Source organism: Rattus norvegicus, chromosome 8 (assembly GCF_021556685.1).
Source record: "Rattus norvegicus strain SHRSP/BbbUtx chromosome 8, alternate assembly SHRSP_T2T, whole genome shotgun sequence".
Taxonomy (NCBI): Eukaryota; Metazoa; Chordata; class Mammalia; order Rodentia; family Muridae; genus Rattus; species Rattus norvegicus.
Window position 1 is genome coordinate 66,646,403 of NC_141541.1, and position 71,169 is coordinate 66,717,571.

The window sequence follows — 71,169 nt, forward strand, 5'->3', positions numbered from 1 at the left end:
AGAAAGGATGCTAATGAAGAAGGGAAGGGACCCAATGGGAAGGCGGCTAGAACAGGTGGCCAGCCAGGGCCTCGTCCGTCCGTGACAGAAGCATGTCCGGGTTCCTGGGCCTCTAGGCTTCTGCTGGGTGTACCTGAGACACCCCTGCTATCCCTCAGGCCTGGGGCCTGATAGCACTGCCGAGCTTCACTAAGCCTGGCCTCGGCTGAATCTGTGGGATTTCAGCCAAGCCATTCAACTCCAGCTTCCTCCTGGCACCCCCAGCCTTGGGCAGCAGCAGCTGCTGACAACTCTCACTAATCAGAGAGTCCCATCTGAGCATGCGGCTGTCTGAACGGCAGAGCCAGCTCCTAAGACTGCCCCAGCACCCAGCCATCAGGCCAAAGAGGCAGCCCCTGAAAGCATTATGCTTTCAAGGGTGTAGAGTATCCCAGGAAGGGTGTAGATCATCTCAAAGCCTAGTGCTAATGAGATGATCTGAGGTATGTGATGACATCGCTTTGATCCTGGGGCTCCTCTGAGTCCTCCCTGTGAAGCTCTGCTGACATTGGTCAGACACTCGATGGTAAATGACATTGAGTCCCAGCCAGCTTAGGTGACTTGTCCAAGGGGTCCTGACTCCTCTGGTTTGCTGCAGGCCTAAATACCTTCTCATACTGAGTCTTGCAGATTCCTTGAATCTTCCTTAGAAGTAAACAAGTTCACCCCACTTAGAGGTTGAAAACCAGACCTGAAGAGGGCTAGGGACAGTCCCCCACTGGTCCAGGTGCTGCAGGTAGTGTCTTTGTGCTTTATGCTGGGCTACTTTCTACCCACACCTCACCATGCCTGGAACAGCATCTCGTGGTAGCAGTTCCCAGGAATGAGTTATGGGTTAGGACTTACTTAGTTAATTTATTAACTGACCTCCCTGAACCCAGGCAGATAATGCCAACCAGACGCTGGAAGCCAGATGCAGTTCCTGGTGGCTCACTACATGGCTTTGTCCCAGAGTCTCCGTGGCTTAGTCTTTATTGTTTTATGTTTGAGTCCTGGCCTGACTCTCCTCTCTTCAGCTTCATGCTCTCTATTCTCCCTAGGCCTTTACCTAATCTGCCGCCCCCCCTCACTGCAGACAACCCCGATTTATGTGCTAAAAACAGCATAGGCAGCTGTGTATCTGCAGGAAGGGCTGCCTGCTCAGAGACCAAGGGTTTCCCTTGGGGTGGGTGGGAGGTGGGCAGGCAGAATAGGGTACAGTGACCTCCACAGTGGCTTCAACAGTCACCTCTGGGCCAGGGTGGATTTTTTTTATTACTTCCAAAGAATCCTGCCTTTATTCTTTTCTCCAGCAAGCCTGGATTGATCTCCATTCATCAATGGACAAGGGAACAAGGAGGGAGGGGGTCCCAGAGCACGAGGGTACCAGAGAGGGAGGGTGACTCAGCCAGTGCCACACACCTGTTGCTCCAGTCTCCAGTGCTGGAAAGAGATCCTGGAGATGAGTCATTAACTGGTGGCAGTGAGGGTTCCAAGATGCTGGGCAGGGTCTTTTTTTCTGACTGTCCCTTGTCATTTGTCTCCACTGACTTCAAGTCCAGCTACCGCGTTATGGCCAGCATCTAGGAGGTCCCTAGGGCATGGTTTTCAGGGCCTGCTAGAGACCCTCGACCTCTTTTATTTGACCCCCTTTCAATCAGAAGGAGCTTAAACCCCAGTCACTATGCTATCCTCACCCCAAACAGCAAGTGTGTTAGAGAGAGAAAGCTATGTGGATAGACAGGGTGCCTGGTGAAAGGCAGTCTGCCTCCCTCCAGGGGACTAAAGGAGTGTTCCGAACAAGTGGTCCACTTGTGCAATTTGGTTTTGTGTGTGTTTGAGGCAGCCTCTCAGTAATCTGTAACTTGCCAAGTAGGCTTGGCCGGCTGGCCAGCAAGCCCCAGGGATCCTCCCGGCTCCACATCCCTAGGCTTCCCAAGGCTAGGATTATAAGTACTCACTACTATGCCCAGGGTTTTTTGTTTTTGGTTTTTTTTTTTTTAAGATGGGTTCTACAAGTCAAACTCAAGTCCTCATGTTTATAAAGCAAGCACTTTACCAGCTGAACTATTTTCTCAGCCCCAATTTGGGTTCTTAACAGTAAACAAACCTGTGTGCTGCCTTCAGTTCCGGCAGCATCTTTCAGAGGCAACATGCCAGGAGCTAGCCTTCTTCTCCTCCGTCTCCTCCTCTCCCTCCTCTCCCTCCCCCTCCTCTTCTTCTTCTCCCCCCCCCTCTCTCTCACACGCACACACACACACAAACACACACACACACACCCCTAGGTAATTCTGAGTCCCACCTAGCCCCTCTCACCTCCTCTCCCTTCCCTGGCCAGGTGGTGAGTCAGATCGACAAGCTAACCTCTGACTTTGACTTTGAACTGGAGCCAGATGACTGGACCACGGCCACTGTGAGCAGCACCTCCAGCAGTGACAAGGCAGGTGCGGGCGGTCCCTTTGACCTGGGCCACCTGGACTTCATGACGGCTGATATCCTCTCAGACAGCTGGGAGTTCTGTTCCTTCCTGGATGTCTCTACCCCATCAGACTCGGTGGATGGTCCTGAGGCACCACGGCCAGGCACAGGCCCTGACTACCAGCTCATGAATGGTGGTTTGCCCATCCCCAATGGGCCACGAGTGGAGACACCAGACTCCTCCAGTGAAGAGGCCTTCAGTGCTGGCCCTGCAAAGGGCCAGGTGCCCCAGCGGACTCCAGGGACAAGGGAGAGGGTACGGTTCAGTGACAAAGTGCTCTACCACGCTCTGTGCTGTGACGATGAAGAGGGGGATGGTGAGGAGGTAGAGGAGGAAGAGGCGGGCCTGGCCCCAGAGCTGCCCCGTGTGGAGCCACACACAGGCCCCCTCAAGCCCTCCCCAGCCCCCTACAAGACCAAACGCTCTCCGTTGACCACCCGACGCTTGGGCCCCACGTTGGCCCCAGAACAGACCCGGAGGGTCACAAGGAACAGCAGCACTCAGACAGTATCAGACAAGAGCACGCAGACAGTGCTGCCCTACACAGCCACCAAACAGAAAGCTAAGGGCAAGAACTAGGGGCTTGGGGGGGTGGTGCGGGGGATGCATAGAGCTATAAATATATATATATATATTTAAACAAACACAGTCATAATAAAATTCATAAACACTTAAGGATCCGGGCCCATAGGCCCCAAAGCCTTCAGAAAGCGCATCCTAAACAACCAGATGCCCAGAGTTCACCCTCCCTGAAGGGAGCTGACCCCTACCGTGCCCAGTACAACCCCCCACACACACACCATGGAAGTCTATGATTACTAACCTGGGCTGTTTCCAATCCAGGGAACTCAGCAACTAGAGAAAAGCTGAGGAAACAGTATGCCAGGGCTGGGCTCATCTGAGAAAGTAAGAACTTAGAACCCCAAGTTGGCATCACTCCTAGACCCAGAAGCACCTCTGTCCTCCTGGGCAGACCTGTTCCTTGTCTCCCCTGAGACAGGGTCACATGAAGAGGCAACCCCGCCTTCACCCCTGTATCTTAGGATTGCCCCAAACACAGAGGGATGGCCTGAGGTGAGGCAGGCTGCACTGCCAGGAGGCTGGCAGCTATGGAGCCTGCAGGACCAGGCCGGTCCAATCTGAGAAGGCCAACCTACTCCGATCTTTCAGTTCCCATTCTTAGCTCTGGAGTTTAGACTTCTCAGGTCTTGTCCCTGAGCAGACCCAAGGTCTGTGGACAGTGGCAGCATCTGTCACAGTGTTGGGACCCAGGACACAGACGCGCTTGGCCGTCTACCTCAGGCAGGCAGCCGGAGTGAGAAAACCAGGAGTTAGGGTGCCCAGGGTCTCCGCCTTGCTCCTACTTCTTCACACCCAAACCCTCGCTCACCTTACTAAGTCCCGAGTGAAGATGCAGGAAGAGTCTAGCAGCAACAGAGCTTCACTGGCGTTTTGATCTTCCCAGCAACAGCCTTGAAATGGCCCGAGGGTCGTACTGGTCCCATTTACTGAGCTGGTCGCTGTGCTCAACACACCATATAACAGTACCTCACTGTCCCATTTTTCAAATGAGAAGACTGAGAGGTTCAGAGAGGTGAAGTAACAGACCCAATGTCACAGAACTTTTCTGTTCCCAAGAACTAGTAGTTTACAGACTACGCCTGGCCCTGCTTTATAGCAACTGGGCCAATTCACTTGCCTCGACCTTTTCTACTGTAAAATGGGTCTGATAGTCTTCACCATCTCAGGAGCAGTCACAGGGACCCAGCAGGGTGATGAGTGTACACACTCTACATAAATTGAAGGCACTACCTGGCTACCGTGGTCAGCGTGGCCCAGCCTACATATCCAGTGGTAGAGGGGCTAAGTGGAAGCCATTTCCATGGGGTCAGAAGCCATTCTGAGTCAGAAGTATCACAAACAGCTTGAGGCTAGAAGATGGCCACAGTGTGACTCATTAGCCCCACCTGGAGCAGAGGCATGGTCAGTGAACTGGTGAGAGCATCAGCCTTGGACATTTCTATTAATACAGAATCACAACCTGCCAGGAGGGCCTTGTGCTCTGCCAGCACCCACTGCCCCGGCCTGGGGAGGTGCTGTGTAATAATGCCAGAGTAGGGACTAGCAGGACATAACTGGAAAATCTGGCCGACCTAGGGTATCACAGGATGAGATCTGTCCCCACTTTGTTGAGGTCAGTGCCCTACAAAGCCAGTGTGGTGCAGCCACCAGAACGGGAGTCCACTGACAGCCAGCTGGGGCCAGTTGGGGCTAGCTCATCCAAGTAGGCCAGCAAGGGCTTACCCTCCCTGAACTGAACAGTTCCCATTCATCTCTTCTCTCTGAGACTGTTTTTCCCCTCATCAGTGATGAGCTAGTTTTTCTCATCTTTTCAACCATTATGGAGATGAAACTTACAGAATAGTCCCCATTTCACAGGGGGTGAAACTGAGGCCCAGGACCAGGGTCTCTGAGAGCCCTGAGTGAGGGATTGTTTTTCCCCTTTCTCAAATGCCTCTCTGACTCAGGCTCATATGACTGTGTTTGGTCACAGATAACCTCAACCACCTGTGCCCACGTGGGGCATAGTGTGAGTGCGTCCTGGTTTTTAGATACAGGTCCACCATGGTGAAGACTCAGAAAGCTCTTGATGTTCCCACCACATCCAAACCTCACTGGCAGTGGGATAGACTTCTTAAGACTTGAAACACAGACCATGTCCACCCAGGGGGAAAAGACATTCTCGCCATCAGAGCAGGTACTCCACCCTCAGAGCACGCACGTCAGCTCAGCCTCCTGCTCCTCCCAGTCTCCAGGCTTCTGCTGGTGTCCGGCTATGCTCCTAGGAAGTTATCTGCTTCTAGGAAGTAGGATTTCACCTGCCATCTGCTGTGTGCAATTCCTCATGCTGCAGGTGCTCTGGAGTCGGTAGGAGGGAGCTAAGCTGGCCCTCATAGCAGAGAGGGCCTAAGCATAGTAAATAGCCCCACTAATGAGCACATACTATGCACTGGAAATGTGTGAGCATGTGCCTTATCTCATTCATTCCTCACAGAAATTACAAGCTAGGTCGTTTTATTTTACTTGTGCCTATTTTCCAGATGGGAAAACTGAGGTCTGAGAGAGAAGTCGAGTCCTTTACTAAAGGACATACAATATGAGTTAGGATTCAAACCCAAATCCAGTTTCTTAGCACTCATATGTGTCCTGGCATAAGGGTAGACATTAGGTGGCCCAAGAATCGCACAAGCCTTGGAGGGTAAGAAATGTGCTGGAAGGAGAAAGCCCGTGAACCTTCTGTTTGGAGAAAACTTGGTTACTGTCAACCTGTACGTCATAGCCCCTGTCTCAGCCCAAAACCGAATGGATCACAGATTTGATAAATGGTTGTCAAATGCATTAATGAGTTCCCCAGGTTCATATACTGTGCATTCATTCAGTCAGCCACCGTGGAAGACCTCCAGTGCGCCAGATCTTATGCTGCTGCCTGTGCATGCATGCACAGACATACACACGCATTGCCCCCATGTGCACATAAACTCTGTCTCTCCTCTCTGAGAGCCTGGTTTGAGGTGTCAAAGCTGAACAGGAATGAAGAATGTGAAGTTTCAGACTTGACAAGTCAGGGTGTTTACTGGGTCTAGCCTTACCAAAATGCCTAGGGAAAAAAAATTGCCAGAAGTCAGAGGGGCCGGTTTGATGAGGAAGCTACTCAGAAACATGCCAGGGGCTGCAGGCTCCTCAGCCTGATGCCATTTTGGTAGGATAGACACACTGCAGTGTCCTTGAGTGCATGAGAATAAGGAGGACCCTTGTCTCTGTTGGTTACACATGGGACCAAGGGGCCAACTATGTAGTCAACAGAAGTGGTCGGCTCTAACCAAGGGCAGAAAGCAGGATACACCATTCACATACATACACACGCACGCATGCACGCACGCACGCACACACTCACACACCACACACACACAGGCACACACACACATATACACACACAGGCACACACACATAGGCACACACACAGACACACACACACACACACACCATCCTTTGTTCTTAGACAGAGCCAGGACATGTTAACAAGAGTAGGTGGTTTGGGGGTGGGAATCCAAGAAGCAGCAGGCTCAGCCCTCCACACCCACTCCTGAGTCCTTTTCTCTGTCCCCACCTCTCCCATCTCCATGCCTCACCCATTTCTCCTTCCAAAACTGACTCATGTAAGAAAGCTGGCATTTATTGACAACCTTGCGCATGCCAGGTGCCAGGCCATGTCTTTTAACCAATACTAAACAGATTCAGCTGGGCCCTCCCTGTTCAGAACAGGTTGTTCAATACTTATTTATTGAGCAAATGGATTAACCACAACCATCCTTTCACAGGTCAGGCAAGGAAACAAATGAGGAAAGGAAAACTTCTTAGAGTCACAAAGCAGGAACCTGATGTTGCTGTCGTTTGGGAAACCTATGAAGCAAGTGTCTATGGCCTCTCCTTTGGAATGGGTATCCCTGGGTACCTAGAAGTGAGGATGAAGGTCATCTGGAGCTATAGGGACATTAAAGCAAAGATAGCTGGAGTGACTATTAAAGCAGAGGGAAGATGTTGGAGCAAAACCGGGGTAAAATGGAACAGCTGAGGAAACTCTTTGCTATGAACTTTAGCTGTTCCCCTCCCATCCGCAGCTCTCACCAATTTACTCTGTTCCCTTGACAGGGTGGAGATAGCGGGCAGAGCATTTCCTGGTCTGAGATGAAAGTCTTGTCTTTAGGACAAGTCAATGATGTGCTATCCAGCAGATAGGGAGGGATTCATTCAATGCCTAAATGAAACCAGCAGTCAGCACCATGGTAATCTGGGTATACTCATGCCCTAGAAAACCATTGTATCCTACCATTCTGTCCCCCACAAGCCAGGTAGGCAGGATGCCAAGGTTGTGTCTTTCTGATACACATCAGCCAGCTGGGATTTTCATGTGCCCTGCCCCTGCCCACCTGCCTGCCCTGCACCCCAGCACAGCCCTCATTTTCATTTACTCTTCTCCTTTACTGGACTCCAGCAAACAAGCTGAAAAGAGGGAGGGGGCTCAGGTGACCTCAGGCCAACACTGCCTAGGGCCTGGGCCCCTTGCTGATGGGATCTGACTCCCTGTCAGGAACACTCAAGCTCATACACCTGCCTGAGGCTCTGCTGTCCCTCCTGTTTCTGCTGGAATGTGCAGGGGTCAGAAGCTCTGTGAAACAGGCTCACCATGTGACAGACCATCTCAGAAGTGCCACAGAACCCAGTCTCAAGGGCTGCCCCGCCCACCCTATGTCCCCCAGGAGACAGGGCAACTCGGGGCTCACTATAAGGTGCAGACCATGGAAGCCATGGAAGAGGTCTGGAAAGAGGTCTGGACCCTGATGCCTTTTGGTTCTTCGAAATTTCATTTTGAAGGTTTTTAATTAGCATGTGTTAATTATAGATAATAGTGGGCTTCATTGTGACATTTTATACAATATACTGTTTTTTGATTAATATATATATATAATGTATTTATCTCTCATTATCCTCTTTTGTTCCTACCTACCCCTGTTGACCCTCCTACTCATCTCAACTAATCCTTCCTTCTACTCTTGTGACTTTTTTCTTTTCCTTCCTTCCTTTTTAAAATAGTTATTTATCATTTATTTTTATGTATTTACTTTTGTTGACTCTGTTTTAGTAGGTCTATTTACAAGAGCACTGGAAACTTACCCATGACTACACCACTAAAAAAAATTGTTTCTTACCAATCATTAGCTTCTTTTAGATTCTAAGGGAGGGCTGGGGCTCCATGAGCCCCTTTAGGACCCCCCAATCTTTGTGGGGTTTTCTATACTGGTCCTGGTCAGGAATGCTCCTGTGAGAATGGAGAATTTCCCCAGGCAGATGGTGGTAGTGATGACTGAGCCCACTTCAGAGGAGGTTGACCAGTTCTCTGTCGTTATGACAGTATTAGTGAGTAAACTACCTGAGGGGGAGGAAGGCTTTACTTGGCTAGCAGTTTCAAAGGATTCAGTCCACAGCTTCTGCCCGAGGCAAACAGACAGGAGGAGTGTTACGGAGCAGGGGTGTTCACCTCTTGGCAGCTAGGGAGCAGAGAGACAGACAGGAAGGGGCTACACTGCAGCCTACTTCCTCCAGTCAGGTTCCACTTCCTAGTTTCCACAACTCCAATAATGTCATCGAATAATGAGTCTATCGATGGCATGATCCATTGATTAGGTCAGAATCCTCACGTTTCAGTCACCTCTCAAGGATTAGATCCATCAGGTGTGGGCTAAGCCCTTTACACATGAGCTTTTTGAGGGGACACATCATATCCAAACTGTAATATGAGGCTTATAGGTGACCCAGGAGTTTGGAGAGTTACCTCCCCAAAGTCAGCAAGCTAGGTACTATCTCTGTTCCTTGTCCCCTTAAAAACCGACACTGCTTGGCATCAGTGCTAGGAAGAGGTTCATTTGTCCCAAAGCTCAGGAGTGTAGAGGGGAAGTCACCTGTGAGGGGGGGTGACTCTGCAGAGTGCTAAAGTCTGCAGGAGGTAACGGTTGCTTTGGTCTGAGAGGCACCTAGGGGAGCATGGTCAAGAACAAGACAAGAGCTCAACTTGGGAGCTTCCAAGTGCCTCCAAGACTGACACTGTAACAGGAGGACCCAGTGGATTGTTCCCAGAGTCTGAGAGCAAGGCAACAGCCACTGTCAATAGAGACTTCCCTCCAGGCCTGGTATAGGCAGAGGTAGATCCCCAGACATGGCATCCTCAGTGCCTGCTCAGAATGCGCATCTGCCCTCCTTCCAGAAGGAGGCCTTTCCCTCAGACTTCTTGACATACTTAAGAACGTCTGGTGCCCCATGAAGCCTGGGAGCAGCATCCAGGTGGTAGTCTGGGTGGTGGTCTTCCCTAGCCTGTGGCAAGAGGATCTGAGAGCCCCTGGAACTCAGTCACTCCTTAGTCAAACTAACCCAGCTAACTCTCATGCTCCCTGAGCACTGACCCTCAATCAGAGCTCACACACTGGAAGCCTGTATACCTGCTTTAATTCCTGGTGGGTTTTTGTTTGTTTTATTGTTTTGTTTGTTGTTTTCTATTTGGTTAATTTGTTTTGGGTTTGTGTGTATGTGTGTTTGTGCTTTGTTTTGTTTTTTTAAGACATGGTTTCTCCTGGTAGACCTGGATCCCCTGGAACTTTCTCTGTAGACCAGGCTGGCCTCAAACTCAGAGATCCATCTGCCTGCCTCTGCCTTGTGAGTGCTGGGATTAAAGGCCTGTGCCAATATTGCCTGGCCATTTTGTTGTTATTATTGTTGTTTTTAAAGACAGTTTTATACGAATTTAGATTTCCTGGGGAGGAAATCAGTAGCTGTGACATCACTGGGGTGCCATTGCCACACAGAACCAGTTAGCAGGAGTAGGGCAACAGGTCCCCTCTGGGTGAGGCAGATACTCATCAGTATCCCTACCCTGCCTGGTAACTCACTCATTGGTGCTGGCCCCGGGGTCATGTGAATGTGATTCTCCTTCATTGTCATGCTTCCCTTCTGCCCCCAGTGGGTCTGAGCATCCCTGCCACCCACCTTCCTCACTGCACTCAAGTTTATCTCCCATACCACAGCCGTCCTCCCTACTGGGTCACGGCCTTCCGAGGGCAGAAAAGTTCAATGTACTTCTGAGAACTTGACAGGTTCCCAGTGAGTCCACAGGAAATAAGTATCCCTCTTGCCTTGACTCCAGCGGTCCAAGCAGGATCATAAGGGTTTTCTGGTTCCAGGGGACTTCCTGAAAAGAAGGAAGTGCTTCTTGAGGCTTGATGGGGTGAAGCATGTGAGACCATGTTGCCCGAATCTCCTGCTCTGAGGTGGGAGTTTCAGAAGCCCTCATCCAGTTTGGAGTTTTCATTGTTTTTGTTTGTTTTGCTTTTTGTTGGGTGTTTTGTTTGTTTGTTTTGTGTTTTTTTGTTTGTTTTTGTTGTTTTTGTTTTTTGTTTTTGTCTTTTGCTTTTTCCTTATTTGGCTTTAATTTTTTTCTTTTAATTTTGGAGCATCAGCTCAGGGCTGAGAAATGGTTTTTACACTCTTTAAACATAATTTTAAAAAAAGACTTCACTTCTGCCCTCCACTAGAACACCAACCATGCCGATGATGCATTTCCCAAGCAATTGTCAGTCGTCAGGGATTGGATGGGACGCAGGGAAGTGAACATGAGCTGAGTCAGTGCATTTGCCCTATGAGCTGTCTGCCTGAAGCTCCAGATGAGCAAAGGCTTGTTAAATCCGTCCATACGTTCTTCCACGCCTGCAATGCTGGTGGCCAGGGAGGCAGTATCCTTTCCCCTATGCCTATGCCCCCACCCTATCAGAACTGCCTTCAATGGGAGTGGTACAACTCCTATGTGAATGGCTCTCAATGCAACTCCCCACTGGGTGTCACAGAATGGTGTCCTCAGGACTCAAGCAACTGGGGGATTCTCATACCTGCAAAGATCCATGGACTCTGGCCTGGTACTACCAGAAGCCCCTGGATATAAGATCAAGATGCTCTCACACCACATCCTTCAGAGCCCCAACTGCCTTTGGCATCCTCACTCTTGCACATGGTCACTGAGAGAAGTTCTAACAGGAAAGAGAGCGGGAAGAAGGCAGTTTCCCTTGTCAAGTCTGTTGCTGGGATAGACTTTTCGGACAAAAGCAACTGAGAGGAGAAAGGGTTTGTTTCAGCTTACACTTCCAGGTCACGGCCCACAGTTGTAGGGCAGACACAGCAGGAACTCAAGGCATCTTATCCACGGTGCGGAGCAGAGAGGGACTTAAACACAGCCTTGCACGTTTGCTTTCTTGCTATGCACTTAGCCTGCTTCATACAATCAGAGCCCAGCCTAGGAAATGGTGCCACCCACATTCAGTTCTGACCTCAAGACAGTCAATCCCCTAGGGGCAACCTGATCTGGACGGCTCCTCACTGAGACTTCCCATTGGCAACAACGAGTAGCCATCACAGAGGGGCCTCCTGAGAAGGTCCATGCTCTCACCTCAGACTGGCTTCAAGAGGACCACGGTTACCTCCCCTACACCAAAGGGAGAGCTGGTTTGTATGAAGCAGAGCCCATCCCAGTTTTTCAGATGCAGAGGGCAGGCAGATCCAGCAGGCTCTGTCCCACGTCAATCAGCTCGCAATCACTGATTGTCCATGGCCAGGGTCAGAAATTGCCTGCAGCCTGAACCAGGTGGTAAGAAAGCCAGAGCCTACATGTGACCCACTGCCAGATTCCCAGACACTGCCTCCACAGAACCCGAGTCTGAACTGAGGATCCAACTTCTACTATCTCTGAGCCCTGGCACGGGTTACTTAACCTCTTTGAGCTTTGATTTCTTAATGTCAGAAGGTCTACCAACAGCCCTACTGTGGAGGCTCAATGACAAGTTACTTACAAAGACCATTGGAGGGACGTTCAGCTCAAGAGCTGGCGGCTTCCCTGCCACATTGGACCTAGGAAATGTCCTGAGCTCAGGGTCCAGCAGTCAGGTCAGTGAGCTACGCCCAGAGGACGAGAGTCATCATGGTAGAGTGAAAGACTGGAGCAGAGTCTCCCTGGATAGCTCGGCTGTGCTGACAGTGGACTCCAGAGACTGTAACTAGCTGTCCATTAGGAAAGGTTCATCTTCCTATAGGTGATCACGCCTGGTATTGGGTGGAACCGTTTCTTATCCCTAAGGTTTTAGGAACTGGACAGAAGCCTACTAGATTCATGATAGACAGAAATCTGCACAGGGATGAGCAGTCATGGTTCAAGTGAGCCAAGATAGAAGGGAGAACAGTAGTGATGATCCGAGAAAGCCAGGGATATCTCAAGCACTTACAACTCCAAACACATTTGCTACCCCAGCTTGATTAAGCATAGTACCTGCCTGCCACTAGATGTGACATTTTCTAGTCTAATGTTACCTTCAGCTTCCTCTGACAGGGAGAATCCTACTGCCTCTGCCATGCTTCCCAGAGCCTGACCTGTAGATCCCAGTGCTTGAGAGGCTTAGCACCCTCAGCCCTGCCCTCACTAAGACCCCACTGGCTTGGGGCTATGAGCGTGAGTTCTCCTGGAGGCTCTGCAGACAGAAGGCTAGAGTGCATACCACACAGGCTTCAAGTACATCCTTCCCAATATCTACCTGGTTTTGGGGGAGTTCCAGGACCCCCATCCTGGTAGAAAGAGAAGCAGAATATTCTAGAAACTCACCTTCGTTCCCTCTGCCTTCTCACATCATGCTCCTCCTACTACCTCAATTCCAATTCCATTTATCAAATCCTAAGCAAGCATTGTCCAGCCATCCTTCACCTCCTAAAGCTGACATTTTTTAAACTGTTTAAAGATGTGAGCTCTGGGCTGCAGACACAGCAATAGCAGAGGCTGTGCCACATGAATCATTCTTTTGCCTGACAGCCCCCATCATTAGGGGGTCATCAGGGGCCTTCCAGGATAGTTGCAAGAGTTCAGCTCCAAGGAAGACCTGTGTGTAGCCAGAGATCAGGCTGAGAGTGAGAGTCAGTCTAGGGTAAAATCCAGGCTCAGCATGGGACAGTTGGGACACAGTGTAAGAGAGCTCCAAGCTTAGAGTTTGATGGGGTTGGGGCTTCGTGTATAACACAGGATCAGAACTCAGTGTGTATCCACATCAGGGTCAGAGTGAGATGGGGATTGGTGGTCAGCCTGTGAACAGGATGAAGGGTCAGTGTGTGACCAGAGTTAGGGCCAGAGTGTGATCAGAACGAGAGCTCACTGAATGACCACAGTCGTGGTGTGTGACCAGGACCAAGCCTCAAATTTCTATCAGACTCAGCCCTTCAATTTTTATTTTAAACCATTCTTCACATACAAAATGCAAAACAGCTTGTTTCTCCCCTCCCTGCAAAAGACCCTATGGAAGAAAGGAGTGAAAGAAAGAATTTTCAATGGCCCTGTGTGGCCTTTATGGCGGCACCTCGTGGATCATCATTACCACCCGTAACCTGGTCTCTGTTGGTCTCTGTTGGTCTCTGTTGCTCTTGCTACCTCCATCACCTTTGTGCACAGCATCTGAGCTGCCGACTGCTCTCAAAGTGACCAGTGACTCTAGTGGGACAGCCCTCTGCTGTGATGTGTGGCAGTTAGAAGCTAAAACTAGAAATGAAACTGAAAATGGATTCTAAGTCTGTCCCCATAACTCTCTTGCTAAGTAAGGGACTTTGGGCCAACAGTTTAGCCCAGGGGTTGTACTCATCTGTGGCTAGGCTGCTGCAAGGTCTTCCCGTGAGCCCTAGATGGCCAAACAGTGGCTGGAAAGTTGAACAGGCAACTGATGGTCCATGTGTGAATTGGGTCCCAGCCACCAGATACATATCAATGAGGTTTGAAAGTTAGAGCTAGAGACCAACTATGGCTGCTTTGGGCGATCTTCAAGCAAAAACTTGACCACAGACATGAAGCAGTGATTCTTTGTTGAGTCTTCAAAAGCCTGGCTATGGGGAGGCAGGAGCAATGGATCTCTGGTGCTTTGATCAAGTTAAAGCTCTTTTTGTCTGTGGCCTCCCTGGCACTGGGAATGGAGGTAGAGGTGGGTGCTACCATCCCTGATTGGAAATGTTCTGCCTCTGCCTCTGGAGTGCTGGGATAGCATGTGCCACCATGCCTGGTTTGATAAGGTGTTGGGGGACTAACCCCAGCGCTTCCCACACAGCAGGTACTCTACCAGCTGAGCTGCATCCTCACCCTGGAAGCACGTTCTTAAATTTAGTGGTTCTAGTGATCCCCACATGACCTTTTTTTTTTTGGCTACTGTAGTTACCATGAACCTTTACAGCTCTCTAGACCAGACGTTCAGAACAGTTCAGAACAGGGCTAATGTTGAGGTCTGAGCAAAGGTATGCTCCTTCTAGAAGCTCAAATGTATGGGAGGGTGGGGAATCCATGTTCACACCCTTTACAGGCTGTAGATGTGTCCTTCATTCTTGGCTAATGGCCTTTGCCCTCCATCTTCAGCCCAACTCCACTGTTTGTGTCCCACTCTATTTCCTGCTTCCCTCTTCTAGGAATATCTACGATGACATCAGGCCCACATTCGATAATCCGGGAAGTGTCTTAAGATTTCTCATCTACCGGGCAGGCCTTTCCAACCTTCTGACATCACACACCATTGTCATCCATGAAGTTTGCATTCAAGTACCACATAACCGACTTGCGAAAAATATCTTATAACATTTCAAGTAAGCCTGTGGTTCTTGTGCTGACCACATTCACAGCTATCTTGGGGCACAGATAGTTTGTGTCACAAGTTGGACATGCTTGAATTCCTTTTACCCTATGAAGTGTCTTCACAGGCTCTAGGATTTCCAACATGGACATCTTTGGGGGCTGTTATTCAACCTACTACATCACCAAGGTAGCAGTCTTCTAACTGGTCCATTCTGTGGTATTCTGTGCTCCAGAAAGTGTTGCTAGAAACCCAGTCTCAAGCTCCTTGAGATCTAATAATCTTCCTTCCTCTTCCTTGTTCCTCCTCCTTCTCCTTTTCCTCCTCTGTTTTGGGGAACAGGGTCTCATGTAGCTCAGACTGGCCTCAGATCTAGTATGTAGCCAACAGCCACCATAAGATTCTGATTCTTCTGCCGTCACCTGCCAAATGCCACCTCGAGCCCAGCTTATTCTATGTTAGGAATCGAACCCAGAGCTTTGTGTGTGGTCGACAGGCAGTCTACCAGCTGAGCTGTTTATTCTCATCTAAAGCATCCACATCCTACATATTAAAGTCCTTTCCATTTGAAATTCAGTGCTTCTATTCACTCCACCCAACTCTGACTGACAGGTCACGTGACCTTCAACATGCAACTGAAATATCACCACGCCCAGAAAATCTTCCTTAATTCTTCCAAAGTTCTTTGTTCCAACGTCCAGGGCCACAGATTCTCCTTGATCAAATGAGCATGTGTTTGTAGATCATCATTGGTTCATGGTTTATCCTCCACAACAGTACAGGACTTGACATAAATTAAGGCTGCATGGAAAAATTAGATAGGAGGGACCACTGGCTCGGAGTTATTCTTGGCTGAGTGTGAAGTTCTTGGTGTAGCAGAAGCAGAGAATTAGCCTGGGATAGAAAAGCCATCTCAACCTCAAACACCCACAAGGCTGGACACCAGCCAAATCATGTGTTCGGCAGCCCCTAGGCTTGTATCCAAAGTGCAGAAACGGCATTCGACAGAAGAGACAGCGCCTGATAGAAGATTATCAGAAGTTACCGCTGTAAACAACCAATCAGAGGGTGAGTTCTTTAATGCTTGTCCATGTGCATGTGTGTGTGCATATGTTCTGAAGGCTACAAGAACCTAAGGTGTCTTCAGAAACACTATCTACTTCCATTGAGACAGGGTCACTTGGTGGCCTGGAGGTCACCAATTAGAATAGTCTGGCTAATCAGAGAGCCCCAGGGATCTACCTGTCTGTTTTCCCAGCAGACACTGGGAAAGCAGACACGATAAGCCACTGTGCCCCATGTTTTTATGTGGAGATTGAACTCAAGTCCTCATACTTGGAAGCCAAGCATGTTACCAAAGGAGCTGTCTTCCTAACCTCAGCATAAACAGTTTGTGATTGAGACCAGGAAAAGAAACTGACAGAAAGATGTCCTTGCTCCCTTGTATCATAGCACGCCCTGAGTGTACATCAACTGAAACAAGCTAAGTGTGTGACCCCAGAACCCAGAAGGACATACGCAAGCCTGGGTGTGAATAAAACAGAGAAACTGCTCCTTCAGTGTATTGGATGGAGTTGGGGAGAAGGCTCAGCAGGCGAGGTGTTTGTTTTGCAGGCATGAGGACTTGGGTTAGATCCCCAGAACCCACGGAATCTCAGTGCTAAGGAAGTTGAAACAGGAGCATAGTCTTCCCGGTGAGCCCCAGGCCACTGAGAGACACTGTCTCAGAAAAAGTGGGCAGCACTTGAGGAATGAGAGCCTCCCCCTACACATCCCCCGACACACATACACAGACATATACCCACAGAGACATGGACTCACATGGATACATGAACACACACACACGGACACATGAACACACATACAGACACATGCAGACACACAGGGACTCACATAGACACAAACATGGATACACAAACACACACACATGGACACACACACAGAGACACACACAGACATATTCACCCACAGACACACAGACATGGACACATACAACACAGACTCAGACACACACATTGGGACACACATGGACACACACAGATACACAAACACACACAGAGACATGGACACACATATATTTGAACACTCACAGAGGTGTCAGATGTATGGAGCAAACACTTTGTCATTTTAGATAAAATGGATAAACAGATGGCACCCAATAGGCAAAGCCATACTTCTCAAAGGCCACCTCCACTGATGGTGGGCAGGCAATGAAGGAAAACCCCAAATCAGAAAACCTGAAGGTCCTGCTCACATACACTGTGACATCAGACCAACTCCTGCCTTCCGTAGGCCTCCGTCCATCTAACAGGAACAGAAAGATCTGTGCCCATGAGCACAGGGAAACGAAGAAAGAGTGGTGCACATCGAGAGATGAGGAAGGTCGAGGAAGTGGGAGACAGAATCCAGGGCTGGGGCAGCAAAGGGGCTCTAGCTGGGAGGGAAGATGGGAGGTGTGAGGTGTCAGTAACGAGGTCCCAGCAGACAGGAGAACCAGGCCCCCCTCCTCCCTCATGCTCAGTACACTTCAAATTAATAATTAAAATGCTTCCTGTCAGATTCCAGCCTGACACATAATTAGAGCAGCTCTGGGCTCGAGGCGATGGGATGAGAGCAGCTCTTGTTAGAGGGACTTTCCTGTGGACTGGCAGGGTGAGGGTGGAACTCTCCTTTCAGCCTCTTCACAAGGCCTTCCTTCTGTCTACACGCTGGATACATGGAATGAGGCTTCCCTTTTGGCTGGGGAGAGGCAAGGAACCTCGATGTTCTCACCTGTCCCTGGAGATTGTCCTAGATGGATCTGAGAGTGGAAAAAAAAGAGGGTATCCAGGAACTGCACAGGTTGGAGACAATGTGCAGAGTCTAGCCAACACCAGAACCTACACACAGGACCCTTCTAGCCAAGGCTACTGAAGGTAGCTAAGCCTAGCCACCAACTCTCCAGGGTTAAAAAACCACCCAGAGCCCTCCCCAGCAAGCCACAGTACCCACCACTTCCTTGTAGCATCCAGTCCTTCTCCAGTCCCAGCCACCAAAGCTGTGGCTGCTGGTTTATCTCACTCCCTAAGGACCATAGCCAGGGACCGCTGTTCATGGATCTAAAGTGTGACCTTCTGTTTTTTCAGGAGCCTGGCTTGCCTCCCACCCTCTCTACCATTTGCTCCAAAGCCTAGTTCTCCGCTCATAACTGTCACACTCCAGGCCTTGGACGCCTACCTCTACTGCCAGGCTCTGGTCATGGAGAGACCTGAGCGCCTGCCTACCACTCAGGGCTTCAAGCAATGGGGCCACCTTCTAGAGCTGGGTGGTGGGAGGGAGTACAAGCTCAAACTACCTATTAGAAGAAAATAATTTTAAAGCGATGTTGTGTTACTTCATTGAAGTTGCCTTCATAAATATTTCAGAGGTGTTTATTAAGAAAACCCCAGGAGCGGAGAAGAGGTTGGTGAGGCTGGCAGGAGAGGTGGCTGGTGGGATTTCAACTGTTGCTGCCACCAACTGCATGTTTGCTCCCTTGGAGGAACTGGCCTTAAGGAATAGAAAATAGGGAACATAACAAAACAAAACCCGATTTGCAGGGGCACTGGCAGCTCAGATCCCTCTGGGCTTGTTCTCTGGGACCAGTGTAGAGTCTCGGGGACATAGCATTGAGCTGGGGCAGGTCCCTACTGGGTCCTTCTCTCAGTCTTGTCTCTGGTGTCCCGATAATTCCATCCTTCCTCTGAGGTGAGCCACACAGTAGAGAAGAGACAGGGTGGTCCTTCCACAGCAGGCTGATGTTTCCAGAGCGTTTATGCTCCCAGTGCACACCCCTATCCAAGCCCCACCACATGAACCAGGAGCAGCAGAGTAGCCTCCTCTGCCATCCTCAGAAGACCCTCAGCCTGGGGCCCAGAGAGACCAATAACCTGCAGGCCACCATTTTCCTTGGAGGAATGACAGGGATAGAGGCCCAAAGGCCATCTTCCATGACGTTCCTTTCTTCAAGAGAGCTTTCTCTTCCCCAAGGCAGGGCCAACAAAGCAATTAAACTCAGAGTGTAGAATCGATCTGCAGGTCAAGAAATGACATTGATCCGCGGTGCTGGTACTCTGAGGGCATGGCCGCCAGGTACTCAGACCTCTGACTGTCACCTTTGGGTGAGGAAGCAGTGGGCTCTCAGCTCCATTCCGCAGCTGTGCAACCCCATATGGCCATGCGTGTTTCCTTTATCAAGTTCTGGAAAACCTTGCCTTTTGTCCTGGCTTTACCTGACACTCTCAGGGCAGATCTGTCCGTTTATACTATGACGCGCAGGTCATGTGACCCCATGAAAGCCTGCCTGTTTCAGTCGTTCGGGAAGAGGGGTGCTGCTGACCCCATTTCTCTGCTGCAGCCTACAAAGACACAGAACATTCGGTCCTCAGCCCCCGCAGGAATAGCACAGGTAGCTGATCCCATCAAAGGACGTGGGAGTAGGCCATCAGCCTCTTGGAGCCTTCTCTGGTAAATGATAATAATTAAAAAAAATTACTTGCAATTACCATATCAATTGTTCCTGGGTAAATAAGGGGCTTCCGGAAGATTTCTCAAGTAGCTTATTCCTTTAAATAGGTTAAGGGCCTAGTCTCATCTGGATTATTCATTTGCTAGGAAATCCTTTTGTTTCTCCAATTGGCAATTGACGGGAGGCAATTGCCGTGGTCAGTCAGTTCAGAAAACTGAATTAAGGTGGTCTGGGTCTATCCAGAGGATGGCAGAACTTGGGGTGGTGGGGGCGCACAGTCTAGACCAGCTGCTGGGGATGCAGGGCATCTCAGGGGAAACAACAGCCAGCCCTTTGTGTGTCTGGGAAACAGTAAGTGCAGAGGTGGGGTAGAGAGGATAGGAAGAAAGTATAGGATTGTTTTTAAAAGGCAGAGAAGAGCGGGCAGGTGCTGGAGGTGGGGAGGGCCTGGCTGGATACTGGGAGACACAATTCTGTGAATAAGAGACTGTGACTATGAGTCAGGCTGCTTCGGCCACCCTGTCCTCTTGTCCTTCGTGATCCACCCCTCTGTTCCCTCAGTATTGTCCCCCAGATGAAATGGAATACTGTCTCTCTGTATACTCCTCCAATGCCCAAAGTGCTCAACCCAGGCCACTAGCTCACGCTCCTGCTGGGCTGACCCAGATCTTCCTGGACACAGCCCACAGGACACTCAGGAGAACAGAAGACAGACACCAAGGGAATCAGCATTCTGGTCATGCTTTCCGGGTCACGAAGGTCCCAAGTCTACTCTCCTAAAGGAGGCCCAGCCACCTCTAAAACCTGGCCAACATCGTTAGTAGTGACAAGGAACTTGATGCAATTGCAAAAACCATAGGAATGTGGGACTGGAGAGACGGTTCAGCCATTACAGGCACTGGCCGCTCTTACAAAGGACTGAATTCAGAGGATTCTGAGTTCCCAGCAGCATCCCTCTTCTGGATTCTGTGGGCCTCAGGTCTGAAAGTGGCCCCCAGACACACGCGCCGGAGGAACAAGAGTTAATGCATCCACTGAAGAGATGGTTCCATAGGTAAAGTGCTTGCTGTGCAAGTGGGAAGACCTAAGTTCAGATCCCCAAAACCCCCATGGAAAGCTGGATGAGGTGAAGCATGCCCGTGATCCCAGTTCTGGGGGAGGCAGAGGCAGGTAGATTTCAGGAGTTTGCAATCTAGTCCTAAAAAGGTTCAGTGAGAGATCCTGCCTCAGAAAATAAGGTGGTGGGGTTGGGTATTTAGCTCAGTGGTAGAGCGCTTGCCTAGGAAGCGCAAGGCCCTGGGTTTGGTCCCCAGCTCTGAAAAAAAGAACCAAAAAAAAAAAAAAAAGAAGAAGAAGAAGAAGAAAGAAAATAAGGTGGTAATGCTGAGGCAAACAGTCTTCTCTCTCTTCCTGTCCCTCCTCTCAGAGCCTGCCACTTAGGACCTGAAGCCACCCTCTGCCACATGCACATGAATGGCTAAACACACTTAAGTGTACACAAGAACACATGCATGCACGCATGCATGCACACACACATGCGCACACACACGCATGCATGCACATGCACACGCACACAAGTGCATTATATCACTAGTAGCAATTCTATTGCATTAGCTTACCAAATAAAACTTTGCAAACATCAGCCTCTCCTCCTCACCTCCAACATTAGGAGCGTCACTGCCCAGGGACTTTCATGGAGGGAATACAGCAACATAGGGATCAGATGGAAATAGGCCACACACCCGGATCTGGGAGCATGCTGGCCTTGAACCATGGGCTTTGGTGCCAGGTCTGGAGCCTGAGGAGAAACTAAAGGCCGAAGGCCTGCAGGGTGTTGTTGCAGGGGTGGAGGCCAATTGCAGGGGTGAAAGCCAAGGGAGAAAGGAGATGTTAAGTTCAGTCCCTCTGGCTAGTGTGGATTTGCAGTGTAATCGGGACCCCAGGAGACTCTGTGGTAGGAACAAAGGACAGGAAGAGAGAGAAGGTTATTTCCCTCACAGTCTGGCACAGGCTTGAGGGCTGACGGCTGCTTACAGGAAGGAGACAAATTGTTCCTTTCCACACTGAGTACACGGTGCTAGAGGGAGAAGAGAGCTAGAATCCACCAGGTGACTGTGCACATCTGGAGGTCTGGGTTTGGTGGGGGGTGGCAGGAGAGAAAGGGAAAAGGTGGAAGTGGGAAGGAGACCCCCCATTTGCTATCACAACTAGCACCGGGTCCCTCTTCTCTCCAGGGCCTGGTGCATGATCTGACTGATGACTGGACTGGGATTTCTACTAACCTCTGGGTCTCACATCACATTCAACCACTTCCTCTGGTCTCCCTTAGTTCAGCTCTCTGAGCTTCTGTAAGCTAAAAAAAAACAAGAATCGCTTGGTCACCTACAGTGAAGACAGAATAGCCACTTGCTTTGGTGCCTCCCTGAAAGTTCTCTGCTGGGGGGAGAAAAGGGTCTCTCTCTCTCTCTCTCTCTCTCTCTCTCTCTCTCTCTCTCTCTCTCTCTCTTTCTCTCTCAGAATTCTGTTTTGCATTAACTTGCAAAGTCTGGTTAGAGCCCCTGGAGAACGTGCATCAAATATTCAGCAATGACCTCAACCAATTGCATCAGAACTTCTGGGGAGGGAGCCGGAGCACCAGTATTATTAAAACCTCCCTAAGTGATTTTAATGTGAAGCCAGAGTCTACTGGACTAAATGGAGCCCGGAGCTTTGTCACTGGGAGCAGAGTGTGCAGGATCGAGGAGGTTGATCTATTATGAGGGGAGGCAGTATGATCTCAGCCAGGACCTCAGTCCGGCAAGAGCAATAATGAAACGTGTGCAGAGGAGAGCCAAAGACCACATTAGCTAAGGGAAGCTGGGGGTGGGGTGGGTGGAGAACTTTTGCAACACAGATGCAGGGAAAAGGTAGGAGGCTAAGGTCACAGACTTTGAATCTTAGGGTTGGGGATCATATACCCCATGAGACCCAGATTTTTGCCCTGCTCCCAAACAGACCTGCCTTATTAGTAATAAAATATCATCATAATAACCTGGACCTGGTGGGACCAAATAGCAGGTTATGAAGGCCCTGGGATTCATTGCAGGCAGTGCCCTTGCCCCAAGGCACCTGAATCCAGGATGCTAATGAGTCTTCCCTTCAGTCATAGTCAGGAGTTCTGCACCCGGCGCTCAGACTGTCGTGCTCAGACCACAGGTCTGCATCCACATCCAATGGGTCCCTAGATATATTTGTCCAGGATTGAGAGTCCAGAAATACACACAGCTCCCAGGGAGATGCTGACCAGTCCAGAGAGATGGGGAAGAAGGAATGGATACAAGTCCTAGCCTCTGTTCAGTTGGGGATCCATTCTTAGAGTCCGGGAGAGCCCAGATGGAGCATGGATTCGCAACACTGTCCTTGTACTTTCTAGAATCTATTTTGCTAGTGAGCCTCTTGCTCAGGCCCAGCTGAAAAGGCAGCCCAAACACCGGCCAACTCCAGCAGCATTTCAAGTGAACTCAGAGAGCTAGGGATGTAGCTCAGTCGATCGAACGATCAGGTAGCGTGCATGGAGCCCTGAGTTCCATTCCCAGCTCTGCACAGAGGGGATACAGCGGTGCCAGCGCTTGGGAGGGAGGGGCAAGATCAGAAGTGTGATGTCACCCTTGGTTATAGAGTGAACTCAAGGCCCAGCCTGGGATACAAGTGTTCTGCTCCCGCCCCCACAATCCTAACAAAATGAAGTATGCCTAGAAATCCCACTTGTAGAACCTCATAGTGTGGAGACCTGTATTAGTCACATCCAAAGTACAGGAACTGACAAGATAGCCCTGGAATGGGCACTGTGAGCTGCTTCCTCTCTACTTACAGAGAAGGAAGGAAGTCTTTGCTAAAAGTTAGACACAGAGTAGTATCGCTGTAGTAGTCAGACACCAAGTTCAAGAGGCAGAGCTAGAAAGCAGCCAGATGGTACCCCTGGGTGGGGCTGTTGCCTGGGGAAGGACATAAGGGGACTTTGTGGGATTCCGTCACTGTTCTAGACCTTGATCAAAGTAACAGTGACACTTGTGTAAAAATTCATGAACCCACACACCAAAAAAGCAGTGAAATTTAAATGCTCGATGTACCTAACAGCGACGGAAGAAAGTCAGGAAAGGTTGCAAAGTGTTGTTTTCAGATGTATGCCATCTTGTAACTGTGGTTCGTGGAGAAGAGTCTGGAAGAAAAGTAAACCCTTTGTCTGAGTGGACGGGGACAGTGGAAGCCCATCTCTACCTCTGAGCATTTGCATCTGTGCCTTCCCACGTTCCTCATGAGGTACCCCAGACTAGCTCAGTGGTTAGAGTACCACGTAAGAGTAAAGACCAGAGTTCAGATCCCCAGAGGCCTCGTAAAAAAGGAGTTGTCTATAAATTCCCTGGAGCAAACTTCCTTGAAGAACTAGCTAAACCTGTGAGCTGAGTCTCTTCTCCAGTGCAATCCTGCCTCCCAACGCAAGGTGGAGAGTGATGGAGAGTGACAATAAGTGTCAACCGCAGGTCTCCACAGGTGAGTGCACGGAAATGGGAACATGCACACACAAACACATGTCAAAACAAAACAAACAACAACACAAAACGACAGGCTTTGCAACCGGACCTTTAGAAACTGCGCATCCTGGAAACGTCCAGGGTCTCTGCTCATTGGTTCACAGGTACAGGTTCCCACATCCTAGAACTGAACAAGGCCAGGTGCTGCGGGTACTCCTCCCCCTCCCCCACCCCCGTCATTCAACTCTACACTAGGCAGAACCATCTGTAACAAGGCATTAGGAGAGGCAGGGGGACTCAGAACCCCGGTCATACCACCCCTACTCGTCCTGTCCCCTTCCCCATGAATGACTGAGTGGCCAGGTCCACTAATTGGTCTTTACAGGCCAGATTACAAATGGTGGTAGGGGCGAATTCCAGTCACACCTCCAACCAGGCAAATGAACCCTTGCTCTGTCCTCTCTTCAATATGAATGTGACACCTGCAGGCTACAGCTTGTCGCACTGTGAGAATTATTTCTCCATTAAAATGCAGGAATTGGAGCTTTGCCCAGGAAGGGCAGCTAAAAATACTGCTCTCCAAGGCACTTGTCATTGGGGGACATGGTGGCCACTCTCCTCACCCTTCAGCTTCCAGGCCAGTTCCATACCTGCCGGGTCTCTTCTCAAGCATTGGCTACTGTCGTGTCCAATCCTCACCTCAACCTGACTGGAAGAAAAGACACCAGGTGTCTCTCTTATACAGATGGGAAAACAGGTGCAGGCTGCTGCTGGCCCAGGGTCACTGCCCATTCTACAGAACCATTGAAACAGTAACAGTGTTGTGTTGACTGCAGGGTGGAAAGCCTCGGCCTCACCGCACCCTGACATGTTTTCCCTATTAGTCTTGTTTGCGTCTCACAACAAACCTTTGAAGCTGTCAGCCAACCCTGGGTGGGGACAGAGGTCCACAGATGGGAACAAAGTGCACAGGGCACTGATGGGGGAGGGGGAGTGTGTGTGTCAAGAGACAGTGCTTTTGGATTCCAAAACCCACCCAGAGCACCAAATGTAGGACATCAAGAAAAGACAATCTGTTGCTGGAGTCGTCAAACCCTCTGGTTTCGGTTGTTGTTTTGAGACAGGATCTCATGTAGCCAAGGCTGGTCTCAAAATCAATACACAGGCTAGATGACCTTGAACTCTGATCTTTCTGCCTCCAGCCCCTGAGTGCCAAGAACAGAAATGTATAGAGTCATGTCCCATTTATGCAGTGCTGAGGTTCAAACCCAGCCTCAAACCATCCAGTTTGTAAAGGTCACACGCGTCTCACACAGAACACTGCACCACTATTCAGTAAAGAAACCGTCAATGTTCTGAGGGATGACATCATGTGAGTAGCCTGAGCCCCATCAAAGCTCAGCTTTCTGCTCAAGGCTTGCTATGGTCTGACTAAGGCCTAGTTCTGAAGCTATGCCCCAAGGAAAAAGGACGCAGGACGTTTTGCAGGCTCCCCCATCCCTGAATCTTGTTCTCTACAAATTTGTTTGTTCACCAAGCTCACTATCCTCTCAGACTTCCTAGAGGAAGGTCATCCAAAGTGATAACCAAAGATCACAGAGCAGAGCCAGGCCCTGGGCCTATTTCAGATTACCCCGGGTCAGGCAGGAATAGCATATGTTTTTTTCTCCTCAACTTAACAGAAGCTTGAGAAGAGGGAACAGTTGAGAAAGTGCCTCTGTAAGATCGAGCTGCAGACAAGTCTGTGTGGCATTTTCTTGATTAGTGGTTGATGTGGGAGTGTCCATCCCACTGTGGGCGGCACCATCCCTGGGCAAGTGGTCCTGAGTTGTACAAGAAAGCAGGCTAAGCAAGACAAGAGGAGCAAACCTATAAGCAGCACTTCTTCGTGACGTCTGCTCCAGTTCATGTCTCCAGGTTCTCGCATTGATTTCACTTCCTGAAGAACTATGATCGGGATATGGAAGCTGAGATAAACCCTTTCCTCCCCAAGTTGACTTGGTCATGGTGTTTTATCACAGCAATAAAAACCTTAATACATTCTCATCATGAAGTGGGGACATCAGTAGACGCCCTAAACCAGGCTAGACTTGGAGACAAAGAAATCAAGGGGAATGCACATGAGTGGCAGGAGCCTCTGGCAAAGGAACCTGATTCTGGTCAACCAACTTCACTTTCCCAAGTAGGAAATTGCAGCCAGGAACCTAAGGAGGGCACAGGACTCTGGAGAGCTAGGTAACCCTTCTCCAGGCGGAAATGCACAGAACAAATTTGCTAGCCACCCCACTGTTTCACAGACATCACAGGTGAGAAGCTATTGAAAGAAAAAGACATTTATTTCTCCCAAAATATTCCCAGTTTAGCGTCCCGTGTTTATTAGTTTTAGCCCTTGAGATGGCTTCTCTGTCTAGCCCCAGTTGTCCTGGAACTCACTCTGTAGACCAGGCTGACTCCAAAGTAAGTCAGAGATCTTCCTGCTTCTGCCAGGGTCCCATGTTTAAATTATCCCCAGGTTCTCCAGTACTGGGGTGCGAGAGAGACCTTCAGGACATCAGAAGTTCTGCCAAAAGCCAGGGCTGTCAGAGACAAGCCAGGTATATACCCCAGCTCCAGAATAGCACCACAGTAAGAAGGCCCTTCTTGTCCTCAGACTTCAGCTGTTGAGGAGGTCCCAGCGTGGCATAGGCTTCTGACCCTACCCAGGTCTGCATGGCTGTGGCCACCTGCCTTCCAGTGCACACATATAGACTCTGAAAAATACCCAGTTCTCAAGGTATGGTAAGGGGCTGTGCCTTCTCCAGGTTTCCACCCCTACCCTGGGGTCAGGGACAGTGTTGGAAGCTGTGGGCACAGCAGGGAGCAAGGCCATTCCCCAGCTGGAGTTAAGGTCTCTGATTTCAGCAGGACCCTAGTACCCAGCACAATGCTCACCCCTGTTGTTGGGGTGCACTGTGTGAAGGTGTGTCTCTATATATTCAATTGTTAATTTGTACCAGCAGAGGGCTAAAGGCTGTCAGAATCTGGTGTTATTTCCATGGCCCATCTCTGGTCTCGTATTTTATAAATATGTTTCTTCCTCACGTGCCTAAGGCAAAATTATATCTGATCACCTTTAACAAAGAGTTGACGGCCAATAGTTGGTCAGGAAGTCAAAGGTCGTACTTCCGGGCAGAGATAGGGACGCTGGGAGAAGAACTGAATCATGGGAGATTTGTCGGCGGACACAGAGGTGGATGATTCAGAGTGGAGCAGAGGTAGGCCTGGCCATGTGGTGGGACATAGTGCCAGGATTAGTCGGGATAGAGTATTTGGGATACCTCCCGGCAAAAAACCTAAGCTTTAAAATAATTAATAAACTTCTGTATCATTATTTAATCTAGCTGGCAGGGTCTGTGAAAGTCCTGTTGGACGCTGTGGTTGTTCAACAGATGTTAATTTACTAAGAAAGGAAAAGTAACAAAGATTTCCAACACGGGAAGCACAGGGTTGAAGGCTGACTCCCTGAGGGGCCCTGAGAACCAGGCCGACCAGCACCTGCTTCCTGAGGCGAGAAAGGGCACAGCCCAGGGCAGCCAGAGGAGACCATGCAAGGCAAGTATGTACGCGATCCAGCACGCACAGCTGTGACCCATGTGTGTGGATGGGGAGTGTGCCCCATCTCACTTAGGGAGGGAGAAAACCAAAGCCAGGGCCAGATGAGGGCAGGGGAGTCAGGTTGAGGACTTGCTGAGAGATGGGATCCCATCGTTGATGGGTGACTAAGATATGTCAGGGCCATGGGAGAAAGAACCAAGAGGTAACTAAGCATCTGTCTTCAGAGGAATAAGGCAGGGGTTCATCTGAATAGCATGTGCCTTGGAGAATAGTAGCAGTAATACAGTCTCTGCATGGCTTTGGAGGCGCAAGGACATGGGGATGGTTTGTGTATATCTATTAAAGTAAGGCAGAAGGAAGGTCCGTGTAGTATCACAAGGCCACCGGATGACTCTGGAGGGACACTGAGGTGGAGAACTCTTTGTGTCAAGTCCGTAAGAAATAAGGCCGCAGGATGGTTCGTGTATCGTGTCACTGGAGAAAGGAGGCTTCAGGATGATGGGAATTAAGTCCATTGGGAAAATAAGGCTGTGGGTAGCCTGTAAACCACGTCCTCTAAAGAATGGGTAGATCTGTGGAACAAAACCCATTCATTGGGGGCAGGGCTCACATTGAGGCTCAATACAGCCAGAGGGTGGGCCCCCCCACCAGGGAAGGGCAGCAGCTTCCAGTCAAGCTATTTCTTGTCCGTCATCTGCATTTCATGGTGGGATGAAAGGAAAAGGAGGAAAATGCATTAGAAGCTAGAAGCTCTGCTCTTGGGGGTACATCAGACGTAACATGCCCAATTGGGAGTGTGCACCCTAACCACTAGCCTGGAGGCTGTTATGTGTGCAGGATAGGTAGTGCTAAGGAGTGTGTCTCCTTACACTGCTACCTTGTATGTACACAAGAGCCAGTAGGGAGAGTGAGTCTGCTCACCCTACATACTCCCTCCTACTGGCCTGCTCGGTTCATCTGACTCACCCTTCAAGGCCTGGCTCACTTCCCTCCTCTGGCAGGGTACCCCTTTCCATTCTGATGACCTGAAGAAGAAGAGTACTGCAGGAAACCCTTTCCCTCTGACTGTGCCTCCCTCTTGAGGAACATCCAGAGCTGACACCCCTGGCCCTGCTCCACGTCCCAGCTTGCACCAGCAGTTTACAAGGCCACGCGTGGCCCCGTTCTTCTCCCCTCCTTTGGAATCTGTCTGTCCTCAGGAAAGGAGCTGTCATAGCCTGCTTCTGCAGCCATCCATCTTGGACACAGACTAAGGCCAGCAGGATGCCTCCCTGGGGAGCAGGAAAGCCCGTTGCTTCCCCTATAGGGCTACTCTGTGTAGCAACTCTCTTCAGACACCCAGCTGACATTTCTCAGCAGCAGGCTCAATTCTTCCGTGCTCACTGCCTCCCAAGGGCAGCAAGGAGAGCGCTCACTTCCTGTTTCCGAATTAACCTGCCCACGTGAGTGACAAGGACCACTGTACAGACTAGCCCCCTCCTATGCACCAGAAACCTGACTGTCCGGATGAAAGCTAGATTTCTAGCCTCACCTGGAAAAAACAGGTCACATGACTAGGTTCTGCCCAATGGGATGTACCTAAAGTGACAGGAGCTATTCTTGACCAAGCCCTAGAAAGACGTTCCCTGCCCTCCTTCTCATGCCTTGCCTCTGGAGAGGGCATGGCAGCCATAGCAACCTCTTAGACCCAGGGATAAGAGCTTCTTTTTTTTTTTTTTTTTTTTTTTTGGTTCTTTTTTTCGGAGCTGGGGACCGAACCCAGGGCCTTGCCCTTCCTAGGTAAGCGCACTACCACTGAGCTAAATCCCCAGCCCCGGATAAGAGCTTCTTATTGCAGGGAACAGAATGCAGGCCCTAGGCTACCTGCAGCTTTAAAACCATCAGACAGGAGAGGTAGAAGTGCCTGGTGCGGGGAAACCTGTGTAGGACATTTGGGTCCTATTAAAGCAGCTAGGACTCAGGTTCCTCCACCATCTCACCAGGAGGCGAGTGGATACTACTCTTCTGGAGCAGAAGGTTGATGATGGCTACCCCACTCCCCAGCTTCCCTCACAGACACATAAACATGAACACACGCACACATTCAATCTCGGGTGATGCAACTTTACCTTCTTTGTTTTCAGAGTGTTTCAGAGGCCGAAGAGCTAAAAAAAAAATACAGGACAGACCTTGTAATGAGAGAAGCACCCCAGGGAGTTAGCTGGAGGGAGAAATAAGGTGGGGTGCGGAAGGGATGGACAGACCTCGGCACCATTGTAGTGCCGGGGGTAGGAGCCCCAGAGCCATCCCAAGCCTCAGCTCACTAGTCCGACCTCTACCCCCTCTGAATAAGTCCCACAGGTCTCTCCTCTCTGAATCTCAGGCTCCTATTTCTACAGAATGGGGACAAGGACTCACATCCCACTAGCTGGAGATGTGGCAGCCCACAGAGCCCAGGCCATAAATGAGGTGAAATGAGGATGAGGGAGGCTGGCATGGTTACAGATGCCTCCCGAGGCCCAAGGGCACGTGGCTGACTGACTCTAGCCCACTCTCCTCCCCTCTCCCTCCCCCCTCCCTCCTCCTGCCAACGTCTGCCTCTGTGTGAGAAATGAGGCCCAGTCCCAGGTCCATCTCCATGCTCCACACAGGCACCAACCAACAGGTGGTGAATTAATTGGCGTGATTTATAGCAGTCCCCAGGCATAGCTCCTGCTCTTTCTTCTCTGGGGGTGGGGAGGGAGCTGCTAGCAACCGGACCAGTACAGGAAGGCTCATTGGAAATCTGCCTTTCTCAGCCTGGTCGCTCCTGGTCCTGCAGCTGTGGGCCACTAGGACCTCAACATTCACCCTAAGACCCGATCTCAGTCTAAGACCCTCTACAAAGCAACGGCTTCTCTAGCTCTGGAGAGAGCTTCAGAACAGCTCTTAGGCACAATCAGAGCAGGGCCAGGGCCATGGAAGCCCAGGGGAGCAAAGCATTTTGCCGATGTTGCACAGCCTCTAAGGAGAACTGGGCTGTCCACAGATGTCTGCTTTATCACAACAGGCGCCACCTCAAGCTCTTAACTGGACACCAGGCGTGGTACTATCCTCTGTATAGACCATCTCATTTAATCCAATGTGGAAACACCTAGAGTCCTATTCTCATACCCATTTTTTTACACGTGGGAAAACAGACCAAAGGACAGTTATTTGCCGAAGGCTCCTTTGTTTATAAGAGACGTCCTCTCTCCTGAAGCGCTCCTCCTACCCCGTCTGGGAAAGTCCTCAGTTGGTACAGTCCTGATGGATGGACCAAGGTATCTAGGAGACTCCTGAGTGGTGGTTGACCCTGGGTTGGAGGCCTCCATCAGAGGGTTCTTCAAACCTCAGAGCATGAAGTCTCATCTCCTGTCCTCTCCAGTTAAAAGGGCCAGACTCACCTGTCTTGGATCCTTCTCCATCCCCATCCTGGTCCTCAGCACCTAGAAGGGTGAATAACCAGCATTCTCAGTCCTCTTAGTCCTCTCAGCCTCGTACTCCCACACCTGGCGAATGAACGGATTTGACTTCTGGTCTGATTGCTGGATTCAAGGCTGGAGCTTGAGACCAGACCAGAGCCAAACCTAGGATATAATGGGAAAGCTGTAGCAAGAAGCCCAACTCTTCCTGGCCATGGCCGCTTACCCAGCTTTCTACCCACTCACAAGCCAGCCAACATCACCACATCTGCACTCTCCATTTGTGTGTGTGTGTGTGTGTGTGTGTGTGTGTGTGTGTGTGTGTGTCTGGTGTGGACATGTGTATGTGTGTATGGTGTAGGCATGTGTATGTGTATGGTGTGTGTGTGTGTGTATGGTGTAGGCATGTGTGTGTGTGTATGTGTATGGTGTGTGTGTGTGTATGTGTATGGTGTGTGTGTGTGTGTCTGGTGTGGGCATGTGCATGAGTGTGTCTGGTGTGGGCATGTGCATGTGTGTATGTGCATGTATGCGTGCATGCATATGAAGGTCAGATGTTGACATCAAGTATCTTCTTCAGTGAGTCCTCACCTTGGTTTTTTTTTTTTGTTTTTTTGGTTTTTTTTTTTTTTGTTTTTTTGGTTCTTTTTTTCGGAGCTGGGGACCGAACCCAGGGCCTTGCGCTTCCTAGGTAAGCGCTCTACCACTGAGCTAAATCCCCAGCCCCCTCACCTTGTTTTTTGACACAGGGTCTCTCATCGAACATGGAGCTCACTGATTCAGCTAGAATGGCTGGCCAGTGAACTTCAGGGACCTTTCTGTCTCCCCAAACCCCATCGTTGCAGAAGCAAGCTGCTACATCAGGCTTTAACCTGGGTGCTGGGGATCCAAACTCAAGTCCTCATGCTTGCCACTTTCCTGACAGAGTCACCTCCCCAGTCCCTCTGTTCCCCACTTTAATGTGCCCACCCATCCTCTATTTGCCACACACAGCCCACCTAACCATCTGGCCCAAGCATCACTTACCCACAATCCACCAAACTCTGCACACGTTTTCCTCATACCTAGTCACCTTCCTGTCTCCACTACCTACCTGTCTGCTCTCGTGTCTCAGTTTACTCATGTGACACCCACCAACATCCTCTCGCCCATCTACAATCACCAATACCAACTCAAAAGTGCTCATGTCCAGCAGATGATGGCACCATTCTGTACACTCCAAGGAAGACACACTCTTCCCAGTGACACACAAATTAAATGTTCACAATGCTCGAAACCCATTCTCACTCACATACCCACAAGGCTTATATATTCAGTTTCACGTTTGTTTCTGCAGATACACTGATTCCTCGTCACACGGCAGCCTTACACACCCACCACCCTCAAGAAAACATCACTCTCCTGTTTACACCCAGTTGCCATGCGTACACACTGACAGGGAGATTCACACCCACTCACATAGGATGTTAGCCTCAAGGTCTAAGGCTAGAACCCTCCTGTTTATTCTGTCACATGCCCAGAAACTGTTTGAATGTCTGTTTCCCTCCCAAACGCACACTGAAATTAGCTGCCGTCAAACTGTACCAAGGACTGGGACTTGTGGGCTGGAGAGATTGCGCAGTGGTTAGAGCACTGTCTGCTCTTGTAGAGGACAAGATTCTGTTCTCAGCACCCACAGGGCAACCAATCATCACCTGTAACTCCAGTTCCAGGCATGCATGCAGGCAAAACACCCATACACAAAAACTTTAAAAAATTAGACTTAAACTTTAAATTATTGTTTCTGAAAAAGGCGATGCTTCTAAAGAGTGATGAGGCCGTGACTGATCCACCCTTGCAGCTGGGACTGGTGCTGTGGCCTTTTGTTCTCGCTTTCCACCATTTAATGACCAGCAAGGCCTCTCCAGATGCAGGTGCCTGGGCACGGTATTGACTTACTTACTTTGCACATGCATCTGAGTATGTGGTACTCGTGCATGTGTGCATGCCTGTTTACATGTATATGGGTGACTCGTATGCAGAGGCCCAAGGCTGATGTCAGGAGTCTTCCTTGATCACTCGACATGTTGTTCATTAAGTCCAGGTCTCTCAGTTGAATCCAGAGCTCACTGATATGGCTAGTCTAGCTGACCCATTTGATCCGAGGAAGCCCTGTCCCCTTCTAAGAGCTGGAATTACAGACAGGCTGCCATGCCCATTAGACATTTATGTAGGAGCTGGGGTTCCAAACTCCAACTTTCATTCTTCTGTGGCAAGTGCCACAGCTGTCTGGATATGGTACCCCAGCTTGAGAAAAGCACAAGCCAGTAAATTTCTGTTCTTTACATGGTCCTGTCTTAGGTATTCTCTTACAGCTACACCAATAAACTAAAACAATGATGTATGCCCCAAGACATGCTGGCATGTATGTACACCACAAGCACACGTACACACACACACACACACACACACACACACACACACACACACACACGAGTCACTCTCCCTCACCTGCATTCTCCTCTTCACAGCTCTGCTTGATCTTTCTCCAGCACACGAAGGCCAGGGCCACCAGCAGTATCACAAGACAGACAGAGAGCCCCACAGTCACCCATAGAGCCTCAGGGGGGAATGTCATGGGCTGCCCTAGAAGAGGAAGAAGCATGAGACCATCTTGTTCCCATGGTGTGAACAGGGGCTCCCAGTCTTGCTGCAAGCCACCAAGGTAAATGATGGCTCACTCAGGCTCCCATGACCACAGCTCCACTCACCCTACCAAACCATTGTGGCTATGGGTTTGCCTCAGAAGGGAGGAGGGGGAGCTAAGAAGCCTGAGGGTGACTAATAACCATGGATAGGGCCTCACTGACCTAGGATAATCTTTCTGTCTTCTAAGGGTGTGGTTCCAAACACCAGCCTTCATTCTTCTGTGGCAAGTGCTTTCCTCAGTTCTCCCAGCTGCCTGGTTATGGTACTCCAGCTTGAGAAGCACAAGCCAGTAAATTTCTGTTCTTCACATGGACCTGTCGCAGGAATTCTCTGACAGCTGCACCAACTGAAATAGTGATGTGCCCCAAGACAAGCAGGCATGATCTCTAAGGATCTCTAAGCTGACCCAGCTCCCAGCTTTTCTGTCTAATGTTGCCACAGGAAACCCCACTTCAGCCATTCTTTACAGAATCACTTCCGACTCCTTCCAGGATCTACACAGTCGCTGTCATTTTCCCTTCCTAGCAGAGTCCCCTCTCCAGAGGCCTCCCTCACGGTTGCAGTCCCACCTGCTTTACATCATCTCGAAGGTCAGGAGGCATCAGTCAGCTACAGCCCGTGAGCCAGACTGTGGCCTGTTTTTGACAGTCCGTGAGCTAGTGTTCGCTTTTATATTTGGAAAAAGCTACAAAAAGAAAGGAGAAAGAAAGAGAACAGAAGGAAAAGCTACTCTGGAGATGTACCTCAGTCGGTAGACTGCTTACCTAGAACACATGAAGCTCCAGCTTTGATTCCCAGCAGCATATGAACTGGGTATGGTTTCCCACGCTGCCTGGGATCGCGGAACTAAGGAGTAGAGGTGGGAGGAGAAGAAACTCAAGGTCCTCTGACCTTTACACGTAGGCACATGATAAATGAGGTTTTAAAATAATGAAGATGGAGGAGACTAGTTGGGCAGAGGAGGGGGACCAGCAGGAGTGAGAGGGGACATGAAGTGGAATTAGGGGTGAGCATGATCAGAATGCATTGTATACATATGTGAAATAAAATCTATTCAATATGTAATTAATATAAGCTAATAAAAAAACTTAAATACTCAAAAGGAAAGTTCATCCTGACCCTGTCTCAAGCATGGTCTGACTTCCTTCATTCTCCCAGCCGAGGACACGGTCAGCTAGGCTCAGATCTACATCTCCAGTGTTTGCTCTAGAAAGCCCTCTCTCTCCAGAGACGCCTGGCACAGCACGCTCAACATCACTAACCCCCATCAGGTGAGGGGAGACCAGGCGGAGGACTGAGCATCGAAATCCCAGAATACTGTACGAGGCAGAGCTGCCCGAGGCCAAATGCAGGCCAAGAGCGCCAAGGTAAGCCAGCTCTGCTCTAATGGAAACAGGAGGCCAGCCGGCGGGGAGGAGAGAAACTGGGCTAAGAGGCCAACGCCGGATTCAGATCCTGGTTCATCTGCCCGCTGCAGAATGCGGCAGAAGGATCCAAAGGATCCTCAGGTGGAGTTGAGAGAAGCCGGGAACACGCCACTGCCTTTAGCACTTGTCAATTTTCAAAGTGGGGCCTGGCCCCCAAAACCTTTGGAGCCAGTGTGCTGGTTTGTAGTCTTGGGAGAGTCTCTTTTTCCCTGGGCCTTGGTCTCTTGTCTGAATTGTGCTCGACGACTCTTGCCCAAATGAAATCCCTTTCAGTCAGTGATAGCTACTGAGGAAATGTTGCCTGAAGTGAGGCAACTGCTCTCTTTCACACACAAACCCTTGCTTCTCGGTGAGCCTACTGCAGACATCCCAGCCCACCAGTGCAGGATGGTCATGAGTCCTCCGTCCTTCCTGATAACCTCCACACCTCTGTCCATCCCACATCTCACTCCACACTTCTTGGTCTTTCTTGTAAAAACAAAACAAAACCAGAAACAAAACAAAAAACCTGTGGGTTTTTTTTTTTAAAGAAAGATTGTGAGTGCATACGTGTGTGCTCACACATGTATGTGAGAGCAACCACAGGCCAGAAAAGAGCATCTGTTTCCTTGGAGTTGGAATTATAGGTGTTTGCAAGCTACATGATGTGTGCTTGGATGTAAACTCTGGTCTTCAATGATAGAGCAGCAATAACCACTGAGCTCTCTGCCCAATCTCAGTGAAGCATGGCTTCCCTACAGTTCTCTGTAAGATCATGGTGGTACCTCAGAGTATGAGAGAGCTGAGGAAGGGTCTCCCTTAGAGGATGCATAGACTGGCTCTCTACAGAGAGTAGGCTCAGGCTTGGGGAGATCTGGGCAATGCCTTAAAGAGTAGGTAGAATAAGACTTAGCCCTGGAAGATTAAGCAGGAATGGTGGCCACTGGCTCTGAGTTCATCTGGATAGAAGGACCGGCATGCTTAGCAGGAGGTGAGCTGCAATGAGGCCTAAGGTTTACACAGACACTGGCAACCACTGGAAGGAGAAAGTTGGGTGGGCTGGAGGTGTCAGGCAGAAGGTATGGGAAGAGAAGAGACAAGGACCAGTGACAACACCCTGATCTCAGAGACATAGGAGGTCCCTGGGAAAGAGGATGACACTGGGGAGCTAGACCTAGCACACAGACTTACCAAAGGACTGAGCAGAGACATGCCGAGGCCAGACACAGAGGGTGACTGTCTACCTTGGCCTGAAAGTGAGCCTGGGCCCTCTTTACATCCCCAAGCACTGAAAGTGCCTATCTGGACTAGTACTGACCTGGAAACCAGAGATTAAGTGACTCCCCCAATGTGAGTCTCAATCTAGCGTTTGACCACATGGTGGCAGTAGAGACAATCCTGGCTAATCCGACTATGACACTCAAATCTGCAGGGAGAAGGGCTGCCCTGCCACCAGGTAAGATCTGCCTGCGAGGCTCCAAAGTCTCTTGGGCTTCACAGTTGGGACAATGAAGTGCTCACTGAAAGGCACATCCTCACTCAGCATGTCTCTAAGCAAGCCTGTGCCTGCCCCAGAATCCCACCCACACCTCTAGAGTCCAGGAAAATGCTTTGTGACCTAAGTAAGAGGCCCAGGTACCATGGAAAGCAAACATTACAAATGATTGACCAGCTCAAGAAAGCAAGTCCCTTAAAGACTTCTCACTGGGGAGGCTTTGGAATACATGAAATCTATATGAAGACTTCTACACTGATATTCCAGTTTAGGGCCTTGAGAAGAGGCAGCTGCTCCCTCAGCTCTTCCCCAGCTGGCCATCTCCCCTTACCTGTGATGGTGACCGAGCCATGAGCATCTTGCTGCAACACCGGGTTGCGGACCAGGCAGCTGTAGGTGCCATTAGCACCCAGCACCACCCTCAGCACACTGTGAACATCGAACAGGCCCCGCTCGTTGGCCATCTGGGATGTGGTCACATTGCCAGTCAAGGGCAATCCCTGTCCGTCCTTCCAGAACACCTCAGCCTCGGGATAGCCCTGGTAGCTGGAGCACGTGATGGTCACCATGTCCCCTGGACGCAGGTCCTTGTTGGGCTCCAGGGTCATGCTGGGCTTTGAGTAGGGGGCTGGAGGGTGGCAGAGGGCAGAGATTGATGACAGTTAGCACAGGGGATCCAGTGGAGGAAAGGACACAGAGGCTGAGGGTCAGGAGCCAGCTCTGGGGCTTTCTATGATGGTGGCTTCAGCAGTTGGACGGGGTGGGCTGCATGCAGACTGGACAAGGAGGGCGAAATGCTCCCACCTGTGATTCAACTGCCACCTGCAGACTGGCATCAGCACTGCGAAAGGCCTGGATGCCCACGAAGCAGGGGACGCCCCCAACAGCTACATACATGCACTAAACCCTCAAGAACACGCTGCCCTAGGCCAGCAGGTCAGGGACGAATGCTGTGCAGCTGCTAAGATAGGCCTGCTCTGCACTCAGTCCCCGGGGAAGCGTGCACAGGCTATTGGGTGTTCATTAGTTGCCAGATGAGGTTAAATTGTGCCAGACTGAACCAGGCTCGGGGGAGGAGCAGCATAGGGAGGTGTCACTGCCCACCAGGGCCACCACAGGGTCTTCAGAGACCTGGACCTTCATGCCTCCTGGGTCAGAATCAAAGACAAAGCATTAAGGAGGGATAGGGCCTCTACAGCCATTCCACACCCACTTCTCCCATCAAACCCCAGGCCTTCTTCATTCTCGTTCTCTAGAGACAGACGGAGTCTCATATTTTCACAGCAGGCTGGTCTTGTCTGACAAAAGCCATCCCTGAGATCCAGACTTGGGGCAATAGGATGGTCGTGAGTCTCTAAAGAACAACCCCCTTCCCCAGCAGAACCCCGTTCCCTTGTTCACGACCTGTTGACCAGGTGCATCTCCATTCTTCAGGAGATTTCTACGGCCTTGGAGTCTGGGAAGTCAAGAGGGCCTTCGAGCAGTGACTCCTCCCTACCTGGAGTGCCCTGCCCCACCACCCTATCACAATCAAGCATCTCACTTGTTTGGAGACTAAAGATAAGGAACTAACTTCCTTTCATTTCAAGTGTAATTGACAGAACTGTAACCTCCCCTTTAAGGTGCCACTGAAAACCAAAAAATAAAAGCCCGCGGGGCTTCTGTGGATTGTGGTGATCCTACTGTAACACTATGTTGAGTACCAGGCATCTGTAGGAACCATTAGCATCCTGGACCACCCTAAGCATGCTGTGCACATCAAACAAGCCCTGCTCCTTGGCCATCTAAGATGTGGTCACAAGGCCAGTCTGGTGAGCCCTGCCAGAACACGGAGACCTCAGGGCAGCCCTGGGAGCCAGAGCACATGATGTTGGCTTGTCCCCAGGTGGTTGGGCTCCAGAGTCATGCTGGGCTTTGAGTAGAAAGGCTGGAGGGTGGCAGAGGACAGTAATCGCCAAGCGCATCAGTGCAGGAGATTGTGGAAGACCACAAGGCTGTTAGTGTGGGAGTCGGCTCATCTATAGTGTAGCAGTGTATAAGAGGCCACATGCAGAAGGATGAAGAGTGGAAGCAGAGGGTGGATGTCCCTCTCCACACTCACCGGCCACCTGCAGGCTAACAGCAGCGCTGTCAAAGTCCTGGATGCTCACAAAGCAGGTGTAGCTGCCCTCGTCGGTTACTCGGACACGCTGCAGCCTCAGGGATGCATTGCCCTGCACCAACAAGTCAGGGAAGAGCGCCGTGCGGTTGGCATAGGCACTGCCTTGGTCCCGGCCCTCAGTGAAGCTGTGCACCAGCTGTTTGGTGTCTGTCAGCTGCCAGATGAGGTTGAGCTGTCTCAGGCTGAAGCCAGGCTCTGGGGAGAAGGAGCAGCGTAGGGTGGCATCCGTATCCACTAGGGCCACCACAGGGTCTTCAGAGACTTGGACCTCCACAGCTCCTGGGGTGGGGGTGAGTCGGAAGGAGCAGGGCAGTTAGGAAAAATGGGGTTTCTCGGGGTCTCTCTCCTTTTCCAGCTACTGCTAGGCTCTGCATACTCTTCCTTCTAGGGCTGAGGCTCACAGTAAGTTCTTCTGGAAGTACTTATGAAAGAAAAAGAAGAAGAGCCAAAGAAGCCAGGGACTCGAAAGCTGAAAGGCAGCTTTCAAGCTTGGCAGGTACTTTCCACCTACCGGGTCCTTTGCATTTTCCTACAAATACATACTATTTGTATAGGAAGGGTGCCTGCAAAAGTAAACACCCACTGTTCTTAGTGATTCCCTTTGGGTGCGAGAACTTCATGGGTGCCTTTCTCCTCTTCATGAATAAACATACTTAACTTCAGTGCAAGAAAGAATACCCATGTCTTTAAATAAGGTGTGAGGCAGGAGCTCTTATAACACAGAGCCCATAGTGTGTGCCAGGAAGAGGGACCAGCAGGTGTAAAGGCCCTGAGGTGTGGGCAGAAGGAGCACACGGGAAGGTAACTCAGTGGGAAAGCCCACTGGTGGCCGGCCAGACAGGGCTTTGAGAGATGCTGGAAGAAACCTGGGGTTTTCCACCTTCGAGAGGATGTCATTAAGGAGGGCACTAATTATTGGGTGTGTTCTGGGTAGAAAAGCCTGACGTTCACCCTGGCTCTGTCTATAAAGGGAGACTATATTGTAGAAGGGTAAGGGAGTAGTCGGGAGACCAGCTCAGAGGTCCTCATAAGAAGTGGTGATACAGTAGTGGATAGGATACCTGAGGCTGTTAGCACAGTCAGCTAAAGGCTTTAAGCACTCAGGAGGCAGAGGCAGGAGGATCTCCGTAACTTTGAAGCCAGCCTGGACAGCATAACAAGTTCTAGGCCCTGGAGTGAAAGGCAACCATAGATATTGAGAGAACCAGCCAGATCTCATATGCAGCCCAGAGAATTATCAATGTTTGCTGGTTGATGAGGGTGAAAAGGAAGAAATATGTGGTGATTTGAATGAGAACGTGCCTCCAAGAGATTGTTCATATGTTTAAAATACTAATGGAACTGTTTGGGAAGGATTAAGGGGTGTGGCCTAGTTAGAGGAGGTGTCGAATTAGTGTGGGCTTTGAGGTTTCAAAAGCCTGTGCCATCCTCTTTGTCTTGTGCTTGTGGATCAGATGTAATCTCTCAGTTACTGTTCTGGTGCTATGCCTGCCTGCCTGCCTGTCTGTCTGTCTGCCTGCCTGTCTGCCTGCCTGCCTGTCTGTCTGCCATCACATTCTCCACCATGATGGTCATGGACTCACCCTCTGACATTGTTAGGCAAGCTCCAAAGGAAATGCTTTCTTTTATAAGTTATAAGAAAATGGGCCCTGGACAAGTCCTCTGTTGGCCCCTGTGCCTTTTATCCTATAAACATTTCAGCACAAACAATCTTCAAATGAAGCCAACTGAAACAGCACCATAGAGGGCTTGAAAAATTTGTATTTGTTTTGTGATTAAGCTTTTACTATGAATTCTATACATACTCTTTCTTAGTATGTGGTGTCTAGCGGTTGATACTGGCCCTGAATCTTTCAGTGATTCCATGAAAACTCAGGCCAGTTTTCATCCTTGCCAACTAGTCCCCCCTTGTAGGGGACATGTAGGACATGGAACTTAGTCACCTAAAGTCCTTTTTAAAGAAGTTAAAACCAGGCCAGATGTGGTGGCACACACCTTTTATCCCAGCACTTGTGTGGCAGAAACAGGTGCATTTCTGTGTGAGTTTGAGACCTGCCTGTCTACATAGTGAGTTCAAAGACAGCCAGGAACACACAGTGAGACCCCGTCTCAAACAAACAGGTACACAAAAAGAAATCACTCATGGTTAGAGATGGTATTGTCTCTAGTGACCACTAGATGGCACCAGACACTCAGTTTTGTTTTCTCCATATGGTGGATGGTGGGAAGTACCTTCATCTATTCATCGTGGTGACTGGGCACTGTATACACAGCAAGCATCCACCCAGTCCCTGAGGTTAGACCCTGCTTTCTGAGCAGAGCGACAATAGGCAATAAGCAAAGGAACCGTATGTCGAGTGGAGGTAAATGCTAGGAAGAATGTAGTAAAGGCTAGGAGGGAGGGTGCTATGCTGTTTTACACAAAGTCGTCAAGAAGGCGTGCTGAGAAGCTGTCATTTGAGCAAAGGTTTGCAACAAAATAAAGAGTGGAATCATGCCTGTGTCTGAGGACAGAAAGTTCTGGGCAGAGGACAACGTATGCACCAGGGTCCTGAGGAGAATTCACAGTGTGTTCAAGAACTTGTACTATCACAGCACACAGTCCCATTTTACAGATGAAGAAGTAGAGGCTAAGGTAAAGAAGGTTGGTTGCCTTTGGTGCCGAGATAGAAATCAGTATAATTCTTCAAGACAGAGGCAGCCTGGCTGGAGCCCAGGGAGGAGTAAGCATCCCCATACACCACCACGACCGCCATCCTTCCCCTCACCTGTAAGGCAGAGGCACAACACTCCCAGTGCCGTGCCCATAGACACACCCACACTGGGGCCACCCCATCCTCGAAGCATCTTCCTGTGAGACAGCTGACAGCTGGACTCTCCGTGGCGGATGGCTGCTCCTGCCTGTGGAAAAGGAAGAGGGACTTTTGTCTTCAAAGTTCCTCCAGAGTCCCCAGAACCAACCAAATCTAGGTGGGAAGAGGCCAGGCAGCTAGCCAGACAAGGCCGATGAGCTTCGGGTCCAGGGTGTGCCCAGGTCACTTTGCATGATGGGAGAGTAAAGGGGTCGGATTTAGACAGACTTGGAGTTCAACTTGAAAAGTCTACTCAACCCTAAAGGTAGCCAGGAGCCACGGAGGGTTCTGGAATGAGGAAATAGCATTGTCGGGGATGCTTTGATAGCATCTTCAGGGTAAAAGAAAGGAGGCAGCCGAGTGATAAAGCAGGTGCAGATCACAGTGACGGCATCTGAGAGCGTAGGGTAGGACACAAGAAGGCAGCAGTCAGGACACTTGGTTCTGAGGCCTGGTTACTGGGGTGGGAAATGTGGAATATTTGGTCTAAGGCGTGTTAGGTTATGAGCATGTGTGCAGAAAGCCCAGGGCAGAGTCCTGGGAGCGGCAGAAACGTACGGATGTGGAGTTTGGAGAGACACTTGCTAGTTTAATACCTGTGTACCAAACCACCAAGGCCTGGCAGAGAAGAAGGCCAGGAGCAGGGCTGGTGTCTGTGTCACTGTCAGGCCTCAGCAAGAGTTGGATCTGTTACAACCGACCAAGGCTGGCCCAGAAGGGTCCCAGACTTCCCTAGGTTTAGCTTGCAGGTGCCTCACTCAGGCAGAGTGCAAGCACCAACCACATCTAGTGCCTTGTGCTGTTGCCTGCTCAAGCCATGTGACCCATGTCCGTCTGTCCCACCTAACAGTAACAGGCAAGAATACGAACATTTTATATCCTCATGACCACCTCCAGAGACAGACTGATTGCCTTGGTCACATTTAGCAGGAGAAACACATGCATACATACATACATACATACATACATACATACACACACACACACACACACACACACAGACACACACACACACACACACACACACACACACGCAAGAGCTGAAAAGGGCCCAATCCGATGGCACTTCTTTCTACCTCTGATGGAGCAAATGCTGTCTACAACCAAGCATTTGGTCTAGCCTCAGGACAGCCCTTCCACCTTATCCTTTCCTCTCAGTCCCTTATGTCAGGCAGCTGCACAGAGGGAGTCCCTGAGCCAAACCTTGCATCCTGGCCAGCCACCCACTTCTCATGGTTCACTGCAGGGAAAACCCTGGGCAGCCACTTCCTTTCCAGATGCTTCCGGTCCAAGGTCTGGTGGCCTCAAAGCCTCACCGTCTGGGTGCTGAGTCAGCAGCTCCAATTCATAGAGGCACCCTTGGGGACACCATTTCCTGCCTGACAAGGGCACCGTCAGCCTGCAGGAAAACCTAGCAGGCAGCTGCCTGTACTCCTGGCTATGTGCCACAGGAAGCTAAAGCCGACAGAGCTACCAGCCTCTAAGTCCTCTTTTACCCCCAGGCAGAAGCAAATCCTGGGAGCTGGGGTGTGGCTCAGTTGGTGGGGTGCTTACACAGCAAGTCCGAAGCTCCTGGTTCAACCTCTGAGGCCCTCTTAAACCAGGCGTGGTGCTTCATGCCAGTAATCTGAGCACTCCCAAATAGATGCAGGGAGATCAGGAGTTCAGGGCCATCCTTAGCTACATAGTGAGTGAGTGCAAGGCCATCCTGGGTTACAAGAGACGCTTGTCTCAAAACAAAAACAGACCCTGAGTCTGTCAGTGCTTCTTGGGTCCCATGTCTTCCACTCTGCTGCCTGGACCTGCCATCTAGGGCCACCCAGGCGCTCTTCACTAACCCCCTAAGACCCACACGTCACCCCTACCAAACTCATTCTCTCAGGTGCCTTCTCTTGAGAGCTAAGACAGGAATCAGCTCGTGTTGTCCCCTGCTTGAGAATCTCCCATGGCTTCCCGGTAGTTTCAAGAGAAGACCTACACACCTCTCTTCCTGACAGTCAAGGCTCTTAGGATGCCCTCCCCTGCTTCAAGCTATTCCGTTACTGGGCTTTACCCCTAAGATCACTTGTGAATGTCTGTCGAACATGTGAGATCAAGGAGTCCCTCTCCTCGTCAGGCTACTTGAGTTTCCCAGAATGTAGCTGTTCCTCCCTCCAGAAGCGTCCATGAGAGGCTTCCAGAGTGGACGCTAATTTTGTTCCTTTGCTTCTTTTACTCAATTCTGGGCTCACGAAGGCCATCATTGTAATCCAGCCTAGAAACTCCAGGGAGCACCCCCGCCCCCCAACAAGAAAGAGTACAGAGTGCCTTGACCTCCTGTAGAGACACTGTGGTAAGAGCCAGCCACGCTCACCTTAAACCTGCTGCAAGCATATTCAACCGATCCCAGAAGGTTTAGGACCCAAGGACACTCCCAAGACACCACCCAAGACTCATTACCCCAAACAGTAAAAAGAGCAAACCTGATTGCCAATACGGGGTCTGAGCCAAGATGCCCTGGACCTACAGGGATTCTACCCCAACCATAACCAATGGCATCATCCCAGTCTCTTTTATTTTATTTTTAATAAGATATTATTATTATTAAAAGGATATTGGATCCCATGAAACTGATGACTGTGAGTCACCACGTGGGTGCTGGAAACTGACTGGAACCAACTCTCCAACCTGATTTCTTTGTTTGATTATGTGTTGCGGTGTTGTGCGTGGGTTTGTACAAGTGTGGGTATGTGCACAAGGCAGTGCGGTGCCCAGGGTCTGGAAGAGGGCATCAGATTTCCTTAAGTGGGAGTTACAGATGGCTGTGAGCCACCATGTGAGTGGGAACCGAACTTGGGGCTACCTGTAAGAGCAATACACGCTCTTAACCACAGAGCCACCCCCACCCCCATCCCACAACCCACCCCGCACCCCCAAACCTTTCAAAACAAGGACAAAGGTGAGAGAGTTGCAGAGCTCTAGAAATATCAACTTCCTGAATCCAGATATTCCTGAAGCAAGATGCAGACCTAGATGGGCCAATCTTTTCCCCTTAATCCAGGCCCAGCTAAGTTTCTGTCATGTGCAACTGAAGGAATCCTTATATATGTGGATTCATCTATGCATTGGACCATTCCTTTAATAATGCATAAAATACCCGTAGCAGAGGCCGTGGGGACAAAGGTGACTAATCTGCGTGTATATTCTCAAATAGCAGACCCAGTACAGAAGGTGGACATGCCTTTCAGTGCAGCCCACTTTAGATTCCATGAGGGCCGCTCAGTGGCATCTGAGAGCCATCATAGCCTCCAAGTGTACCGTGAGGACCTGGAACAGCTCTCCAGGTAAGGCTGGGAAAGGTGAGGTTCGTCTCAGGCAGATCTCCTCGATATGGCAGCATATGAAAGACCAAGGCATCCACAGCAGGAGGAACTGAGTTTGATCATCAGAATTTGGAGGGAATACCAGGCATGGTGATATTCGCTTGTAGTCCTGAGACTGGGGAGGTAAAGAAAGACGGATTCTCAGGCTCACTGGCAAACCAACGCAGCCTGCTTGGTGAGTTGTGGGCTAGTGAGAGAGCTAGTCTCAAACAAAACCAAACAAGCAAAAAACCAAGGTGGACGACAATTGAGGATCTGCAGCCAAGGTTGTCCTCTGGCTTCCACAGCTAGTGCCCACCTGGGTGCAAACGAGCTCGCACACATGCACAGACACACACACACACACACACACACACATGCACAGACACACACATACACAAACACACACAACACACATATACATATGCATAGACACACACATACACAAACACACACAACACACATGCACACACATGTACATGCATGCACACTCACACATGCACACAAACACATATACACAATGGCAGAAAATGAGCCCAAGGTTTGGGTCTCTGCCATTTCGCTGTACAGTCTTACTAAGGTCCCCCACAGTGGGGGTTTGAATGAGGATGGCCCTCATAGACTCATATGGTTGAATACTTGGCTTCCAGCTGCTTAGGAAGGATTAGGAGGTGTGGCCCTGTTGGAGGAGGGGTGTCACTAAGGGCAGGCTTGAAGTTTCAAAAGATTAGTGCTATTCCCAACGTGCTCTCTGCCTCCTGCTGCAGAATTGATCTCTCAGCTGTCCCAGCTACAATGTCTTCACTCTGCCATCATGAATTTTAAACTCAGGGAACTAAAAGCCCACTTAAACTCTTTCTTTTATAAGCTGCCTTTGGTCATGGTGTTTTATCACAATTTTTAAAAAAGGGGGGGGGGGGGGTTGGGGATTTAGCTCAGTGGTAGAGCGCTTGCCTAGCAATCGCAAGGCCCTGGGTTCGGTCCTCAGCTCCAAAAAAAAAAAAAGAAAGAAAAGAAAAAAAGGATGACTACACCAATCTTTCTTTTTAAAAAAGGAGCAGGGACGGGGCGGGGGCTGGAGAGATGGCCCAGTGGTTAAACACACTTGCTGCTCCTGCAAAGCACCTAGGTTCAGTTCCCAGCACCCACATGGTGGGCCACAACCATCTGCAACTCCAGTTCCAAGAGATCTGACACCCTCTTCTGACCTCCTCTGGTATCAGGCACTCCCATGGTATAATACATACCTGCAGGCAAAACATTCATAAACATAAAATAAAATAAAAGGATCTTCTTAAATTTGTAATTATTTACATCCTTTTACTGAAGTATTTAATATTTAGTGTCTAAGCACTGAAGTACACAGAGCCCATGTACAGAGGTGACAGGTCAGCTTGTGCAAGTCAGTTCTCTTTCCACCACATGGGTCCATGGGTTCAGGTGGTCAGGCTTGGAAATAGGCACCACACTTTGCTGAGCCACATCTTACCAGCTCAACCTCCTCTCTCTGAGTTCAATGTTTCTAAAAGAAAAGCTTTGCTAAGCCTAATGGCTCTTCTTTCATATATTAATCCTTAGTACTATCATGCAAGTGACACCAAAATACATACAGCCATGTTACCACAGAAGACACCAATTATTTCCTTAAATCTGTTCTCCTCTTCTGTAGCATTATTAGTCAAGCATGGGGCGGCTCAGTTAAAGACTACAGATCCCAGACTCCTTTTCAGCTGGGTGTGGTCACAGGATCATTTCCCGGCTAATAAGATTTCAGAGGAACTAACATGTACAGTTTCTGGGTCATGTCCTTAAAGATGGAGGGCACACTTTTGTTTTTCTTCCTCCCCCTTCCAAGGCATGTTCCAGAGATGCGGCAAGCCTTGTAGGACCACACTGCCCGGGTAACACCCTAAGCATTACAAGGGTCCCTAGGGCTGTGGTTTCAGCCCTGGATGTAGCCAGATGGTCACATGGGTGAGAAGTAAGCATCTGCTCTAGCATAAGTCACTGTTATTTTGGTCTTTCTTACAGCATCTGAATGAACTAATTTAGGGAGCCATCCCTCTCTGTTTATTTCTTCCTTCTCTCTCCACCCTAGGAAAATTGCTAGTGCTCGGAGCCACACAAGAAACCATCTAAAATAGGTGTCTCAGAATTTGAGCTACAGACAGACACAGTCTCAACAATCACCGGCGGATGAGAGAGCCCAGCTAAGAGATATTTCAAGGATGGAAGTGACCCAGGGTGTGCATGAAAGGAGCAAAGACTGGTGCTTAGGACAGATGGCTAAGTGTGGACACACAGACCGGGATGTGGAGTTGAGAGAGCGAGGTATGCTCCAGGGGAAGAAAAAAGTCACGCTGAAATTAAGCTAGGTTCATTCCACAAAGTGAGAGATGGGGGCAAGTCATTCGCACAAGGTGACCACAGAAACCAAAGCTGGCACCGCTCCTCCTCAGAGACCAGAGACCGACAGAATGAGAAGAGGCTTCCGGGACAAATTCTGGAGAAACCTCAGAAGTGGATGGCTAGGTGTCAGAACACAGGAGGCCTTTCCCTGGCCATCCTCGCCAGCTTGTATGCTCTCTCTGAGGATGGGAACCAACTTCCTCCGGGCAGTCTGCTTGCTCTGAGGCAGATCACTGGTGAAAACTCCTTCCTTACACTGAGCCAAAACCTGTCTCTAAGAACAACCTATGCTGGTCCTCATGAAGTCCCTACAACCACACAACAAGCATGTGTCCCTTCTCGTGGCCCTGCAAGTATTTGAAATCCCTTGATGAGGTCACCACCAGGCAACTGTGTCACATACTTCACACACACAAAAAAAGATTAATTATCAAATGTGTGGCTCAAAATCATAAGTCCTTGAACTCAGCACCACTTTCCTGTTTCTAGCCACCTGCTTCTGAGGAAGCTGGAGTGGACTGGAGCCTCTAGGTTGTTCCACGTGTTCTGACAGTTCACTGGGCCCATCTAAGTCCAACCCTCAGCTTCCATGATTGATTAGGCTGCCTGGCCAGTAAGCCCTGGGATGTACCTCTTTCTATCTCCTGCAGGGCTGGGGATTTAGGGAAACCCCTGTACCCGGCTTTTACTTGGGTTCTGGGAATTCAAACTCAAGTCCTCATGTTTGTAAGGCAAGCACTTATGGCAAGCACCATCTCCTCAGCCCCTAAAATGACACATTTTCATAATAAATACCAGGGAACGGTTTTGGGAACAGATATATAATGAAAGTGTAATACGACCAGTCCTTTGGTGCCAGTACATGCAATTCCTTGACAACTTTCAGGGAGGCTTAGGGCTGTTCAGAGAAGGGGACATTCCTCTGTCTGGGAGAGGAGGTGGCAGAGAAAGTGATGGAGTGAAGGAGTGTCACAGCATATTCTGGGAAGACGAAGACGGCACCCTGGGAGAGAAATGCTGTGGGAAGATGAAGCAGAGGTCACTTAAGGACTCCAGGTTGCTTCTGTGCAGTGGGGAGCTGAGACACTGTGGCCTACACCTCCACCTCCTCCCCGAGTTCTACCCAGACTGCCTTGAAATATCCCTGACAGCTTCTTGGAGACAAGTTCGCTCAGCATGAGGACAGCCAATCCCAGGGGGCAGATGAAATTAAAACAGATCACCACTTCCTCACCTGACTTGCTTAGTTCCCTGGCCATCTGTGCTTTTCCTCCTTGGCAATGGAGTAACACATACACCAGGCGTGTGTGCACACAAACACGCAGCAATCTAAAGGAACTGATCCGGGGGCTGGGGAAATGGCTCGATAGATAAAGTGACTGCCGTACAAACATGAGGATGTGAGCTTGGAGCCCCGGCACCTATCCCAGCTTTCCTGACATGTGGGTCACAACCCCAAGGGGGGGGGTCACACATCAGATATTTACATTATGATTCCTTACAGTGGCAAACCTACAGTAATGAAGTAGCAATGAAAATCATTTTATGGTTGGGGATCACCACAACATGAGAAATTGCATTAAAGGGTCGCAGCACTAGAAGGGTTGAGAACCACCGGCCTACAGAAAAGCAGCGTGTAATGTCATACATATAATCCCAGTGCTAGGATAGGGTTAACAGGTGGATCCTTGGGGCTCGCTGGCCAGGCAGGCTTACCAAATCGGCAAGATCCAGGGTCAGTAAGAGACTTTGTCTGGGGCTGGAGAGATGGCTCAGCGGTTAAGAGCACCTGACTGCTCTTCCAGAGGTCATGAGTTCAATTCCCAGCAACCACACGGTGGCTCACAACCATCTGTAAAGAGATCCGATGCCCTCTTCTGGGAGACTTTGTCTCAAAAAAGCAGGATGCAACAACTGAGGAAGACAGTCAAGTTTGACTTCTGGCTCCTATTTACACACGCACACGCACACAGACATGCTTACACCTGTATGAACACACTCACATACGTAGACACACACTCATAAAACATGCACTGCATCCAATCACCCCCTTCCACAGGGAAGCCAGGCCTGTTCATCCACTTAGAATAACAGCTCAGCGGCAAGGGAGCCTGTGTGGCCTGAATGCCCCACCTCCCCACTTCCCACTTCCTCGCACCTGTCCCACAGCGCAGTGAGCTGCTTCCAGCTTCTATAGCACAAGACTCTCTTTCCTATCATAAGGGATTGTCTTTACGGCTCTAGTCGCCTATGCTGAGATGACATGGTAATACCTTTCTACCCTGAAGGTACACGTGACAGTAGAGCCAGAACAAAGGCTGCCACTCGCTATCCCGTGTGCCTTACCTGACACCTCAGAACCTCCCTGAGGACCAACCCTGTGTGCTTCCATTAACTCTTCCATCGTTAATCCTAGCAAGGACTGAGCATGATCCGTAGGGAGCTCAGTGCTTTCTGCTCAGTGGTGGACGAGTGGATGGACAGGTGGATGGACAGACAGGAGCTGTAATGAACAAAGGGTCTAGAAGCCTGATTATGAACCCACCCCTGGAATGTGGGAATGGAGGACAAGTCCACTTTTGTCTTCTACTTGATACAGTTTGGGGTTTTTTTTTGTTGTTGTTTTGGTTTGGTTTTTGTTGGTTTTACAATGGATGTGCAATCCTTTTGCAATAAACAAATAGAAAAGAGAAAGCAGCTATATGGTTCCCCTGCTTACTCACTAGGCTCTCACTCTTAGGCCAGAATAAAGATCCCAGCCACTGACCCCTGCTGAGATCATAATTACATGCTGGGCTGGCAAAAGCACTGAAGGTCTGCCTGAAGTGGGTCTTAAGGTCTAAGAAGGTGACATTGGAGTTGGAGGTTCAAATCCACACTCTGCCATTTCCAAAGGCATGCAATTTAGAGTTATATGCTGGACCTCAGTTTGCTCATTCATAAATTGGGAATAATAAGCCCTGTCCTCTCAGAGTTTGGCTGAGTAAGATAATCTGAAACTGACCTAACAAACCCTAGATGCCCTGTAAATGGATAAGGGACCTGGGAAAGGGAAGAGGGTCTCTAGAATTCATTCTCTGGGGAGGTGTCTCTGAGATGGCTTTCTTTTCCTGACACTCTGAGTCAGTTCAGGCCTTTTGTGTCCAAGGTTACCCACTACTAGATACCATGCCCCAGCCCTGTGATTTCATCCATCAGAGCAACCCAACTTCCTCTCAAAATGACTGTGTGAGTCAGAGCTGTGGTAAGTCATGAGAACCATCTGCAGAGCCCGCATTGTGGCCCAGGGGGTCTTCCCAGCATCCTCAGGCCATTTCCCCCGTGCCTGCAGGAAGTACTCAGAGGAGGGAAACAGAACGCCGGACAGGGTGACTGGTCTCCCACACAGAGGTCAAGACCCCAAGCCCAAAGAGGGCAAACCACTCAGTGGAACACGTGCTGCCGAGCTGCCCCTCCTTTCTCCCTCCTTTCTGCTCAGGAAGAGGCTCTCAAATGAATGAGCATCTTCTAGGACCTCACAGCCACTTAAAGCATGCACTGTGACGCCATCTTGAACTCAGTATCACCTGCAGAGGTGAGAAGCTGACCTGAGCATACACAAGGGGCACGTGCGCGCACGCGCGCGCGCGCGCGCGCGCACACACACACACACACACACACACACACACACACGATCAGAGGCTTGGGAAAGGGCCAGCCAGAATGAAGAGAAATGGAGGAACAGGAGCATAGGAGCCTAAATCAGAGGGCAGATCCCAGGCCAGATCCTGGCAGACCATGAAACATACACCTGAATTCACTCAGCACCTGTTGAGCTCTGCCAAGTGTCCATCAAACGTGCCTGGGAATGGCAGCCCAGCCAGAAGTCATGCCAGTCTCATGGAAGGGTCTGCTTGCTCAGATGTGTTCTATTCAATGCCTCTCTGCCCTGAAAGAGGCTCTGCCTAGCAGAAAGCCGCCCCACCCCCCTCACATGCCCCACTGCCTCTACCAGGGACAGGTCTCAGTGGTGTAGCCTGCTCTGCCAGTCCTCAGAGCTGGGGGTCTTTTGAAATACACCTGGCCCGGGGCTCATGCCAGGTTCATATGAGAATGTGAGCCCCAGGGAGACGGTGCTGCCCTAGAGTCCCCAATCATCCATCGCCAGCGAGGGTGGCTAATGAGTGTTAGAACTAGCTCAGGACCGCACCCAGGCCTGGAGTCCTCACCCAGCAGCCAGAGTTGCCAGGAAGTTTTAACTGCCCAGGACATACATAGGCTCAGGAGCAGCCCTGGCTTAAAATCCTGACACAGACGCTCTACCAGAATCACAACCAAACACCAGTGACTATGGCTACCTACTTGAGACTCACCCACAAAATAGGAGTGATGATTCCTAACCTACAAAGCTGCTATGAGAATAAAGACAGCAAGGATCAATAATACCAAATCAGTGGTAAATTGCTTTGTGTGTGTGTGTGTGTGTGTGTGTGTGTGTGTGTGTGTGTGAGTAGTGTGTGTTCATGTGTGATGCCTGGTGTCAATGGCATACATGTGAAGATCAGAGGTCAGCCTTGAAGGCCAGTCTTCGCCTTTCACCTTGTCTGAAGCAAGGCTAGCTTCTGGGAATTATTCTGTGTCCACAACCCCACCTCACCACAACAACTCTGGAATTGCAAACACATCCATCCAGCTTAGTGGGTTGTGGGACTGCAAACTCAGGTCCTTTGGCTTCACTTCCCACGGAGCCATCTCCTCAGCCTGGTTTATTGTTTTTATTGAGTCAGGTCTCCTATAGCCAGGATTGGCTTCAAATTCATTATGTAGCTGAGACTGGCCTTGAATTCATTATGTAGCTAAGACTGGCCTTGAACCCCTGATATTCCCACCTCCACTTCTCAGTGACTGGAATCATAGGGTTGTGTCAGGAAGCCCTTCTGCTAAGGTGGAAGTCTGACATTAGCAGACAGATAGCCCTCAGCTTGGTGCAACATGGCAGACTCCCTGTGTCAATACAGCTTCCTCTTCTCTGGGGTATCCTGGACCCCACACCAGAGAATGTCATGAGATTCCTGGAACGCCTCCCCATGCTAATGAGGCATCTCAGTGCCTTTAGCCTTCAGCCAATGATCTTTGTCCACCCTGGATATTCTCACCCCTTCCTAAAACTATATAACCCTTGGTTCACCCCAAATCAAGTGTGTGCATAAAACCCACCCTGAGAAAAGACATATGCACAAGCTAAGTTCCTCTCAGAGAACTATTTCATTGAAGATCCTCAGAGAAGGCCTTCTCTCCTCACCCTCACCCCTAGGATCCAGCCCATTTTGGCCTCCACTTCATCCTTGCAGCTGCATCTGAACAACCCGAGAGGAAGAAAGTGGAGGACCCACAGCTTGGCATCATATGTACACCCAGCTTCACAGAGATAATTGTCACTACTGCTATTACAGCCACGGGCATGACGTAGGCCTTCTGGGTCCTCTTCCAGCCAAGACCTACTTTGTAGAGCTGTACATCTAGGTTCCTGCAACTGTAGGCCTTCTGTGTGCTCTCCTTTCCACCTAGACCCTACCAACCCTGGACTCCAACACAGCAAACACACAGCCTAGCCTCACCTCTAGGTCTGGCTCCTTCTATGCTTACCCTCTGCTTGTCCCAGAAACTGGGCCATAGCTCTACTCATCAAGAGTTCCAGTCCCCGCTACCCACTGCTGTCAACCCCAGGTCAGGAAAATATTCCAGTGTTTCCCCTAGGAAGGTGAATGCCCAGAGTTATGAGGATTGGTAGCATCTTTCCCAGGTGCCATAGAGAAACTGAGGAGTGTGGATCTGCCAACTTGAGAACTAGACAAAACTGGAGGGCATAGAAGGCTCTCCTCTCCAAGAGTGAAGAGCACCTTGGGACAAAGACTAAGTCTCTGGTAGGAAAAGAATGTTCTATCAGGGACAAGTCTCTGTGGTCAGGCCTGTCCTCTCCCTAGCTCACCAGATGAGTTCTCTCTGCCCAAGTGCACCCTTGGCACATTTTCCAGGGTCCAAGCTGAGAGGTCAAACCTGAGGCTGCTTCTAAGATGGCAGAAAAAGTCAGTTCTGAAGGCAGACAGCAGACTGCCCTCACCCCCTGCCCATTCTGTGTCTCTGGGTATGTGACCTGCCCTTGCTGGCCTTGGGTTTCTCCTTCTCTTCAGTGATATCAAGACAATCACACAAGGTGATGGTCATCCGGCACAGCCCCATCCCAAGTCCTGCCCTGAACACTGCAGGAATTGCCAGATGACCTATGGTGGTGGCAAAGGCTATAATACCAGAATATGTGGCTCTCCCAGTGTGTGATCCACACCAAACTCCTCTCCCTAACCAAGCTCCCCCGCACCTCCCACCTTTTCCTGGTAGAGTTCCCTGCCACTCCTGCCCCAGGGTGTGGGAAAAAGGACAGCAATGAGAAGTCCCCACTCACTCAGAGGATAGGCTTTGGGTGGTGACATCATCCTCCTTGTCCCTCTTCCTTCTTTGCCGTCCTATGACTCAGACCCACAGCTCAACAGCCCCCGTGTGGTCATAATCTCAGAGGATCTGGGTTGTTTTCTGCACAGAGCCCAACCCAGAAGCATCCAGCTATAGGTCAGACACTCAACACTTTCTAGGAGTCTCTCTGAGGATACAGAACACCAGCTCACAGCTCTTACTGCATCCCCAACTGGATTTCTCATCTTCGCATCTAACCCAAATCCCATCAAAAAGAGTGAATTCTAGAGGTCAGCACTGGAGGAGGGTGACTCCTGCAGAAAGCTTCAGGAGAGGCCTCTCCAGAACAAGGAGGCTGGCTCCCCAGAGGACAGTTCTGAAAGGCCACCACTTCTATCACTGTTCTGAAGATAAACATGAAAGCATCCAGCCCAGCTGCCAGGCACCCAGCTGCCAGGCACCTGAGCATCTTGGACATTCAACCTCCCTGTTCCCATCAGGTGCCTGGACAGAGCTTAAGGGGGACAGAGATGGTAAAGAGAACTGGGTCAAAAATCCCAACTCACCTCTGAAACTAGGCTTCTTCCCTTACAGGATGCAGACTCTGTCCTCTTGTAGCAAAGTCTGGAGTGCATAAGTAATACTCTGCAAACAGGAAGAAGCCACCACGTATGCCAGGACTGTACAGAACCCTGCCCTGTTGACCAGCCATGGGACCAACTCTGTGTATGAGCAAACATTCTCCCTCTTTATGATTTCTTTGCCTCATGACACTTTGGACAAAACTGATGTTCACACTGTTTACCTAAAGTGATGTAATGCAAACTTCTTTCTTTTTTGTTTTGACCGAAGTCTCATGTATCCCAGGTGAGCTTTGAACTATGGAGCTTAGGATGACTTCTGATCCTCCCGCTTCTATCCCTATGCACAGAGATTACCGCCATGAGCCACTAGGACCAGTGTATGCATCACAGGCCGCTAGGGATCCAGTTCAGGATTCCTGGGTGCCAGGCAAGCACTCTACTAACTGAGCTCTATCCCCAGATTTCTATTCATCACATGATGAAAAATTCAGTGATATCAGGACCCCATGTCAGCTAACTGTGATGTATTTGTAACACGGGGGAAGACATCCACGGGCCACAGTTAGCCAAGAGTTAGTGCTGAAGATTGAGAACACCATCTACCAAGAAAACGCACACATCCAAAATATTCCCATTCCCAAGCAAGGTGGAAATATAGGCTACCCCTCCATACGCTACCCCTCCATACACCTTAGCTCCCCAGTCAACAGAACCCATAAGGCAGGTTTAGGTTTCAATTTCAAGTACAGATTTCAGATTCACTTATTTCAGGTACCCACACTACTCAGAATGTCGCCGTTAAACAACAGGAGTCCTAGGGATTCTTGGGAGACCAGAAGGAATGAGAATGGAGGCTCCGTTAAATAAGTAGCTCTCAAACAGTTCCATTGGCTTCTCGAACTGAAAGTAACTACTACATACTTAAAAGAAAAGGTCTGTGAGCCTGGCATGGTGATGCATGTCTTTATCCCAGCATCTGGGAGACATAGGCAGGAAGATTTCTGTGAGTTCAAGGTCAGTCAAATCTGTAGTGAAATCCTATCTCAAAAAAAAAAAAAAACAAAAAACAAAAAACCCACCCCAACTTTTTTTTTTAGGATTTGAGTTTTAATTTAATCAATATTCATTTACAGGTCGTCCACAATCAATTTGAAGGGAAATAGTTTTTCACAATTAAGTAGGTGTCTCCCGGACACAAATACAAAACAAAAAACAAAAAACCCAGATACACACATACAAACTTTCGGTTTAATATTTGCTTAATATTTTCTTTCAATGATAAGCTCTCTCAGGTCTGAGTCATCCACCATGCATTTCTCATTAGGACAGGTTTGGCTTAGAAATAAAACTCCCTTTCTGCCAGTTCACTGCCTTAAGCTCAGAAATCTTCGACTGGTTGGCTGGGGCCTACTGAGGAAGGGCCCTGGGGGACTGGATTCGATCTTCTAGTCTCTGTGTCCCACCCTGGCCCTCCAGTTTCTCTCCACCCTCCTTCAGATCTCCTCTCCATCCACCTCCATTTAGCTAAGACAGCCCAAACCGCCCCATCCCTATTTCCTCTTCAATCTTTAATTTCTCGTGGGAGCCTTTAAAGCTATTCCCAGAACCTGTTCCCCCATGCTCTTCTGCAGACCTGGGCCCCCTTCACCCTTCAGAGCCAAGAACAGGGGAATCACCTAACCTCGTGCTCCCCTCCCCCGCGGCTTCCCCTTTCAGAGCTAGCATTCATAGTGTTTTCCTCCTCAAAGTCGGGAAAATGCTTCCCTCCCAGTCTTGGCTAGCAGCTTCCTTTGGCCTTGAGAACCATCAACACAGTGACCTACCTCCCTGCATCCCCTCTCCACACCCAGGCCTGAATAATCAGCCACCCACCCCGTTTCAGGCCCCACAAGTCCTAGACAAGGGAGTCGTTAGATCCCACAAATCCCAGCGGGTCTCAGCACCCAAGGAGGGAGCGGCCAAGCAAGGGTGCTCCCAGCTCCTCGCGGCCCTAGAGCCCTAGCGGTGACCGTGGATCAGGGTGCCGGTGCCCTGCGGGTAAGGGCCTCCGAGTTCCCAGCTCCCTGCACCAGGAGCCTGAGCGCGTGCGATCCAGGCGCGGCCGCACACAAAGGCGGCCCCAGCCCACGCCGCCCCGCGCCACGCAAGCACTCACCGCGCCGCGCCGACTCCCGGGACTCGGGGACGCGGCGGGGCGCAGCACAATCGCCGCCACCGTCGGTAGAGCGGCCGCGAGGCCCGGCCAGACTGGGGCCGGGGGCGGGAGTGTGAGGGGCGGGACGGCCGGAGGAAGCTGAAGGCCAGGAAAGGCCGCCGGGGTGCGCCCCAGAGGCTGGATTGGCCTGGCGGCGGAGATCCCAGGGTGAGGCCTGAGTTCGCCTGCTGGGCAGGGCCCCAGGTCTGGACCCGCCCCGACCCAGACCCTTGCCGGACCCCGGCGGGGGACGTGGGAACTCTGAGGGGGAGGTGTTGGACTACTCGCTGCCCATCCCCCACACGGATCCTAGCACTTCCAAGAGCCGAAGTTTCTTTTTCGATGAGAGGGGACAGGTGACCGGCCATTGACCACTCCCACCCTTGGAGCTGCTGGCTCCAAGCCCCGCTGCAATCTAGCTGCCCCATTCAGTCCAGAATTTCTCCCCTCGACACCAGCCACAGCACCGCGGTTCGGAAAGGGTTAACTCGACAGCGAAGAATTCCGAGTTGCTGGGAGCTCTCTATAAATACAGTGTCGTGGGCGCCTGAGCCAACCACAGGGCAATTTCCACTGAGATGGTTTTCCTCATTTTCTTACACCCACAGCCACCGGACTAACACTGCCCCCAACCCTTGCCCCAGCCGCATGCCAGCTGTTGGCCAGTTCAGGTTCCATAGAGAAGAGTAAGCCTGGGTGCCCCCAACCTCGACCCCTTTCTTTACCACCTATCATTTCCATTCCCTTGGACTACGTCCTTAAAGATCTAGCTCCAGGCAGTGACAAGAGGAGGGCAGAAGGATGATTAAGCCTGTCTGGAATTTGCCAACATCCCTACACCTGTGCTTGTATCTGTCCATCACACAGACAGGAAACAGCATTAGCACAGAGGGTCTTCTGTGGATTCAAGTCTAGGCGGAATGCTTTCCTCTCTGGCCTGAATACATCTTCCCAAGGGTCCCGCCAGGTAGATACCATTTCTATTTTGCAGATGAGAAAAATTGAGGCACCAGGGATGAAGGGACTCCAACCTTGCATTCCTTCCAGACTTAGCACCAAGTGACAGCAGCTGTCAGGGAGGGCTTAGGAAATATGCATGAATCCATGTGGGTCTCTGCTTGTGCCAGCTACTATTTTAAGCTCTTCACAATTTATCTCTTTTAATCCTCAGAATTCAGTGAAGTGAATGCTGTTACTCTCATTTTTGCAGATAAGGAGATTCAGACAGAAAGAGATTTTATAGTAACTCACCTGAGGGCACCCAGCTATTAAGGGAAGAGTCAGAATTATATTATGTCCTTGAATGTGTGTGCTGAGATCAAACATAACTATGTCTATGCTTCTAAGTATAAATTTGGCGTTTCGGGGGGCTGGAGAGATGGCTCAGTGGTTAAGAGCACTGACTGCTTTTCCAGAGGTCCTGAGTCCAATTCCCAGTAACCACATGGTGACTCACAACCATCTGTAATGGGATCTGATGCCCTCTTCTAGTGTGTCTGAAGACAGCTACAGTGTATTCATATAAATAAAAAAATAATAAATATTTTTAAAAATTGGCATTTTTTAAAACATTCGTGCATGGTCTTGCCCTTGAGCAAAGGTTCTCATGTGGAGGTCAGAGGATAACCTTGGGTATCAGTCCTTGACTTCAATCTTACTTAAAACAGTCTTTTTTTTTCCCCCTGCTGGTTCAGAGCTTCCCAACTCTGCCATGAGAGGTTTTGAAGGAACACTTTACTCTGGGGAGGCTTTTCTCATTCTTGCTCAAGAGCACAGTCCAAAAGGGAAGGAAATTATGAGCACTGGTTCTCAGTTCAAGGAGTTCTGACATCACCACCACCACCTCCCAGGAAATGGAAACAACTTAACAAGAAGTAGATACTGTATCTAAAGGACCATTCAGCTGAGATGCAATCAGTTGACCACAGACATAGAAAGCTACGATGTTCATTCTAGCACACAAGAGTTTCTTAATTTAGAAGAGGTTGGCTTGGTATTTCTAGGAAGTTGACCAGAGGGATGTTTCCAACAGAGTCCTATCTGAAGCTGAGGCATTCGGGATGAAGGGAGTTCTCTACACTTTCTGTCTGGACAAGGGTCCTCCCATTCCCCTTCTCTGTTTCCTGGACCAGCACTGTCGTGGTTTGAATGGGACTTGCCCCCATACCTCATATGTCTGGATGCTTGGTCCCCAATCACTGAAATTTTGGAGCTGGGGACGGAACCCAGGGCCTTGCGCTTGCTAGGCAAGCGCTCTACCACTGAGCCAAATCCCCAACCCTGACTAGTTGGCTTTTATTGAGACAAGGTCTCATGTAGCCCAAGCTGGCTTCAAGCTTGCTCTGTAGCCAAAGATGATTGTTAACTTCTGATCCTCCAACCTTTGCCTCCTGTATGCTAGGATTACAGGCATGTGCCACCACCCCCAGTGTTATGCAGAGCTAGATATCAAACCAAGGACTCTGTGCATTCTGGGCAAGCACTCTAGTACTGAGCTACATTACAACCCCAAGGCAGCTCATCTTTAGAAAGCAACTCAGAGACACTGGATGCCTCACTTGAGAACAATACTCAAAATCTATTTGTGTCAATAAGAAGTCAAGCTTTGGCTGTGCCAGAGCCCAAAACTCTTTTTGCACATCTTTCTAGAGAATCACTGCAACCCTATTTGGACATTTTTCTAGAGAATCATTGAGACCCTGTTTGGACATTTTTCTAGAGAATCACCTTAACACTTAGCCAGGACTTTCACACTGGCCTCCAAACTCAGCCTGGAGTTGTTTACATTTGTAGGCCCCATGTCCTTAGAGTTTGGACAAGGGCCACCACTCAACCCTGACCACTCATGTAAAGTTCACAGGGCTGTCTTCCAATATCCAATCTAGACTGAGGCAAGCAGTTGGCCAAGACGTTGCAATGCAGGGGTGGAAATAGTAAGTAGTGGCCACTGCAAGTTCCTTCTTGCTGGCTTTCTACTCCTGAGAATTGAATACTGGGACAGGTTTCAAGTATTCAGATCGAAATGCTTCCCACTGGAAGCAGCTGGTAGGGAAAATAGCAGAAGCAATCTCAAGAAAGAATTGATCATCCAGAGAGGATCATCTGAGACACTCCACTCTGTCTCAGTACACTCAAAAATAGCAAACTATAACCCAGCTTGTCTAGCTATCTATCTGCTTTGACTGACTCCCTACCCCTCTTCTTGTTCACCCTCTTCTATATCTGTCCTCCTTCCCCATCCTTGAAGAAACCATTCGACTCCCCCAAGCCCTTGCTTTCCCCCAAGAGCTTTCCAGAGACCAGGCTCCCAACACTCCCAATACTGGGAATCTATTTTAGACTTTCTTGGAGGTTCTACTGTTGGAGTTTTAGGGAATCCTCCAACTCAAAGGCTGAGGACAGTGTTCAAAAAGCAAGAGAACAGGGGCCTGGAGAGATGGCTCAGCCAGTTAAGAATTTGTTGTGCAAGCACAAGGATTTGAACTCAATCCCGAGCATGTGCATTAAATGCAGGGGACAACACTGTGCACCTGCAATCTCAGTGATAGGGAGATGGAGACAGAAGGACTCTGGAGCTTGTTAGATATCCAGTCTAGCCTAATCACTGAGCTCTAGGTTAAACATGAGACCCAGTCTCAAAATATAAGGTTGGAAGCCAGACAAAGTGGCACACACCTTTAAACTCAGCACTGAAAAAATACAGGTAAGCAGATCTCTATGAGGCCGGCCTGGTGTACATAGTGAATTCCAGACCAGTTAAGGCTACATAGAGAGACCCTATCTGATGGTGATGATGATGATGATGATGATGATGATGATGATGATGATGATGACGACGATGACGATGACGATGACGATGACGATGACGACAACAACAACGATGACGAGGATGGAAAGTGATTGTAAAAGATACCTTATATTGACCCCTGGCCTCCTCAGACATATGCAACATGTACATGCACGGCCGCATGCACAAACATACATGTACAAACATGTGCACACCCAAATACAACCAAAAAAAATGAAGTCCATACTATGGTGCAGGGGTGAAGCTTCCATCCTACTCCTGTCAGTTTTTAGTAGCTTCTGTGTGTGGATACTGCATTATTCAAACAGGCTTCAACCAAGTGAGAACCTTCCTTGATTTTGAATTCTAGGGGGATCTCACTTACTTCACAGTAGTCCTGACCTTTCTCTCAGGTTTGGTCTATGACAGGATCCGAAAGGACAGCATAGACCAGAACAAGACTAAGAGCGAGTGGCTTGGAGAAAAGAGATCTAGCATATAACACTGGTGATCCTCTTGTAGAAGGCAGGGAATAAACCACAGGAAATCCAGCAATCCTGACCTCGACCCAGGTGCTGAAGCTGCAGGGCTAATGCTGCTGTGTGTAGAATCACAAGATCCCTTTGTTTTAGTTGTTTCCAGATAGGTTTGAGATACTGTGCTGGAGCATCTTTGAGCATCTTACCACAGCCTTGGCCCTCAAAGGAAAGCACCAGGCTGTCCCAACAGGGAGAATAGTCCCAGTCCTCCTGGAACACCCCTGACCTTGCCAATCCCCACACACTTTCCCTCTGACCCTACCACCAGAAGTGGGGGGCTCTGCCCACTGGTCATGTCACCAAAGTTACCACAATAGATGCAGAGCATTTCTGCTTCTTCCACTTCTGTGGTTAGCAGTTGATAATGAATATAATCTTAGGCTTATTTTCTTAAATCAAAACTTTCAGCACAATAATGGACTTGGTACTTCCTCCTTCCTCGTTTCCCAGGAGGTCATTCTTTCTAAAGAAATTCTCACAGTCACTCTTTCAGAGGAAACCCGGCACTCCCCAGGGAAGCAGTGGCTCTCTATCCTCCCAGGGAGAACTTTAACTGTGCATGCATGGTGTACCCTTCTCCTCTAGCTCTAAAAATCTCCCAGTTAAGGACAGGGATTCGGTTTAGTTGGAGAACTGCTTGCAGGAAGTCCTGGATTCAACCCCCAACACTACATAAAGATTTCTAGCACACCTGTAACCTAGCACTTGGAGGATAAAAGTTCAAGGTCATCCTCAGCTACATAACAAATTCAAGTCCATATATGTGTGTATATATATATATATATATATATATATATATATATATATATATCTCCTAATATACTCTTAAGGTTTGTATTGCTACCACAATGTGGTTTCTCCATTATCCCTCAACACTCCTACCCCACCATAAATAACACAGTCTGCTTCCTCTCCCCTGAGGGCGGCAGTCTGTCATTGGTAAGCTCACTAGCTGGATAAATTCACTCCCTACCCAGATATCAGGGGACAGGCACTGTCTAAGTCTTCTATTGCTGTGACAAAACACTAGGATCAAGGCAACTTGTAAAAGAAAGTGTTTAATTGGACTTACAGTTGCACACTGTTGAGTCTATGATGGCATGACAGCAGGAACAGCTCAGAGCTCACATCTTGAGCTGAAAACCAAAGGTAGCAGTGGTGTGGGGGTGGTGGGGGGAGCACCTCAAAGCCCACGCATCTCCTGCAATAAGGCCATACCTCCTAATCCTTGCCAAACTAATGTCACCAATTCCATGCTAATCATTCAACCTATGAGCCTAGGAGCTGTTCTCATTCACCCCTGCTCTATTTAGATATGTATTGCCCAGGGTTCTCTGTTCTGTGCTGTCCATGTGCCTTACCTTTCAGCATTTAGGAAGGGGTGGAGTTAGGGTCTGGATATATAGCTCAAGCTGATCTTGAACTCACTTTATAGTCTAAGCTGCCCTCAGGCTCACAATGATCCTACTGCCTCTGACTCTTGAGCACTGGGATTACAGGCCTGCACTAGTATACCTTTGAGCGTGTTAATAACCCCCTGGCAAGATGGTTCGGGTGGGGGTAAAGGTGCTTGACTTCAAGCCTGACTACCTGGAGTCTGATCTCCTGCTGGACCCACATGGTGGAAGGAAAGAAATGACTTTGGCAGGTTGCCTCTGACCGCCACATGTGTCGTAACACACACGCACAGTAGTGCACGTGCTCTAATTCAAGCACACATAGGCACACACAAACCACACTAGATAAATACCTGAATGTTTGAAGGAAGAAAAAATTCCCTGAAGACAGGGACTCTGGCTCATCTCCTCAATCCCCCAGACTCCTCCCGAGCTGCTAATACTGTCGCTGCCTGGAAGTTCAAACTCTGCAGGGAATGCCCTGCCCCTGGCTGGGGGAAATAGGGTGGAGGGTAGGTAGTTCAACAGGCTGGAGAACAGACTACTAGGTTCACCTGCCGGGCCTGCTATGGAGGAGGCACATAGCCAGGAGAAAGAAGTAGCTTAACTGTGCTAGGTCCCTGTCTCCTTCTTTTGAGCATCCTCCCCAGACGTGCCTGTAGTCTGTTGAGCCACTATTCCTCTCCAAGAGCTCTAGAAGAATAATTTCCTTGGCCCTGTAGTAGGATAGTACAATGGACAGGCAGCCTATAAGGCCATGAAGGGACAAGACCTTTGCTTCCAACTTCCCCTCCAAGTTCTTGCCAAGGCTGACCAGGGCTCTTGCTCCCATGAGTCCCCTGGTGGTGACAGGTGGAAACGCAGCTGAAGAGGGTTCTGTCTCACCTGTGTGGACATCTTGCATCTGAAGCGGTCTTCCCTTGCTTTTCCATCCACCTTCTAGTTTCCTATGCTGGGCTCTTCTCTCCACAGCCCCGTAACGTTGAGGATTCCCAGGACTGAGTGTACTCAGATCTCTTTTCTTCTGGGTTTTTTGCCCACCTCCCTGTCATCTCATCCTGTCTGATGGCTTTGACTGAAATCCACACTATGAGACTAGTCCTAGGAAACCCTCCAGCTAAGAGCCCTTGAGATTCGCATAACCAAAGGCCTACAGATGTCCTTACTTAACTCTTGTTTCCTAGAACTTCCACACCCCAACCACTGTTCATGGAACAAAATGAGCCATTTGCAATGAGTCTTCCCCACCTGGTGATGGCAAGCTATTCTTCCAGCAGCTCCAACCAACCATTTTGTAGTTACCCCTGCTTTTTCTCTGTCTTGGCATCTGCTGTGCTACTGTAAGGCTCCTAATGGAGCCGAGGTAGGATGATTGGTATATAGGTCATGACCCAGGGCTGGGGAGAACCACTTCTTTTTTTTTTTTTTTTTTAATTATTTAATGTATATGAGTATGTTGTAGCTGTCTTCAGACACACCAGAAGAGGGCATCAGATCTCATTACAGATGGTTGTGAGCCACCATGTGGTTGCTGGGAATTGAACTCAGGACCTCTGGAAGAGCAGGCAGTGCTCTTAACCACTGAGCCATCTCTCCAGCCTGAACCACTCCTTACATTGGCTAGAAGAAAGGATAGAAGATGGGTAATAGAATGGGAAATGGGAAATTGATAGATAGGAACAGTCACTTGTTTTTTCTCTTCTCCACAGTTACATACAAGGCAAGGTCACCATCTATCGAAAGGAAAAAAAAAACATAGGTTGAGATTGGGGAAACATGAAGATTTTGGGTAGCGGCCCTAGGTAGCAGGAATTGATCTCCCACAATACAGAGCATGTTCGTTTTGCTTTTCTGACACAGAATCTTGCAGTGTAGACAAGGCTGGCCTTAAACTTACTGTCCTTCCACCTACGTCTTCCAAGTCGATAGGTTGATAGACACATGACACTGTCCCATCTCATGGTGTGGATGGTTAAAAACATATTTTGTAGATCTGGGTATTTCTCATCATGCCTTGTGCCCAAGATGGTTGCTGGCCTAGCATTGAAGAAACGTAATGCCCTGGATTCAATCTCAGCATTAAAGGAGGTGGTGGGAGTGGGAGACACTTTGTAATATATGAAGACAAAAAACCACTAGTAATGATAATGAAGAAGAAACATTGCAGACCGAAACTTGATTACTACAAGTTGAAGATTAATAGAATCCAATGCGACAGAAATCCACAAAAGCAAAAATCAGTTAGTGGAGACTGAAGTGGAAACTCAGGGTTCTTTGGAAAGTCAGTTGGATGGTGTTTTGCTGGGTCAAACACATGAAGGAGTGTTTTCCTGAAGTGGACACGTGTGAAAGACTAAGGTAGACTCATGAAGGAATGTTTAACTGAAGCAGACACAGGGAAAAAAGATGTTCTGCTAAAGCGAGCACATGAAAGGACACATGATGAAGTATTCTTTGCTAAAAACATGCATGTATTGGTCCTCATTACATTGTATAGTTGAGCTGCATTTGTCACAACTCCATACAGAGAAACACACCAAAAAACTTCTGGGGGTGTGCTGCAGTTTTTTGCCGCTTGAGTGATGTCAGCTGAGATGGACTTGTGCTGAGGCAAGACCTGTGGGGGACACATGATATTTGGAGGGTATAAATAGGACTTGAAGGACAGTGATAAAGGCTGAGCTTAGCTTGCTTATAGAGCTAGCTGTTCAATGCCTGTGAGTCTCAGGTCTTAGCTGATCTTTGCTTCCCTGAGAGGCACAACAGAGAACTGCTCTAGTCATTCCTGCTGGCCCTGATCCCTCCTGCTGATTGGTGCTGAGCCTGAGGCCTGGCTGTCTCTGCAAGGTTGTGTCGCCCCTATTGCTAACCTGACTCTACCAAACTGGACTGCTGGTTTATCTGTGAAGTGTTGATGAGTGGATTGAGCTGCTGCTGCTACCCTATGAACTGAACTGCTGATTTCCAGACAACACAGATGGGAGTTTCTCCAAAGAACCTTTCTAAACAGGGCCACTGCCCCTCCATCCCCTGCTCATCCTTTCTTTCCCACTACCTTTGGTGGGTGGTGGGTTAAAAGGGAGGGTAAAGCATTTAAGAACCACCATTAAAAAGTTACAGGAGATGATATTAATGAAGATACATTTGCATGCTAAATAGATTTAAATAAGTTAGAGGCTTTTTTCTTTGTTTTCAAATTATTTTTTTTATACATTTGAATGCTTTGCCCGCATACACGCACATGCCTGGTATTCATGGAGGTAAGAAAATGTTGTTGGATTCTCCAGAACTGGGCTTTATGGATGGCTTTAAGCTGCCACGGGGATGCTGGGAACCTAAACTGGGATCTCTGCAAAAGCAACAAGTGTTCCTACCTGCTGAGCCATTCTTCCAGCCCAGAATTATTTTTTCCCCAAAAGAACTTGAAGAGTCAGTAAGGGACAGAAACAAGAGTGGGACCTGGAGTCATTACTTAAAGAGATTTATTCCGAAGAGCTGGCCAGCCATTCTCTCTCCTGCTCCACTGACTGGCAGCCAGTTGCAGAGTGTGACCAAGTCTACAGGACCCAGGATGATTGGCAGAGTCTACTCAGATTGGAGAATCTGTCTGACGTGGAGTCTTTATCAGCTCCTGAGATCAAAGAAGCTGATCAGGCCCGAGATGATTTCGTGATTTTGAAATGTAAGTAGAGGAAAAAAAGAAAGAAAGGAGAGCGAGAGCGAGAGCGAGAGCGAGAGCGAGAGCGAGAGCGAGAGCGAGAGCGAGAGCGAGAGCGAGAGCGAGAGCGAGAGCGAGAGCGAGAGCGAGAGCGAGAGCGAGAGCGAGAGAGAGAGAGAGAGAGAAGCAATTCCACCTTCCACCCCTGGTTAACATAAAGTACCTACTTCTCTGTAAGACTTTCCCTTTTACTTACCTGTTGGGAGCTTAACAACTGCTTTTGATCTCACGCTGAAAGCCCTCCCTTCATCATGCGATTAAAAGAAAATACCCATCAGGAACTGGAACTTAAACTGTGAGAATGAATGAATGGAGTTAACTATCAGCCTAGCCTGACACGGAGAAAACACAAGGGGCGAGGACCCGCAGGGAGCTGGGTGTGGTCCGTTGCCTGTTGCTGAAGCAAGAAGATTGACTCGAGTGTGATTGGGCCTGAACCACCCAGTGGGTTCTCAGGTTTCCTGGGCTGTGATGTAAGGTCCTGTCTCAGAATAACAACAAAACCAAACAAGCAGCAGACATTTTAAGATAAGCAACAATATAGTGAGAAAGTGAACAAGTAGAGACTCAACCTGGAAAGACCTAGAGCTAATTCAGTGAACAGAAGACCTTCCAAAAAAAATATATATATGCAAGCAAAACACCCATACACATAAAATAAATATATATCATATTATAATATATAATTATATGTTATATTTATATATTATATTTATACATTACATATTTATTCATTTGAATTTATATTATTTGTTTGTATATTTATATGCATATACATTCATAATGTATGAATAAATAAATTTTCATATGTGAATAAATATATTAAAATACATTTCAAGGCTGAGGTTGGAGGTGTAGCTCAGTTGGCAGGGTACCTGCCTATCTTGCATGAAGCCCTAGGTTCAGTTCCTAGCAGTACAGCCAGCATTCAGGAGCATTCAGGAGCACGAGAAGTTCCAGGTCATTCTCAGCTACATATTACATCTGAGGTCAATCTGGTACACATGAGACTCTGACTCCAAAAAAAAGTATTTTTAAGAGAATTTGTGTCTTTGGAGGAGTAAGAGGAGCTTGCTGTTATGAAAAGTTAGTAATAGGAAAACAGGAAACATTGACATTTGTAAAATTGACATTTGCCTGGCTGCCGTATACCTGTAATTCTAGAATTTGGAAGGCAGACAAAAAGAATACTAGCCAGTCCCAGCTATTTCATGTTTAGGATGTTTGAACACTGTACATAGAAAACCTAACCGTTAGCAAAATACAAGCTTAGAAAGGTACCGCGTTGTCAAGTGCAGCTAAGTGTCCTCTGGAGAGGCAGTTTGGGGTGCCCCTAAAAGCTTTCACAGATAAGAAAGATAACGAGTGGAATGTTGCTCAGGAGAAGTCTTGTGGTCTTTGGTTGATGATCTAAGGCGAAGTCGAGCTAACCCACCATAAAGGTAAAATAGTTCAACCCTCCTGACTTGGCTTGGAGGCACCCACCGTGAAAGTGACATGGTTTGGTCTGTCAAGTGTAGGGAAGGAGCTAGAGACGTCTTTTATAAGCAGTTGGACTTTTGACAGAGCTCCGTCTCTTTTGGTTTGGAAGAGCTTCATGGACAGAGCTCCCAGTAGGAGATAGGAACTTTCTCTTTGGACTTGCAGGAACCAGAGAAGCATCTGGCAGGCACAGTAAAACAGTATTCTAGGTAAGACAGCAAAGAGTCCTCTTGCATTTGGAGGAGCTCAAGAGAAAGGTAGACTACCTCCACAGAATGACATAGAGAGAAGGATTTCTAAAGAGCTAGCAGTTTACTGTAAGAATGAAAATTATATGGGGCTCGAGAGATGGCTCAGCAGGAAAAGCACTTCCTGCCCAAGCAAGAGGCTCTCTTATCCTCTCATCAGTCTATACCTGATGGTTTCACATAAAAAGAGTGAAGTTTTATTCAATCACGATGAAGAACAAAATTATATCATTTCAGAAAGGTAGATGAAACTGGAGATCATCATGTTAAATGAAACAACCCAGCCTCAGATATCAGATTTTCACTGATTTGTGGAATGTATATATTACTATATTATATTTAATATATAATAAATATATTTTACTTTTCAAGACTAATAGTGTGTTAGTTCTCACAATGTCATACTATAAAAATAAAAAGCAGGGCTGGAGAGATGGCTCAGTGGTTAAGAGCACTGACTGCTCTTCCAGAGGTCCTGAGTTCAATTCCCAGCAACCACATGGTGGCTCACAACCATCTGTAATGGGATCTGGTGTGTCTGAAGACATCTACAGTGTGCTTATATATAATAAATAAATCTTTAAAATAAATAAAATAAAAACAAATCAAACTCAAAATACCTCCAATTTTATCAAATTGTTTTATGAACTGTGAGGTAGTTTTTGTTAATTTCATATATATATGATTAACACCATGCACCTTTTTTTTGAGATTTTATTTACTTTTTATTTCACGTGTATGGGGGTTGACTGATTTTTAAATTTTTGATGCTGGGGGTTAAACTCGAAGCTTGTGTATGCATATATGTTTGTGCATCGCATGCATGCAGTACCTGAAGAGCCCAGGAGAGAGTGATGGACATGTCTAACCCTACCTAGTGAGGTGGAGGCAGGAGCACTAGGAGTTTGAGATTACCTTTGGCTGCCAAGCCAGTTTGAGGCCAGACTGGTCTACATAGTGAGTGCCACCTGGCTGAGGCTACTACAAAGTAAGATCTTTCTCAAGAGGCTGGAGAGGTGGCTCAGCAGTAAAGAGCACTGGCTGCTGTTGCTGAGGACTGGGGTTAGAGTCCCAACACCAATATAAAGGCTCACAACGGTCTGTAACTCCAATTCCAGCAGCTCTGATGCCCTCTTCTTGCCTCTGTGTGCTCAGGGCATACATAAGGTATGCATATAAGCAAAGTATCTATACTCATAAAATTAAATTTAAAAAGAAAAGTAATCCATCTCAAAACCAGAAAGGGCAGAAGGGAGAGAGGAAAATTTCAAAGATGGTTCTCTGTCTGAACCGTCCCCATGAGTCCTCAGGTCTATAAACTATTATAGGCAAGTATTTTCATGACTCAAAGGAAAAAAGATAATTCCTATAACATTTATACTAATGCCTTCCAAACTCAGCTATGCACCTGATTTATCTGGAATCACGTTTGCTTATCTGCTTACTGATTGACTTATTTTTAAATTTTTGGTGCTGGGAGTTAAACTCAAAGCTTGTGTATGGTAAGGCATAAATTCTACCACCCTTTTCCTAGAAAATGTATTTAAAATAAATCTACTTCTTGGCCTCTCAAACTCAGTGAACTAAAAGTCTCCAAAACTTTGGCCTGGGGATCTATCCCATAAGCTCCTTTATTTTCATTTCAGAAGTTATTTTGGTGATTACTTAAAAAAAAAACTGAACAGCTGGGTGATAGTGGCACATGCCCTTAATCCCAGTACTAAGGACACTAGGGTGCATCTCTGAGTTCTGAGTCAAGGCCAGCCTGGAGTACAGAGCAAGTTCCAGGACAGCCAGGGCTATGCAAAGAAACCCTGTGTCAGAAAAACAAAGGGGAAAAATAGAAAAAAAGAACAATGTAGATACATATAGAATGTAAAGCTTTTTTCTCCCTAATCTGTCTGCTTCCACGACATAATGAATCAATTATGTGTAAATGTGTCAATTTATATCTATCCTCCAATATTTTTCCTGTGTTGGAAAAAGATGAATGGAATCTACACTTGAACAATTATTCCCAGGGAATTGTAACCCTATACTTCTTTGGTCCACTGTTTAGAAAACTCAGGCTATCCCAAAGCCCAAGAAAAAAGAAAACAAGAGCTAATTCTTCTGTAAGGTTGTTCTAACCCTGACCTCAGAACCAAAGAAAGACCACCATAAAGGAAAACAAAGCCTATAGAACACTCCCATTTTAAAAGACATAAAAATTACAAACAAAATGTTTGCATGTAGACCAGCTAAAGAAGATCCTACATCCTCTTCTGGTCATAGTCTGTCTGTCTGTCTGTCTGTCTGTCTGTCTGTCTGTCTGTCTGTCTCTCTCTCTCTCTCTCTCTCCCCCTCAAAATAAAAATAATTTTATAGCCAGGAATAGTGCTGCATGCCTTTAATCCCAGTACATGGGAGGCAGATGCAAGTAGCTCTCCATGAGTTCCAGGCCAGCCTGGTGTTCATAATGAGTTCCAGGCCAGCCTGGTGTTCATAATGAGTTCCAGGCCAGCCTGGTGTTCATAATGAGTTCCAGGCCAGCCTGGTGTTCATAATGAGTTCCAAGACAGCCAGAGCTATACAGTGAGACTTAGTCTCAAAAATAAAATTAAAAAAAAAAAGGAAGAAATCTTTTAGAAATCAGGAACATTGGTAAAGGGGGCATATGTGTTCATCTTTTCCTTCTACAGAAACTGCATTAGCATGATAATAAAGGGAATGAACTTTCACCACAAAGAGAAGGGAAGGAATACAGGATGTTGAGGAGGAGGCTGCACTCCTGGCACAGCCGTCATGTTCGCAGGTGAAGAGGTAGAGAAGAAATGATGTGGACATCTTTCCATACACATCTTCCTGAAATGTCCCTGATGGCTACTGCCCCTTGCTACTTTTTCTCACTCGCAACTCAAGCAGATGGCATTAAGAAAGAAAACAAAGGGGGTTGGGGATTTGGCTCAGTGGTAGAGCGCTTACCTAGGAAGCGCAAGGCCCTGGGTTCGGTCCCCAGCTCCGAAAAAAAGAACAAAAAAAAAAGAAAGAAAGAAAGAAAGAAAGAAAGAAAACAAAGGTTTCTAGGTGGGTGTCCTGACTTTGTTTCTGTTGCTGTGATACAATATCCAGTCAAAAAGCAATTTGTGTGCAAGAGGGTTTGTTTGTTTGACAATCCCAGGTAATAGTAAAGAAGTCAAGGCAGGAACGGATAGCTAGTCATATCATATCCAAGAGCAGAGAGAGAATAAATGTTTGTCCACCTCTTTCTTGCCTTCTTGTGCTCAACTAGATTTCTCTGATTGTATACAATCCAGGGTATTTTGCCTGCTGCTCATACCAGGCTGCGTCTTCCAACAACAGTTAACTTCTCCTCCTGTCCCACAGGCAGGCTAACCCATTACTGACAATTAATGTTACTCATCACAATAGGTAACTATCTCAAAACAAAGACTCCTCCTCCTTCTAAGGCATTTTCTGTGGGAAGCTTAAGCAGAATGCAGTCTTTTCTTTCACAGGGTTAAGTAAGACAAGGTTCCATTTTAAACAATTGCAGCAGCCTGGAGAAGTGGATCAGAGATTAACATTGTTGCTTTTGCCAAAGACCCGATTCAGTTCTCAGCACCCACATGGCAGCTCACAACTCTCTGCAATTCCAGTTCTAGAGGACCAGATGCCCTCTTCTGGCACACA

At 48.9% G+C, this 71,169-nt stretch overlaps 2 protein-coding genes and 1 long non-coding RNA gene across 11 annotated transcripts in view; 2 read left to right on the forward strand and 1 right to left on the reverse strand.

The window, feature by feature from the left end:
- The window catches only part of Insyn1 (inhibitory synaptic factor 1), a 10,712-nt gene extending 7,571 nt beyond the window's left edge, over window positions 1–3,141 (forward strand). Inside the window, 1 exon segment of the mRNA NM_001113791.1 lies at window positions 2,357–3,141. Within this exon segment, the coding sequence (NP_001107263.1) occupies window positions 2,357–3,076 (720 nt within the window). The 3' untranslated portion in view covers window positions 3,077–3,141.
- An 11,175-nt stretch (window positions 3,142–14,316) lies between these two features.
- On the reverse strand, window positions 14,317–56,381 carry Cd276 (Cd276 molecule). 9 transcript variants are annotated; one of them, XR_015626628.1, is made up of 10 exons: window positions 56,288–56,381; window positions 41,268–41,400; window positions 38,440–38,778; window positions 36,670–36,966; window positions 33,240–33,374; window positions 30,732–30,773; window positions 29,436–29,471; window positions 21,505–21,575; window positions 20,880–21,171; window positions 14,317–15,756 (listed from the first exon to the last, which is right to left on the reverse strand). XR_015626628.1 is itself a non-coding variant. In XM_087562023.1 (10 exons), exons 2-9 carry the CDS (start codon window positions 54,181–54,183, stop codon window positions 21,553–21,555), a joined length of 1,074 nt encoding a protein of 357 aa, XP_087418149.1. In that variant the 5' UTR covers window positions 54,184–54,193; window positions 56,288–56,381; the 3' UTR covers window positions 18,114–19,112; window positions 21,505–21,552.
- On the forward strand, window positions 33,260–34,549 carry LOC148004163 (uncharacterized). The gene is made up of 2 exons (XR_015627286.1): window positions 33,260–33,453; window positions 33,625–34,549. It is a non-coding gene; the product is annotated as an uncharacterized LOC148004163 (long non-coding RNA).
- Window positions 56,382–71,169: the final 14,788 nt, after the last annotated feature.

Bases quoted from the DNA above. Each gene is read 5' to 3' on its own strand.
- Cd276 (XM_087562021.1), bottom strand. From the start codon at position 54,183: ATGCACTCCAGACTTTGCTACAAGAGGACAGAGTCTGCATCCTGTAAG. The intron at 41,401-54,114 runs GTGAGTTGGGAT...CCTTTTCCACAG, and splicing joins GAAGAAGCCTAGTTTCAGAG to GCAGGAGCAGCCATCCGCCA. The intron at 36,967-38,439 runs GTGAGTGTGGAG...GCCACCCTCCAG, and splicing joins TGTTAGCCTGCAGGTGGCCG to CCCCCTACTCAAAGCCCAGC.